This window comes from Solea solea, chromosome 17 (genome assembly GCF_958295425.1).
Source record: "Solea solea chromosome 17, fSolSol10.1, whole genome shotgun sequence".
NCBI lineage: Eukaryota > Metazoa > Chordata > Actinopteri > Pleuronectiformes > Soleidae > Solea > Solea solea.
Genome location: NC_081150.1, coordinates 22,985,716 through 23,057,804, shown reverse-complemented (window position 1 = coordinate 23,057,804; position 72,089 = coordinate 22,985,716). Strand labels below are relative to the sequence as shown.

Below are 72,089 nucleotides of genomic sequence, written 5' to 3'. Positions count from 1 at the left end.
AGCGTCTCCTCTGACTCACTGATCCACCTCCACACCTTCAGGACCACATTCACTGAACCGGTTTATCCTGGGTTCTGGGTCTGGCCTGGTTCCTCAGTGTCTCTGTGTCCTCTGTAGGACATGAAGAGACAGCAGCTTCAGTGGTGGACGAGGTCAAAGCTCGTCTCAGTCATTCTTTGTTGAAACCATCAATAAATAAAGACTTAAAAAATCAACATGTCTGTCATTAACTGAGCCGCCGTCCTGCGCTGTGAGCGCCCCCTGCTGCTGAGAACCAGCCTGAAACACACAGGTTCACACACACTGAGATCAAAATAACAAAAAGTGAATGTTTGAAAGTGAAATTAAAAGATACAGAAAGTAAAATCAATTAAAAATGAATAAATGCTTTATATAAAATAAAAAGAAAGAAGTCAAAATAATATAAAATAAAATTCAAGGTTTTCAATCCAATAGAAAACAAAGTAAATAAAGATGTTAAGAGTTTGACTCTTTGTCTGAAGAACATCATCTTCTCACTGACGAGCCTTTCTGTCCCAGCATGCACTGCTTCTCCTCCTCCTCTTCATGCTGCCTGACAACAGCGCCCCCTGCTGCGTGTGAGCAGAACAACACTCAGAGTTACGCACACACACACACACACATGGAAAATGAAACACACATGAGCAGATTATGCCATGAATGAGGAAGTGTGGTTTCTGCTGTGATGCAGGTGAAACTGAGTGTGCGTGACCTCAGGATGACCTCTGTCCTCCTGCTGCTCTGTGAACGACAGTGAAGAACGTGTCCACAGTGACAGGAAACTCATGACACTCAGAGGGTTTTTGCACTTTCCAAACATCATCAGTGTCTGTGGTTTCTGTTTCTGTGGCTTAATGAAGAATGACATTTTCAACATCAATAAAAACCACATCATATCACTTTAATCTACTTTGTTGTGTTGATGACGAGGTACTGACACCTAATACAATCTATGTCAGATTAAGTCTACGCTCTTTTAGGTCATAGATTAACAGCTCCATCCACTCACTCTCCCACACCAAAGCCCATAGAGAAAACCAGTGATTTTAGCTGCGGGGACACAGGAGCTGCTGGTCCTCTGCTGCCTCGTGTGGTCACTTTGTGTCACTGACGTCAATCTGAACAAAGGATTTCAAACACTGAAGTGACAAAATAAGACATGTGTGTGAGTGAGTGTGTGTGTGTGTGTGAGTGTGTGTGTGCGTGTGTGTGTGTGAGTGAGTGTGTGTGTGTGTGAGAGAGAGTGTGAGAGTGTGTGTGTGTGTGTGTGTGTGTGTGTGCGAGAGTGAGTGCGTGTGTGTGTGTGGGGGGGGGGGGGGATGAGTGTGTGTGTGGGTGTGTGTGTGTCTGTGTGTGGGAGAGTGTGCGTGTGTGTGTGTGTCTGTGTCTGTGTATGTGTGTGTGTGTCTGTGTGTGAGCACTTGTTTTCATGACAAATCAGGACAGTTTTATGATAACACACCAACAATATCAGTACATTGAGAAATATGAGGACATTTTAGAGGTCCTCATTTTTCTGACCATTATATGGTGTTCTGGACCCTCCAAACATGCTCCCAGACCAAGTGTGTGTGTGTTAAAATTTTTGATGACGCCAACTAGTGGCCAGTGTTGGTACTTAAACACACTTTTAACACACTTGTACTCATATGTCACTTGTAGACACAGTCACACACTCTCCAGCATTTAAACAAGCTTTATACATTCATTCATCTTCTACCACTTTATCTTGCACATTATCTATAAAATCAGAGTCAAATAAATATATTCTCAATTATTATAGTTGATCTAATTGTCCTGTGTTTTATTGGAATGCAATATTTATTTCCTTTGCCTTGTGGCACAAAATCAAGATATGTGCATCTTTTTTCCAGGCCACCTGAGGTATCAGAACATGTATGCTACAGTATTTATTACATGAATGTATTTTTATCTGCCCATAAAAACAAAAAAGAAATTGGAATATGTATATGTGTGTATATGTGTATATATATATATATATATATATATATACATACATATACAGTATTTATATTTATAGATACAATGTTCATAAAGATATATATGTACATATATATACACACATATATATTTAATCCACTTAATTCACTCATCTATTAAAGACATTTGAGATGAATGCTGCCACACACTGCATGTTTGGTTACTCAGCAGTCAATAACACAGCCACTGATTGGTTAGCAAGTCGACAAGGCAGCCTGTGATTGGCCAATAGACTGAGCTGAGGCTCACAAAGACGGCTGAGTTGCTAAAGTTGCTAAATAATCCACAGTGTAGGATCTATCATTGTGAATGTATTTTACAAAGTCTGCCATGGTACAGAACGGTTCATGGCTTGATTTTAAAGCTTCTGAAACGTAGACCACACTGGCACTCTTGACGATCGTCCCATCCAGGAACTTCAGTACTGTGGAGATATCCATCTTGGCATATACAAGATCTTTGACGTCATTTGCAATGCGGACACGCTAACGCTGATCTGAAGAGGTAAGTTTCAAGGTAATTTAAAAGGAACTACAAACAAATTATTCCAACTGACTAGACGAATTGCCTGATCATTAATTGTTCGTTATTATCACCTTCATACAGAGTTAAAGTTTTGTTAATTTTGGCTGTTTAAGTTTAACAATCCCCATGTGAGACTAACTTAGCTAATTTGCTAACAATTAAGTTGATGGACACGCTGTAAAACTAATCAAACAAACGTTATTCTTCATCTTTATCTACAGAGACAGTTGTCTAAAATGTTGTCAACAGTTTGTTGTTACCCGACAATAGAAGATGCTGGTAGTTATTGACATGAGTCATACATGTGTTCAGTCGTCAGGTCCTCATATTGTTTAGCTGTGAAAGACTTGAGTGTGTGTTTGGTTTGACGTCCTCATATGGTCTGACCCACTGACTGTAGAGTGTGTGTGTGTTACAGTGTCCCCATATTGTTGGTAAGTATATCATTTACAGTGTTAACAATTTCTATAGAGCCTGGAAGAATAAGTCTAGAGCCTCATGAAACAAGTGTGCTTATGTTTTATAATAAGTTCTGCTCTAATGTATGTTATAGTACACAATATATCTGACTGTGTACTGTTGTGTTTTGTTGCAGACATCAAGTGTTGAGATTGTGACTAATTCAGCAGACCCTGAAGTCTGTGAGAGATCCTCTGCATCCTATGAACAGGTGATTACACATGTATTTTCTCCCCTCTAATCTAAATAAAATTCCCTTTCACTGCATTAAAACTATACATTAGTGTACAGTTCTCATATCACAGTATTGTCAGCATTTGTTTCTTAAATATTTAGCAGAGCGAAACTTTTGTTACATTTAACTTCCCATTAAAACATTAAATTGATCATTACTTCCACTAAATTCTATAATATTTGTTATTTTGCAGATGTTTTTGTTCATTTAACCTCCTGTTAATTAGTTTAAATGATTGAATTTAAGAGGAATTTGATGTATTTAGATGAATTTCTGGTCTACAGCTTTCTTAGACAGCAACAGAAGATGATAGTAGTTATTGGAATGAGTACTACATGTGTTCAGTCGTCAGGTCCTCATATTGTTTAACTGTCAAAGACTTGAGTGTGTGTTTGGTTTGACGTCCTCATATTGTTTAACTGTTAAAGACTTGAGTGTGTGCTTGGTTTGACTTCCTCATATTGTTTAACTGTCAAAGACTTGAGTGTGTGTTTGGTTTGACGTCCTCATATGGTCTGACCCACTGATTGTAGAGTGTGTGTGTGTTACAATGTCCCCATATTGTTGGGAAGTATATCATTTACAGTGTTAACAATTTCTATAGAGTCTGGAAGAATAAGTCCAGATCCTCATTAAACAAGTGTGCTTATGTTTTATAATAAGTTCTGCTCTACTGTATGTTATAGTACACAATATATCTGACTGTGTACTGTTGTGTTTTGTTGCAGAAATCAAGTGTTGAGATTGTGACTAATTCAGCAGACCCTGAAGTCAGTGAGAGATCCTCTGCATCCTATGAACAGGTGATTACACATGTATTTTTTTCTATTTGGAATATAACAGATATCTCAGTTTGGTCCATTGCACCATTAAGTACTGTACTGTAGTATCAGTTGATGTAAAAATGTCCACAACATTAATAATCTCATTACTTTACATCTGATTCGTAATTGGGACAGCTGAGAGGAAGCCTCTGTCTGCAAAATCTGAAGCGACACCATTCTCATTGTGAAGCCAAAATAAAGATCTTTGAGAGGGAAAGAGGCTTAGGGCTTTGTGACTGACAACCAGAATTAATAATTCTGTGAGTAAAGAATTAAAGATGAAAATATTTTATTTACAAAAGTAGCTCATTCAAAATTAGCTCTTGTGTTACACTATTTCTTGGTAACTTTCATATCATACATTGCAAATTGAAAACTGTTGTGCAAGAAGGGATTACTGTCCTATTCAATGAATGTCTGATGACAAACTTCATGTTGTAGACTCCTCAAGCTGTAGTGACCAGTTAATTAATCTGACACATAAATTACATTGAAAATATTTATTTTAATCATTTGTTTTTAATGCCTCATCAGTTTCAAAAGCCATGTTATGCACACTGTAATGGTACTGTTGGGAGACGGATACCCTTGCTATTAATATTGTTTAAGATCATTTTGTTCTCCAATTTTCACTCAGATATCGGATCATGATTCCTCAGATCATTCGGATTATGAGGATATCGACAAGGACATCTTTATGGGTATAGCTTCAACACACAGTGGAGAGATTGCAGGTTGCAGAGACTGGTCTACCATCACATTTTGTTAAAATGTTTTTGAATGTTTTTTAAAATTATGTAAAGAAATCCCCTGTTATGGGTGCACAGTGTAATTTGTCATGTAAATATTGTTTGTAACAAACATGTCTTGTGTACTGCATGACCTGCAGCACAGATCTGTGTTGCTCATAGCCTATTCTGGGCCTTGCTTGCCTTTTCATTAAAAGTAAGAAAGGCAGAAAGTGTTCCCAGGATTTTCTTTCACTTGAACATTTACTGCTAAATAAATCCAACACAATGATAAGTAGACTCAATTTTTGTTGTATGAACATGTGATAGTTCTTACCAGATTACCTGATTAGTGAGCATATGCATGTATGATTATTATGTAGATATTTCAGACGTTTATAATTAAAAATTATGACTCTGTCCCTACTTGGACTTTATAAGTCACAAAAACCTGAAAATGGTGTGTATCTAAGGGTTTCACAGTTGACTGACATATGTATATAAACATATATAATGACACAACATGAAATAACAGTGTTTGATGTCATGGTACTCATTTGTTACATAAACCTGACAATGTCCCCATAAGTAGCATTAAATTCAGGTTTGACCAAAATATAGCCATAGCCGAAATCTCAATAGATCAATGCATTCCTGAAAGCAGCCACAAGAGGCATTTTCATTCCAAGGGCTCTAGGTCACTGGGAAAGGCACGTCCTCATATGTCACGTTTTTCTCACACGTCCTGATATGTCCTGAAAACACGTATGTGTGTGTGCGTGTGTGTGTGTGAGTGTGTGTGTGTGTTTGTGTGTCTGTGTGTGTGAGTGTGTGTGTGTGTGTTGTTTGACGCGCGTCAGTATGTTAATTACACCTCAGACCCTGAGATCACACATTCCTGTCAGAAGTGTGTTGACATTATATCTGTTTATCTTATCATTACACGAGTTTGAGCTCAATTAAAGGTCTATTTAAATTTCTACTTTTTCTGACTGAAAACTGAAGTTTGTAAACCACTCACTCTCTGCACCAAACTCCAGAGAGAAATGAGTAATTTGACATGACAGCACACAGGAGTCGTTGATCCACTGCTGCCTCCTTCACTGAGTTCATATGTGGTATGATAGGACCTCGGTGTATGAAAACCACAGTGACACAAAGTGACCACACGAGGCAGCAGAGAAGCATTTAAAATGGTGGCTCCAGAAAGCAAATCTTTACTCAAGTTCAATTCAATTCAGTTTTATTTGTACTGCGCCAAATCATAACATCCATTATCTCAAGGCTCTGTACAAAGACATCATGGAGAAATCTGTGACAGAACCAGACTCACAGACGTGCAGCAGCTGCCTCGACCGGTTGGGGTGAAAGAGGAGAGGAGGGGGAGAGACAAGGGGGGAGAGGTAGAGACCAGGAGCAGATACACAACAACTGTATCACGTTCTAAGTTTATACAGGACACTTAGAGTCAGAGATGTGTGATGATGACATGTTCATAGGACTATGATGTCATTTATAGAAGCAGCAGCAGAGACTGTTGATACAAGTTATACTGATAAGCACTTTTAATGATGGCATCATTATAATAATGCTGATGATCTATTCACACCATATTCATATATATTCATATTCACACCCTGAGTGTGAGAGAGTGCAGTCCAGGTCTACAGCAGCATAACCAAGAGCTGCTCCAGGTTTATCAAAAAGGAAATATTCCTCTATTTAAATATTCATATTTCATTGCTCTTATGACTTCTCATGTGTGACATGTCAGGTGTCAGCCTCGTTTCACAGCTGTTATATTTAGTGTTAGTCCAGTTTAGTTCTAGTTATTTTAATCACAGAACAGGAAGTGCTGCAGGAAACGGCTTGATGGACGCCCACACTTGTCTGTGTGGGCGCCAGAGGAAATGAAAGACACTTATGGTGGAAGACAGTATTAAAAAAAAACAAAAACGCGGCATCCAAGACAAGAATGTTTTTTTGGCATGAAATAACTCCAAAAAAGTTACTTGAGAAAGTTTCTGTATGTATCGTAGACTAAAACTGACGTAGTTTTTATCAGGTTTTCACACAGGAAACTGAAGTTTGTAAACCACACACACACTCACACACACACACACACACACACACACACACAGAAACACAGCCAAAAAGAAGTGTGAGCCATTCCAGCAACCACTGGTAAATGAACTGTTATTTCACTCAGTCAATTGCAGCCTACCTCCTTTAGTCGTTTCTCGTTTATTTCATTGTAGTGAAATACTTTTTGCTTCGAACATTTTCGGCAGCCTGAAATTATGCAAAAAAAAAAAGGGAAAGTAGAAGAAAGAAGAAGAAATTTAGAAAATGACTTTGACATCCCACAGGTGAATACAGCTGCATTTTTACTGTCAAGATTCCCACTTTTGGGATATTCACAGGGGTTAGTACAACCGAAGCAATGGCTGAGCTTCGCCCTGGGTGAACCACCTTATCTCACCTGTTCACCGTTCTTTGATTTTTATTGTGGATAGTACCTGGCACACCTTGGTCAAGGTTCCAAGCTGAGCTGGTACTAAAAGGTGGTGTGACATTACTGCAAACCAGCGATTAGTCACACGACAGTTGATGTCCTGCATAAAGCCTTGACCACGCTGTGGTCAATTGACAATAGACTTGTCAAGAACAAAGCTTCATATGTTATGTGTAGCGTAGCTTTTTATGTGTGTAGTGTTTTGTCAATGTTGCAGTAAATGTACAGTGTAGCTTAGAGTTTGTCAATAAATAAAGGCTGCAGCTTCTCAAGACCAAAGTAAAGCTTGTTTCCCAACTTCATTGCTCTGACAATCACCTCTGCCTACATCAAGGGGATACTATTCAAAGTACTAGCTACAGTGGAAAAGGAAGTAGAGGACCCACAAGTGAATAGATTAGAGTTGAGCTGTACAATGTTGATGCAGAGAGGAAGAGATAAGTGTCCATCTTGTCCTATATGTATCCAAATTAGTTTTTGTTTTATCTCATGAGTAATTTCTATACATGTAGACAATCTATTATGTTTTTAACCTTACTGATAATAAGAGGGATTGGGTTTGCATCGCTCTTTACATGTTTCTGGTTCATTGTGTCAACATGCACACAAACCAATATTATCATGCTGCTATCAAGGATTGCATTGCACATTTAATTTGATGAGAAGGCTGTACCACAAAAACAAAAAAAAAATACCTGTCTTCCTCTTTTTCTTCCCTTCACCTTTTGCACTGGTCAGGGAGATATTAGGAGTTTGAGAGGGGAAGCACTGTGCCGACACACCTGTGACAAAGGGGGGCAGAGAGAGGGGATGACATGCAGCTAAGGCCATATTTTAAGTAATTTGTCTGTGCTGGTTGTACATATATATATATTGTTGTTATTATTAATGCTTGCTAATACTCACTTTCAGTCATGGTATTTTGAGAAGGAGGTGCTGAGGCGGTGCTTTGAGGCTGAACAGGGATGAGGGTTAGGGTGTAAGTCTCCTCCTCCTAGTCCATTTGGGGATGAGAAGTAGATGGGAGAAAGGTGGAAGGATCTGGAGGATGAGGCGGAGAAGAGGGTTGGGAGGGAGAGGTGGTAGACTGTGGAGTTGGAGATGGGCTGGGAGCTTCTGGCAATTGCATCTTTTGAGAATCTGAAATCATATATACATATAAATATTACTCATAATGACAGCACATCCCAAAGCATAAATCCTAATAACGGATGTTTGCCTTACTTTTAACAATGTACTCATATGCCCTGCTCATCTTTTCTAAAAAGGGTTTTACAGGCCCGTCCCCTCCAGGGCACATGTAGGTGATCATTTCTGCATTTATCGTGTTCACCCCCTTCTTTTTCTTCCCAATGAACAACATTGGGTTGTAGCCAAAGGCAGCAAGCTCGCTCACCTGAAAGATACACAATAAATAACACAAAATGTTAACATTGCATTGATATTACACACTGACATGTTACAATTTTTCACTTCATTTCAGAAAGTCATGTGTGCACCAGTGTTGGCTAATGTCTATAATCTTTTTCAAGGGTTTCTTGAAAATGTTCTATTAATGACTGAATGGGCATCTTGATGCTCAGTGGAATGAAGATTAATATAGGTCAGCGGGTGTGGTAATTAATAAATATTCACCCAGGTTGTCACATCACTGGTCTCATAGCTCTGAAATAATTGAGATAATCAGTTAAACCAGATAGAAACAGCTCAACAAATAGAAATCTTCATCTCAGGAAATGTCTGGATGGTTCAGAGAGTCACAACATCGACACACCTCACCATGAATCTGCAGCTAATGACAAATAAAGTATGATTTTCCCTTAAATACTCAATATAATAATAGAATTTGAAATAAAGAGGAGAGTTTTATTTGGAATTCTAATGTATCCCACCTCATACATGGTCACATAGTTTAGTAATTAATGATATACAAATGTGTTTGCACTGCACTGATCATAGTATTTCACCATGATTCCTCTGAGGACTGGAGTTTGAGGGTATGTGTGACTCGTAAAGCAAACTGTTACTGACACCCTATTTAACTTACTGCTTTTTACAATTTATTTCGTCTGTGTTCCAAAATAATCTGTTAATCTGAGACCCAACTCTGCATATACAAAGTATATTCTTTTACAGTTTACATTTTAGGTACATATTCCAAAAATTCACTGTGTTTCTTACCTGCCTTCTACTGAAGTACCTACAGTATAATTACCCGCGTTACCATTTACCGCGAACGAGACGCAGTGAATGACGTCACTTCCTGTCGCTTGCACGTTCAATCATAAAGTTTTTAAGGGAAGATAATTTAAAAACATGTATATATATTTAAATTAAAAAAGAAATCAGAAAATAAAACATAAAGTGAAGTGTAATTACTAATTCGACTGCACTAAATGTTTAATATATTTATTAGACATATCTTTTTGCAACCCTATTCTCAACATTACTTTGCAAACCTGAAGAAATACAAATATGGTGCTAATTTTTATCAAGCTGCATGGCACGTCACACGGAAATTGTAGTATTTTTTAAATGGTACATTAAATAAAGTTCTATATATTTAATTAACAGTATACTGATAGATTTAAAGGGGTTAGAAACACATTTATGTGATCAGATTTTAAATATCCAATTGTTAAATTGGTGAAAATTCAGTGCCCCCACTTGGTGACTAAATGTATATGAATATAGTCACATAGCTGAATTCAATAACTTTCTAAAACAGTTGGTCCCATGTATGAAGCCTCTTCTGTTGCTGAATGACAAGCATTCCAATATGCACTGAGGTCAAGGTTCAGAGGTCAATATTTCACAGCAGGATCCACTTATGATCTTCACACTGACATATGTTACTCACCAGAACAAGGCCTTTTCAAAAATGTCTTTAATGTTGTTAAAGACAAGGATAAAGTTGAATTCTCACCTCTGTTTGGTGCCAGCCTCTTTCAGGTGAAATTTATGAGACCATTTGAGACTCCAGCCTGAATGAACACAAGGATTTTTTGCTTATATGTTTGGTAAAAAAAATACCTTGAAGGTATGTTTTTTCTAATCACATTCATAATTTGGGGTATGGGCTAGTGTAGACCTTATTTTACCCATAGGCAGATTATGAGACAATGGTCCCCTCGCCAGAGACATGCCAACATCCCATACCCCCAAAAGGCACTCATTTGGCCCATGTTGCCTAACACTAAAACATATTTAATGGAGAATACAGTCAGGTTATGCAACATAAAAAAGAATAATCTATGCCCCAATACACCCATATATATATATATATACATATATATATATATATATATATATATGTATATATATATGCATATTTATTTTTTGGTCATAATCGTAATTATAGTCATTTGAATCTACCGGGTGCTTGCATATGTCTCTGTGTCAATGTGTCACTAGTGATGGAATGTAATTCAGTGCTTCTACTCAAGTACTGTAATTAAGTACAAATTTGAGATACTTTTACCTTTTTCTTTTTTTCTTTACATGTTACATACATGTTTTACACCAATACACTTTAGATGAATTGTAGTTTTAACTCCACTACAATTATTTGTCTGCTATATTTACTGGTATTTGCTACTTGATTAAGCCTACATAAACATTGATGTACACGTATGTCTATCTGGTTGATGATGTAAGATGAAAGCGTGGGCTAGTTCATCTGATATCCAGTAAATCACTATGAAATGTGGTCTGCTAAATCATTCAACCTGTGTAAAGTTGGATGTACTTACTATATAATTGCATTAAAACACTGTTCCTGTAATTGAAAACGTGTTGCTTATAATCTCATGTCACTAGTCCTTCCTCTGAATCTCTTGCCATATAGTGAATTCATCTACAATGAAAACATGTGGGAATTGCACAGATAAAATAAGTCAAACCGGAAACAGCACTAACATCCAAGGACTCAATCAGAAATGTAGCTTTATGGTCATTTTGTTTAATTATACATTAATGAAGAATTATTAATTAAACAGTAAAGATCAACACAATCCCCTGAAAAGATGCTAAGGCGAACATGAATTAACGTTAAGAAAGTAAAGGACAGTGGTTTGTGTTGTAAACCAGGAACTTTCCACAAACCAGTACAAAAATCAAACCTTGTATAAGTGATTCAACATTTCACACAAGCAACCACAAAAAAAAATACAACTGTTAATCCTGACAATGAGCACATAGGTGAGTCACTTTTTAAAGCCACATGCTGTGTGTGCACTGTGATCATGAGCACCCCATCATCCTCTTTTACACTGCATCAGACTCTGAATCTTCAGAGCTAACGTCTACCTCATCCGAACTGTCCATAGTTTCTATTATGTCATCCGCTGATGACAGCACATGCAGGTAGTGTTGTCTTGCATGCCGCTGCAGCTCTCTCATTTCCCACTGCCTTCGGAGGATGAGGCAGGTGTGACCCTTCCATGCTTTCTCTGTAAGATGTCCTTAAGAACGGATAAAATATGTCACTATCCAAGTCTTTCACAGTTTAAACGTAACTTTGCAAAAATTCAAAATTCAAAAAAACAACTTTGCATGGTGTCTTCGCTCTGATGCTGAGACAACTCAGAATAGACCCTGGCATGGGCTTTGAGAGACTCCCAGTGCTGTTTCATTTCTTTGACAAGAATCTTCTTCTCCTCACCCATCACCCTATCGAAGACTTCTTTCTTCATGCTAAAATCAGCAGAACCTTTAATACATCAATATAAAACATTCAGACCACTGTTTATAGCATGTAGCTACAGAGATCTTTTCTTTCATACGCATGCATACTTTGTCAAAATGAAAATATGTCCATTGGAACACCTAAAAGTAAGTATGCTAGTGATGTAATGTGTATTCACTAAAGTACTGTGCTTAAGTATAAATTTGAGATACTTTGCTTTTTATGCTACTTTCTTCTTCTACTGCACTACATCTCAGAGGAAAATATTTTACCTTTTACTTCACTACAATTATTGGACAACTTCAACTTTTAATGCTTTAAGTATAATTTACTGATTTCACTGAAAAAATATTTGACTTGTGATCAGAGTATTTTTGCAGTGTAGTATCAGTATTTTTTACTTTGTAAATAGACTTTTAATAGCTTTTAAGTAAAGGATATGATCATTCTTTCACCACTAAAGAATATGCACAGTACATGAATACATGCATACCACTAATTTGCCATGGCCAGGGATGTTCTGTGTCCAGAATGCTATCCATGCACACCGCTTGCTCGGATGGAAACGAGACTGTTGTACTCTGCTACCATTGCCTTTAAAGTGGTCTTCTGTTGCCTTATTTTACTGCGAATTCGATGTCGACCTTTGTTGCTGTCTGACAAACAAAGAACAAAGATAAACCCACATTATATATTTTAAATACACTAAGTCCATGATCTTGTTTAAGTTGCAGCTGCACAACAGAAGGATATTTCATTTGCCAAACACATTTGATCATAATAGATGTACTTATAATAACAAAACGCAACACGGTATGTCACTCCAGCGTTGTTGTCAACTCAATCCAGTGCACTGAATGCATATATAGAATATACACTATATATTCTAACTCAATTTATTTTGGAGAAGTCCAATGCATTAAACATTTGTTTTTTGAACTGGATGAACATTGTAATTGTGAAGTGAGTTTGGAGACATTTCAGACTGTGATCTGAAAAGGCCTACAATGTTAACATACCATTTTTCCGATATAGGAGTTGAGCTCTCATCTTGATGCTGGTTGTGAGGGCCTCAATCTTCTTACACAAAGCTTGTGGTGAGCCTGGATGGTCAGTTTCTCCTGACAAAATTGATTCCAGGTTGCTTCAACTTCAACTCAATTCAATTGTATTTGTATAACATATTTGCATCACAAATGTTTCTCCATGTCAGATAATGTTTCACATTCTTACCCTCTGCCCATTGTTTGACTTCTAGCACAAAATCTTCCACAGTTTGGTCATCCAGTTGATGCTGGGCTTTCAGGGTTTCCAGGTCCACCATCTGGATATTCAGAGCTTTAGATGTCTAAAGTACAGTGATAAATACATTGACATTTGACATTTCAGCTGGTTCCATTTTAAGGCAAGAAGTGTCAGCATGTCATTGCGTCCTGCAAGTACAGAGATCAGACACAGACAGAGTTCTGTAAAAATTCACTTGTAATAATATAAATGTATTTTATTCTATATACATAATTCATATTATTCTTGAATTTCCTTCGGGATCAATAAAGTATCTATCTATCTATCTATCTACAATTATATAGCACCTGCTTTTGACATATGCTTTGTTGTGACAGCGATCCTGGAAAGGAAAGCATTCCATTGCTCTACTTCCTCCCCTAGTGTTTTACCAGCACCTTCTTGGTTTGTCCCACTCCATCTCACCTGGGGAGAGGGACCCAAACAGAAAAATCAAGGGAAATTAGTACACCAAAGTAATGCCCAGTCACTTTTCATTTAATTAAAGCCTAATCAAAAATCTGTCAACCTTCCACCAGGTTTTGTGAAAATGAGAGGTAAACCTCATGAGTAAGCTTGTGTAGTGTATTTAATTAGATGAACACATTAACTCAGCAAAGTTTTGTCTTGAATGTCTTAAAGATGTACATTTCATTGTATTGATAAGCAAACAGAAGATCTCTCAGGAGAGAGTTATTTTGGGATTTAGATGTATCACCTATGACAGTTTACAACAGGTTCACAGCAGAGGTCGACAGGTCAGGCCTGGACACTGCCTTGTTTGGGCTCTGGTCAGCACAGAGAATGTATACCAATATAGTTTTAGCAACTATGTTTGTTTTTCAGGGACAAGGCACCTGGACAAACAGGAGACAGGTCTTTTCTGTCTATCACTAGGTGGCTTCTATATTAAGATAGAATACCTAAAATGGTTAAATGTGAGGTATAGGATGATGTCACAGAACCTTTAAAAGCATGGCCCTGCTCTTATGCGGGCAGAATTGTTCGGAGATTCGGCAGGAACATTCTCCCGAGCTGCTGCAGAAGCTTGGTCTGATGCCTGACTTGTAACCAAATAAAATCCCCTTTTGTTCGGTACGAGTCCTGTGTCAGCGAGGTTTCTTTCTTCACCATCAACTCATCACCTATCGTTCATAAGAAGGAAGGAGGCCTGACTAAAACACGACACTTGCACAACAAACATACATACACAGACAGGTGCCATATAATATCCTCGACAAAAGAAGCTATATCAAATAAGGGCTGTTCAAATTAACAACAATAACTATAATAATACAATTGTAAAATAATCTGTTAAGTGATAGTTAAACATTAGACATTGGTATAAATCATTTATGGGAATGCAAGTACTTTGATAAAAATGTACTGCATTGTACCAACCTCACATTTGAAGTCATGCGCTTTAGCATGTACAACAGACAGGAAGGGCCTCATATTCTGAAGGTGCTGGAGCTCAGAACAGTTGGTGCTTATCTTTTGCAGTTATGGCCAATATTTGCACACAACATCAATACAAAAAAAGGTGATGTCATGTTTGGATGCCAGCAGCTGCCAGCTGCTGCAAAAACATGGGGTATGCATATATTTCACCCCTAAACATATTAAGGGCAGCCAGCAAGACACCATGCATGCACACTGCCAGCTCCAGTCCCTCCTTATCCACCTCACTGCTTGATCTTTGGGAGGTCTCTGTGGCAGCTGACCACTCCCCACCACAATTACTCCTTCCAGTAACCTACATTGTAGAAAATCATAATTGACAAATAATCTCATCAACAGTCATTATAGGGAACGAACAATTACACATTTCTTTCAGGGGACAAAGTACAGATAAGTGTTAGCAGATTAACAACAATTAGGAATACAGGTAGATATCACAATACATGAGAGTACTGACAGACTATGTATTATAATATTATATTGACATAGAAATGAAAGTCTGCTGTTACATGTTTAGTTTTGCTGTGGATGTGATCCACAAATCTGGTCACATCTTCATCTTTTGCAATGAAGACACCGTCAAAGATGGCCCGCTCCTGAGATCTAAAAAACAACAAGAAATAAAAAGACTTCAACCCTTTAAAAGGTACTCTCAACCAGTTGGTGGAACAATACTCTAAGTCACATCTCTACTGTAGCTGTGAGCAGTACGTCTTTTTAGAAAACCTGGTTTTCGTACGGCCACCAAAAATATTTGTGAGTGAGTAATATTGGTCAAGAAATTGCAGTTAATGTGACTTGTCCTGAATGTTGTACTTTTATTATGAACAAATGTCTCTACCATTTGGTAGAGGACTGTATCTGAAATATTGTACAGTCTAATTTAAAAAAATATATATTGATTGTCAATGTTATCATAAGTGAATATGATTTCTTTTTTCTTGATGCGTACCTTAAAGGTTTAAAAGGATAGTCGAGTATTCTGAAGTGAAGTGGTATAAGGTACTTATCTGTAGAAAGTGTGTTACCCTTCAGTACACAGTGTTCAGACAGACACTATCTTGGCACTACATTGTCTCAACTGTAGAACTTGCATATTTCTACACCTAACCCAAACTACAATACTGGATATTGTTTTTTTTTCCTTTTTTAGGTGGGCCTTTTATGTAGCAAAACCACATTTTTCTGCTTCTGCACAATACCGGCAGGGGGTGGGTAGTGGTGACCATTGTCTGCTGTAGGTAACTGACCATGGATAACTACCTCATACAACCCCACTTCAAAACACCTGAACTATATTTTTAACATGTCATACATCAAAGGTTATTTGCAATATAAAACACAATTATTAATTTTGCCAACAGTGTGGGTGTACATTATTGTATACCTTGCAGTACTTTTGAAGCGGTAATGCTTGCGGTTTCCATCCACTGAGACAGCAAGCATTGCTGGGGTACAGGCAGGGCAGGTAAATTTCTCCTCTTTGCAGGTGGAATCAACCTCATATTGTACAGCAGCCCATTCAAAAAAGCTTTTTTAGAAGCTGTCTGATGAGATCTTCCCAGTCTATGTGCAAAAAAAGCACAAAACAATTTTTTAAACAAAAACCTTTCCATTTGTAAACACAAACATATTTATGACCTTGCAGAATGAAGACAGAAATACTTACACGGCCAAAGCGAGCAGTCCGCTTCTTAAGCATTCTTAGATATGCCTGAAAAGACATCCTGGGTGATGCCATCTTCGTGTCTTCAAATGTATAAAACAGGTCTGTCTCATAAATTGTTACAAAATGAAGGGTGGCAGGCCAGTATCCACTTTTTATCAAGTCATCAAGTCCTGCAGTCCAAGTTGCCTGGCATCCCACGCAGGTTAGCTCAGGCATGTTGAGATCATACTGTCCTACAACATAATATTTACATTTACAAACAAGGTTGGTATGTTATATACTGTAAATCCAAGGGGTCCAGTAAAGCCTGCTGACTTGATAGGCACTATCAAACATTTAGTCATTTGTAAATGGCATGAATAAATAAGTGACATTCCCCCCAAAAAGGTTACCATGACAACCAAAATGAGCTAATTTTTTTCTTGTGGGAGTTGTTGAAAAATTGCAAAATGACCATTTATTGTGACCAAAGCAACTGCCTTCCCTTGGATCACCCTGAGTGCTTCTGGGGAACGACCACAGATGCTGACAAAAATCGCACTGAAAGACATTAAACATACAGTAGGTTACACTAATTCATAATTACTCACAGACACAAACTAGCTCAGAAAAAAGATGTGTGTAACTTACCACAGTTTGTAAGTGCCTTTTCAAAAACACAGCTGGTTGGAGGCAATGGCTGGAAGAAGCCAGCACACATGGCATCCCTGTTATGGAGGACTGAGGCTTTGCTGTGTCTGCTGATGTCACATTCAGCACAGAGAAAGGGACGTGGAAGGCAATCTATTTGTTGCCACACTCTCCTTGGCAAGCATGCTATCAAGAAGATATGGTCTCTGTTCCCCCCATCTCTCAGAAAATAGAACAATGCTCCAATCCAGAGAAGCCAGAGGAGCTCTTTGGTCAGCTGAAGCTTCACTAAGCTCTTCATCAGAGCAGCTCAGGGCGTGTTGCAGATCTTGCAGAAGACATTCTATTACAATTGTAAAGGAAATACATGGAGTAGTTAGAAGGGGTTCAAGCTTGATTTTGTATCATATACATACAACTAGCAAAAAACATGGACTTCATTGTTAGACAGATAAGAAGAGAATAATGTTATGTGACAGATATAACATATATATGCTTGGCAATTGCATATTAACAGGGAGAAACATTGTCATAAAGCTTGTTTTGGAGTCTTTGTTTTGTCCAATAGGTAATTTCGCAGATTCTAGGAACAAGACATTATATACAGACCATCCATCCATCATCTACCGCTTTGTCCTCCACCAATCTCAGCTACATCGGGCAATAGGCGGGTACACCCTGGACAGTTCGACAGTCCATCGCAGGGCCACACACACATAGAGACAAACAACCATTCACTCTCACTCACACCTATCCTATCTATCTATGGTCAATTTAGGATGTCCAATTTACCTGATCCCAATATTGCATGTCTTTGGCCTGTGGGAGGACCCAGAGAGAACCCACACACACACGTGGAGAACATGCAAACTCCATGCAGAAAGGCCCTTGTTCCAACCAGGGCTCAAACCCGGGTCTTCTTGCTGTAAAGGCAAGAGTACTAACCACTACGCCAACCGTGTGGCCCTATACAGACCGTATTTAATGAAATACATACCAGCAGAGACTGTGTGTGAAGCGGTCCCTGGAGCAAAGGCCACCTCTACTTTAGGGTGTGAGGGGAGACCAGTCTTACAACGGCGTTTAGCTGTAATGGAGGAAAAAAACATAAACACCCAATAAAGCAACATATATTTGTCAAACACTGTCATTTGTTTTTAAAATAACTGTATGCAATCTACATTTATACTATATAGTATAGGATTCCTATTTCATTTTTTAGGTGGGGCGTGGGTGTTCTTTTGAAAAAGAGGCTACAAGAAAATTGTCAAGTAACTCATGTCAGCCAAATCATGCTTGCAGTAAAAAGCATTTCTTTATTTCTCAGGATTTGAGCTCCATCAGAGATGACACATTGATCTGACCTGGTGTTATTCAGCTTAAAATTTTGATAAATAACTAAAAAGTCTACTGATGATACTGTAGTACATTGACAGTGTGGCATGCTATCCCTGGCAATGGCCTACACTGACATTCAGGACTGAAACATTTTTAAATGTCCAGAATATAAAATACGAACCATGTCTGGGTTGCTTCAGTGTGACACTTGGCCTCATGGAAAGCGTGTTTCCATCCGCGTCCCTCTCCTAACGCAAGGTAATAGGTAGTTACTAGGAGCTAACTTTAGCTGATTAGTAAAAACGTCTACGTTAACTAAACTAACATGCCATGCTTTTGTTTTTTTTACAGAAAAATCATAAGCATATGTAAAAACTAAGCAGCCTTGTATTTACCCTGTGGTTGAATTTTAAACCAAATGTATCGTATGTGTCGATTACTGTGTTGTCCAAATTAAAGTGGGTCCGTGTCCAACGATGTTGTCGCGTCTAGAAGATGACGCCGTCACGCAACGGCAAAATAAAACGTGATATTTAAGCATCTAACTAACTTCATATGTTTGGCCTAATAATGCTGCTACATGATTGGTATTTATGAAATAGGAGGAAAAAAGTGTCTTTAGTAGCAGCATTACTCTTACTCGCACAATATGAAACATTTCTCTTCTGGGTTTATTTTTTAAGTGTAACCGTACGTTGCATATTTATTTTCCTAATTCCGTCCACCCGGACGTGGGTAAATGTGTTGTCGCTAACTTGGCAGTGCCACAGGCCCATATCAATAAAACATCCCTGAGCGTCCAAATGTGAAGCGAGAGGGGTACCGACAGCGTCACTTCTTGAAGCGTACGGCCAGTGACCGAGCTGCCGATTTTGACGCGTTGGGAATGAGAACGTGTTGGATAGAGAGGGTAGAGGGAGGCATTTATATCAAATACAGAACAGTGTTAGGGTCAATAGGGTAGGTATGGGACACAGGAGAGAGGAGGTTGTGATAATGAGGTTGAGGCTAGGGCACTGTGCACTGAATAAATCACTTAAATTGGCAGGGAAACATCAGACAGGACTGTGTAGGAGGTGTCAGGAAGAGGAGGAATCTGTGGAACATGAACTTTTGAGGTGTAGGGCATATGAGGCAAATAGAGAGGTGATGAAAAATAATCTAAGGAAATTAGGTGATCAAGAATTTCATTTAAAGGAAGTAATGGAAACGAGTGAGAAATGTTAACAGGATGATTATGTAGGAGCAGCAAGTGTGCACCCTTGACGGTCTACAAATGTTGCTGGAAACTGGCAAAACAGGTTCATTAAGGAGACAATCCTTTACTAGTCTCCCATAGAAAACCATGTCACCATAGTATCACGCAGGCTTGCTGTGATGACTCCGCCCACTTTGAGGAGGTGCTACGAAGTCACGGAAAACAACATAGCTGATACTAAACTGAGTCGAGTCGATTAGAGTTATAACTGTATAGGTTTATGTGTCTGAGCGAGATCATTGTTCAGTGATAAGATCTGATTCTGTTAATATTTGACTGCAGTTGATGGAGTTGAGTGTAAAGTTCAGATCAGAGCAGTTATTTGATCACATTCATCACATTTCCTTCAGATAACACTTGAGAAAACTTTGGTCTGTGTTTTGTTCGATGTTCAGCAGCAGAATCACTTCACAGACGTTCAGCAGCTTCATGACGATCATTTCCTGCCTTTACAAGGTAACAGAACTAAACTCATCTCATCACACATGTGAAAAAGAACTTTGTAACTGAGCAGTGTTGTTTTTGGCAGCCATTCTAGATTTAGTCTTAGTTTTAGTCTTTTGGACTAAAACGCTGATTAGTTTTAGTCATTTCATCATGTGATAGTTTTAGTCCAATTTTAGTCGAACTCAAAAAAGTTTTAGTCAGTTTTAGTTTAAAAAAAAAAAAAAAAAAGAAGTATAGTCTTTTAACAAATCCATTTAGGTCAATAAGTATTGGAGATTACTGTTGGGCAGAAACCTTTAGTCTCCATATTTCAACTTTTCAACAGTTTTTTTCATGAATTGATGCCGACTTCATCATACAACAGTGTCACACATAAGTTTGACATGAAATTTCCTCCGCCAGTGGTGCGCCGCGACCGACTCTACTAAAAAAAAGGGGCGTCAACAAAATAATTTAGTCATCGTCATCATTGACGAAAACAACACTGTAACTGAGTGGACGTGATGTTTTTACTGTGAAGCTCATGAATCTCACGTCACTGACTCTTGTTCAGTGACTGAGGTTTTTACACAGAATGAATTGACCCTGTAGTGACTTAGAGAGGCTTAAATGTCTGGTGTAATACTGCAAACTTGTCTTATTATGGGATGTGAACATGTCCTGGTTCCTCTGAACGTGAAGAAGGCCCAACCCTTTTGAAGCAGCTCTGCTGACACAGTATAAATGCTGACATCTGCTGGTTGACATGTGATATTACACACTGGAATCAGCGCTAACTTTAGTTTGTAGTGAGGTTTTATCATTAACATGAACAAACTGGAATCTCTCAGATAAGTATGATTTAAACCAGCAGAGGGCAGCACCTGTGATCCCAAGAGTCTGCTCCAATCTCTGCAGTAGAATATTATGATCAATGGTGTCAAATGCAGCACTAAGATCTAACAGGACAAGTAAAGAAACTAGACCATTATCTGAAGCCAAGAGAAGATCATTACTAACTTTAACTAGTGCTGTTTCTGTGCTATGGTTTAATCTAAAACCTGACTGAAAATCTTCAAACAGGCCATTAATGCGCAAATATTCACATCATTGATTAGCAACTCCCTTTTCTAAGATTTTAGAAACAAAGGGAAGATTAGATATAGGTCGGTAATTAGCTAAAATATCTGGGTCAAGGGTCGCTTTTTTGAGAAGGGGTTTAATAACTGCTATTTTAAACGTTTGGGGCACATATCCAGTTAATAAGGATAGATTAATTTGAGTTGATATAGAGCTGTTAATTAAAGGAAACACATCTTTAAACAGTTTGGTGGGGATAGGATCTAACTGACAGGTTGATGGCTTAGATGATGAAACTAATGATGTTAACTCAGGGAGATCTATAGTGGAGAAACTGTCTAACTGTGCACCTGGTGCTTCTAAAGCTCTTGTGCTAAAAGATGAGTCAGTCCCAATATGAGGGAGGAGATGATCAATATTTATTCTAATTGATGTTATTTTATTCACAAAAAAGTTCATAAAGTCATCACTGCTCAGTGTTAAAGGAATAGATGGTTCAGTGGAGCTGTGGCTCTGTGTCAGCCTGGCTACAGTGCTGAAAAGAAACCTATGATTATTCTTATTTTCTTCAATTAGAGAAGAATAATAGGCAGCTCTAGCTTTGTGTAGGGCTTTTTTGTAAGCTACAAAACCATCTTTCCAGGCTATATAAAATTCCTCTAGGTTATTGGAACGCCATTTTCTTTCTAATCTACGTAACGCCTGTTTAAGAGCACGAGTATTGGAGTTAAACCATGGTGCTCGTCTCATCTGATTCACCACTTTCTTTTTCAGAGGGGCAACACAATCTAATGTAGGACGCAGTGAGGCCGCTGTACTATCAACAAGGTTATCTATGAGGGCGGGAGTAAAATCACAAAAGGTACCTTCAGATGTACTGACATATGGCACCGAGTTAAATAAAGGTTGCACTGTCTCTTTGAATGTATTCATAATATTATCAGACAGTATTTCTTATTTATGTTATTGTAGTTCATTATTGTACAATTAAATGTGAGTAAATAATGATCAGTAAGGAGAGGGTTTTGAGGAACTATGTTTAAGTTATCAATATCAATACCATAAGTTAAAACAAGGTCGAGGGTGTGATTAAGGTAATGAGTTGGTTTATTAACGTGTTGAATAAAACCTATTGATTCCAACAGCGAGTTAAATGCGCAGCTAAGACTATCACGGTCAACATCTACATGGATGTTGAAATCCCCTACAATTATGATTTGATCTGTCTTAAGCACTAACTCAGATAAGAACTCAGAGAACTCTGATAGGAACTCTGAATAAGGTGCAGGTGGACGATAAACTGTGACTATCATAATTGGTTTCTGTGATTTCCAACTAGGATGAGATAGATTAAGAATAAGGCTTTCAAATGATGAATATCCTGGTTTGGGCTTGGGATTGATTAATAATCTAGTATTAAAAATGGCTGCTACTCCTCCTCCTCGGCCTGAGCTTCTAGGAATATGGGTATTAGCATGAGTGGGTGGAGTTGACTCATTTAGACTAACGTAATCTTCTTCATGTAACCAAGTTTCAGTTACACAGAATAAATCAATACAATTGTCAGAAATTAGATCATTTATTAAAACAGATTTTGAGGAGAGTGACCTTATATTTAATAGTCCACATTTAAAAGTGGTATTATTTGACTCTATATTATTGTTGGTATTAATCTTTATTAAGTTAGAATGTCTAACTCCTCTTCTGTTTGTTATTGATTTATTTACTTTATTTACTTTAGTTTTTACTTTAGTAGGTCGAGGGACAGACACAGTCTCTATGGGGTTTTTAATTGGTGACTGCTCGAAAAGAAGCACAGAGAAGCATGAAAGACTGCAACTCTGTGTCCTGGTCTCAACTCTGGATTGTCATGGGTTTCTAATAAAATGTCCAAAGCTGCTAGATAAGAGAGCTGCTCCATCCAAAGTGGGATGGACGCCATCTCTCCTCATGAGACCAGGTTTCCCCCAGAAGTTTTGCCAGTTATCTAAAAACCCAATGTTGTTTTCTGGACACCACCAGAAAATGAACATAGTTCCAAAGCCAGATTTTTACTGGCTGATCCTTTCAGCTCAATACTCAGTGTTCAAGGATTCTTTTGTATACCAGTTTCTCCAAGATTTTTCAAAGAAATGGCAACATTTCAAATAAATTCCTGAAACTTTACAAATCCCAGACTTTATTCACTGTTCTATAAAACCTTGGCAGCAAAAACAATCATCAGACTTCTTCATTGAAGCTCATGAATCTGACATCACTGATTCTGTTGTTCAGCGACTAAAATGTTTGGAAATCACTGGTTTAGAGGACATTTGTGCTTTTGGTGAAAGAGAAGTTCTGCTGGAATGAAAGATCAGATAGTGACTGATAATTTTATGTTTCCGGTGAAAACAGATTACAGCCATTGTAGGTGAAACAAAAGGATCCAGAGGACGAGGTCATATTTTGATAAGATTTAAGAAACTAAAGTTAAATTAAACCTTTATTCTCAATGCTCAATTCTCTTCAAAGTCCAGATGTTTAACATACATATGTATCTATCTATTGGGCAGCTTCTTACCTGACCACCAGAGGGCGGGCTCTTCTGTTAAACCAGTGGACTCACCTGCAGTGAAGGGCTGTAAAGTGTGATGCAAACAGCGTCTTGAGTTGAGTTGTGAGTCGAGCTGTGACGTTCACGAACGAGTCAAATCTTTACAAGACAGTCTCGCTGCAGACCTGCACTGTCAGGACCCTTCGTTGCAGACCTGCACTGTGAGGTCTCCTGCACTGTCAGGACCGGAAGTTGATTCGAAGCCTTTCAAAATAAAAGCGACCATACCGGAAGCACATATTTTTCGTTCCCAATGTTTATTTCTTGGAAAAACTGTATATCTTTCCAGTTCAACTGTATAAGGTGAAAAAACTCAGGAAAATGTCAAGATAAAAAACGAACAAAATATTATATATAAAAAAAAGAAAATACAAAATGTTATGACCACTTCTAGGGTTATTCTACAGATAATCAGTGCAAACTAGATGTACAGCTATTGTTATGATCCCCTATAAACATTATTAGCCTACTCAAAACATGCATTATTTTACGCCAGTATTTTAATTTAATATAAATCACAAAAAGGACAGCTGTTAGTTTAGTCTGCACTACAAATTCATATTGAAACAATAAATCTCTGTAAATACACCTTAATGTGTGATGGCATAATGCATCTACACTCCAACCTATTGCTGATTGTTCTTTGCTTCTATACCATTATTTATCATTGAAAATTTAGCCCCCTGCACTGTTGGATCCAATTACATATTGATTTACTTATTTTTTTATATAGGCATATCTTATGTTTGTTTGCAATTATAACACCTCATAATTCATTTAATAATTGCTTAATATTGTTTGTGCTATGTTCTTACCTTGTGCTGTTGGACCACATGGAGGGTGTGAGGGTTGATGATTTTAAATGAACTTAGCTTTGTGTTCAAAGTTCATTACTGAATACCTAGTTACATGACCCAGATAACAATATCTCCTAAGCAGTTTTTTTAATGATTTTAATTATTAGTGTTTTAAGAACAACAACAACAACTTTTTCCACAATTTTAACTTTTTTTTTTTTTTTCTTTCTTCTCTTTGTACTCACAGTACGCCAAGTACCCTCGTTTGTCTATAATCTCTTCACAGAAGAGCCACATATCTTCAATCTGGTAAAAAATAAATTTAAAAGGCTCAAGAATGAATTCTTTCTCTTCCTCATTCAGATCCATGGTGTCAAACAGCTTTCCCATTTCCTGCGCAGCCTCCTCAGTTTGGGTGCTGTTCATGTTAAAAATCTGAGGCATCTCCACTCTGGCTGCAAACAAGTGTTGATTCGCCTGCACCCATTCCGCTGCTTTTTTGCCGTGATCCACCACTTTGACCACCGAAAGTGGTCTAAAGAAAAAAAAATGTGTCTGCTTTTTTGTCAGAGCATGAAAGGTCATCTCACAACGATATGATACGATAACAACGCTAAAAACTACCCAAAAGTCCAAAACCCGATTCTTTCAAATTAATATAACTTTACAGGACAATATATAGTGTGCAACATAACGTTCTAGTGACTAAAGACTGTTTCTGTTTCTTCGTATGACGCAAAGTTGTTGTCACTTGACTTTTACTCACCTCGTCATTTTCACACATCACATGGGGAATGAAAAATACGTGCTTCAAGTATGCTCGCTTTTATTTTGAATATATGCTTCAGGTATGGTCGCTTTTATTTTGAAAGGCTTCGAATCAACTTCCGGTCCTGACAGTGCAGGAGACCTCACAGTGCAGGTCTGCAACGAAGGTCTGCAGCTAGACCCCTCTCAATCTTTTTAACGGCTCTTTGAAATGAACCAGTAACTAAGTGGCTGACAGTCCATTATTAGCATAAACCAATGGGCTGTGCCGATTGTTCAGTCAGCCAATGAGGGTCATGTCGGCCAATTCTGTGGTCAAAAAAAGTCTTCTTGCTGACCGGCCCACATTAGGTCAATGTGGTCCACCCATGTTAGCAGAACTTGTAATGAGCGAGTTTTATTCTCCCAGCAGGTGGCGCTCTGCTATGAATCAGATCAAGGACAGTGAAGAGGTAGCTCCGCCCTCTAAAACCACTCTGTGTGAGGAACATGAGGGTCAGAGGTGAGATGAGGATCTCATGGATCATGTGACTCGTCTCCATGTCACAGCTCAGTGTTTTATTTACACATCATGTGTTTGTAGGAGGATCCATCAACAGAGACCAGACTCTGCTGGACCTGGACCTGGACCCAGCTGTGTGTCCATGAAGAGTGACCGGTCTATAGATCGTTATATTAGCTTCAAGGATGGACAAAAACATGGTGAACTGATGTAAGAATTTCACACATAGTAACACACACTTACATGATCCTCCACCAGGGGGAGCCTGTCTAGTCCAAAACATGTTGAATCCAGAAAAACACTCTTCTTCTCTTTGGTGGACCAGTCTTGTTTTTCTGTCTCCACTAAACGTCTTCAGCCTGTCCTCGTCTCTGAATACGTTTCCAGCAGTAAATCTAGTCAGAGTCCGTGATTGGTCAGGGACTCATGGACAAGCCTCTCTGATTGTGTCTTTGAGACTTCACACATAACAAACCCTAGAGACTGTCCTTCAGGGACTTTTGTCTCAGTGTGCATTTGGACTATCTGGGTATCTCATAGGACTACTGGAATTAAGCTAAGTATCACTTCTGTAGGTCTTTACTATTTGGTTGCTATTTCATTAATTGCTATTGTATCTAGCTGGGTTGCTTGACTTTTGTGACTTTTGACTTGTCTGTTTAGTTAAGGTGAAAGTTTTGTTAAGATATTTTGTCTGCTAGGTCAAAGAGAAATTTGTTATTGTTGCTGTTTTGACCTAGTTTCTATTGGGCCATCACCATCACCAGGTGAGAAGTTTCACTGGCTACAGGGGAGTGGCCAACACAGCTGTAACCAATCAGCCCCTAATCAGGTGTCTTTTAAAAAGCAGCACTGACTTTGAAGCGGCAGCTTCAGCGGCAGACTATTCAGAAGAAGACTCAGGAGGACAAAGACAAAGGAGTCTAAACCGGAGTCTGATGAAGACACAGGAGGACAAAGACAAAGGAGTCTAAACCGGAGTCTGATGAAGACTCAGGAGGACAAAGACAAAGGAGTCTAAACCGGAGTCTGATGAAGACTCAGGAGGACAAATACAAAGGAGTCTAAACCGGAGTCTAACAAGGAGGCTAACGAGGCTAAGTACCTGTCTGCAAGTGTTCTCTACCTTTCACATATGTGCCTTTTTTCCATTCCTGTTCATGTCTCCTCTCATAGATACTACAAACCTCACAATCACTCACAGAATCACCGTAACCTGTCCTCACTTATCTATCCCACCCGCTCCACTCACATCCAACACCATGTCGCAGGGAGCCTGTGGAACTGCCAGTCAGCTACCCGCAAGACTGAGTTCATCTCCGGCTTTGCTACTGAGCAATGCCTGGACTTCCTTGCTCTCACTGAGACTTGGATAACACCCTCCAACACAGCCACCCCTGCAGCTCTGTCCTCCGCCCACTCCTTCTCCCACACACCCAGATCCACTGGAAGAGGTGGCGGGACAGGTCTGCTCATCAACCCCAACTGGACTTTCACATTTTACCCACTGCCACACTTCTCTTCACAGTCGTTTGAATTTCATGCTGTAACTGTAACTCACCCAGTCAAACTAATCATTGTTGTCATCTACCGTCCACCAGGCCCATTGGGACACTTCTTGGAGGAACTAGATGTCCTCCTCTCAAACATCCCAGAAAATGGCCCACCACTTGTTCTTCTTGGTGACTTCAACATCCAGTCAGAGAAGTCATCCGATCTACTTCTTCTACTTTCGTCTCTTTCTCTCTCACTTGCTCCTTCTCCACCAACTCACAAAGCTGGCAACCACCTTGACCTCATCTTCACCAGAAACTGCTCTACCTCCGACCTCACGGTAACTCCACTTCAAGTCTCTGATCATTTCTTCTTTTCCTACTCTCTCCCACTCTCCCAATCTGATGATCTCATCTCATCAGATACTGCACTTGTCTGTCGCAACATTCGCTCTCTCTCTCCCTCCTCTCTCTCCTCAACTGTTCTATCAGCACTTCCTTCAGCTGACTCCTTCTCCCTCATGCATCCCAACTCTGCCACAGACACATTCCTCTCTACTCTGTCCTCCTCTCTTGACTCTCTCTGTCCTCTTACTTCACGGCGGGTTCCTAAATCCTCCCCAGCCCCGTGGTTGTCGGACTCAGTGCGTGCTGAGAGAGCTACGATACGGGCAGCAGAAAGGAAATGGAGGAAATCAAAACACCCTTTCCTCCCTTCAAGAACTAGGTGTCTCAGGATCTGCACTTACCCTACTCTCGTCCTATCTTCAAAACCGAACATACAGAGTAACCTGGAGAGGATCTGTGTCTGAACCCTGTCCTCTAGCTACTGGGGTCCCTCAGGGTTCTGTCTTGGGCCCTCTCCTCTTCTCTCTATACACCAACTCTCTTGGTTCTGTTATTCTCTCTCATGGTTTTTCCTATCACAGCTACGCCGACGACACGCAACTCATTCTCTCTTTTCCCAGCTCCGACACACATGTAGCAGAACGGATCTCCGCTTGTCTGACCGACATCTCTCAGTGGATGTCTGACCATCACCTGAAACTCAATCTCAACAAGACTGAGTTTCTTTTTCTCCCAGGAAAGGGCTCTCCCACCACAGACCTAACCATCACCCTCGACAACTCTGTGGTAACTCCGTCTCATACCGCAAGGAACCTGGGTGTGACACTTGATGACCATCTCTCCCTCACTGCCTACATTGCTGCAACAGCTCGATCTTGCAGATACATGTTGCACAACATCAGAAGGATACGGCCTCTTCTAACCCAGAAGGCGGCACAGGTTCTGGTCCAGGCTCTTGTCATCTCACGCTTGGATTACTGCAACTCCCTCCTGGCTGGTCTCCCTGCGTGTGCCATACGACCCCTGCAACTCATCCAGAATGCAGCCGCTCGACTGGTCTTCAACTTACCAAAATTCTCCCACACTACACCTCTCCTCCGCTCCCTTCACTGGCTTCCTGTAGCTGCTCGCATCCGCTTCAAGACTCTAGTGCTTGCGTTCCATGCTACAAACGGATCCGGTCCAGCCTACATCCAGGACATGATCAAAACCTACACCCCAGCCTGCCCACTTCGCTCTGCATCGGCAAACCGGCTCGCTGCCCCCTCACTGAGAGGATCGCAGAGGCATTCACAGAACTCGAGACTGTTCACTGTCCTAGCTCCCAAATGGTGGAACGAGCTCCCCATCAACATCCGGACAGCAGAAAGCCTCCACATCTTCCGCCGCCGACTAAAAACACATTTCTTCCGACTCTACCTCGACTAAGACGATGACGACAAAAAAAGACAAAAAAAAAAACAAACAAAAGAAAAATATATATATATATATACATCGCACTTACGACTAGCACTTCATAGTTTGGTTTACTTGAAGCTCTTACTTACTTCTAGCTCTTATTTGTACCCAAATGTTTAAATGCACTTATTGTAAGTCGCTTTGGATAAAAGCGTCACCTAAATGACATGTAATGTAATGTAATGTCTTCAACCTGTCAAACTCATGTCATGTGAACTTGGCTGAAGAAGAATCGTAGGTGCAGCACATTGAAAACCTCGTAGAAACAAATGATTGTTTAGTAAATGACACTGAATCTTTTCTCCTCAGAGTTGATCAGCAGAGGACAGAGGTTCTCAGTGGTCAGTCTGTCCAGCAGCATGGAGCAGACCTGGGCTCCATATTTAAGGTGTGTAAATGTACAAACATGACACTACTGTTAATACTGAAGCAGAGTCCTGGGGCCTCATGTATAAACCGTGCGTACGCACAAAAAGACGGCGTACGCTTGCTTTCACGCACAGACGGCATGTATAAAAATGTACTTGGCGTGGAAGTTTGCGCATCGCAGCGCAAACTCTCGAGCTGCCGTGAGAATTTGCCGAGAGCTCCGCAAACTCTTGTCAGGTGGAGACGCTGCAATATTAAGCTCTGAAACTTATCACAGTGTTTGAAAATAATATTATTAATGTGTCTACAGTGACAAACATGAATTTTCTGTGACAAACAATACTGATACACCACGTACGTTTGAACATATGTGGATAACATCAGAGAGGACACTGAAGACGAAACTGATCCTGTGAGCGAACACACACACTACAAACCTGTGTGTGTGTGTGTGTGTGTGTGTGTGTGTGTGACCGTGAACTCTGTCTGCTTATTTTGTGCGTAATGTGTGTAGATGATGACGTGTGACACTTATAGATTGTTGAAATAATCTGTAAATTCAGCTCACATGGATCAGTCATGTCTAAACATACATGTTACACCAGAAAAAAACATGCACAGGATCAACTATCAATGCACAGACAGTTTTTTAAGCATCAATATTAATATGAGAGCAGTCACTGTGACCCTGACATTTAGTTCCTTTGTGTTTATCACTAATTCCAAAAAAAAACAACCAAAATCATCTATTTTTACAGATTTATACATCATAAATTGACGAGTTGATCGTGCACTTTCCTTCTTTTTCTTTTATTTCCTTCTTTCTTTGCTGCCACAGTTGTCCTTTTTCTTCAGGACGAAGGCGTTTAGAGTCATTTGTATATTCATTTGTGGGTGGGCGTGGTGTGTTCCTCATTCATCTCCGCTCAGTTTCACCTTTGATGGGATGTATGAAGAAAAGGTGCGCAGGACTTGGCGTACGCACAGTTTTATAAATCTGAGATTTTCTTTGCGTACATACTTTATGAATTTTGTGTGTACGCCGTCTTTTAGTATGAAAGCTGCGCACTCTTTTATACATGAGGCTCCTGGTCCTGACAGTCTGGATGCTGCTCTGTGGACCTGCAGGACTTCACTGATCATCTGAGGTTAAACTTCACATGTTCTGTTCCAGCTGCTGGAGGAGAACATCATCTGCTTTGTGAAGAACGAGCTGAAGAAGATCCACAAGGTTCTGGATACAGATCACACAGAAGTCTCAGAGAGTCAGAGGGAGGATGAGGAGCAGAGGAGCAGCAGAGAGGCCTTTCTGAAGATCACAGAGGACTTCTTAAGGAGGATGAAGCAGGAGAAGCTAGCTGACAGTAAGAGGACTTTTAATGTGAAAGGAAGAACATCTTATTTTCTCAATGATCCACTCACTGATTTATTTTCTTGTGTTCTGTCAGAAATCAGAGCTTCAGCTTGTCGACGTGAACTCAAATCAAACCTGAAGAAGAAGTTCCAGTGTTTGTTTGAGGGCGTGGCTAAAGCAGGAAACCCCGCCCTTCTGAATGAGATCTTCACAGAGCTCTACATCACAGAGGGAGGGACTGGAGAGGTCAATGAAGAACATGAGGTCAGACAGATTGAAAGAGCTTCCTGGAAACCAGACAGACCAGAAACATCCATCAGACAAGAAGACATCTTTAAAGCCTCAGCTGGAAGAGACGGACCAATCAGAAGAGTGATGACAAAGGGCGTGGCTGGCATTGGGAAAACAGTGTTAACACAGAAGTTCACTCTGGACTGGGCTGAAGACAAAAGCAGCCAGGACGTACAGTTCATGTTTCCCTTCACCTTCAGAGAGCTGAATGTGCTGAAAAAGAAGAAGTTCAGTTTGGTGGAACTCATCCATCACTTCTTCACTGAAACCAAAGAAGCAGGAATCTGCAGGTTTGAAGACTTTAAGGTGGTCTTCATCTTTGATGGTCTGGACGAGTGTCGACTTCCTCTGGACTTCCACAACACTGAGATCCTGACTGACGTCACAGCGTCCACCTCAGTGGACGTGCTGCTGACAAACCTCATCAGGGGGAAACTGCTTCCCTCTGCTCGCCTCTGGATAACCACACGACCTGCAGCAGCCAATCAGATCCCTCCTGACTGTGTGGACATGGTGACAGAGGTCAGAGGGTTCACGGACCCACAGAAGGAGGACTACTTCAGGAAGAGGTTCAGAGATGAGAAGCAGGCCAGGAGGATCATCTCCCACATCCAGACATCACGAAGCCTCCACATCATGTGCCACATCCCAGTCTTCTGCTTGATCACTGCAAAGGTTCTGGAGAACATGTTGAAAACCAGAGATGGAGGAGAACTGCCCAAGACCCTGACTGAGATGTACATCCACTTCCTGGTGGTTCAGTCCAAAGTGAAGAGGGTCAAATATGATGGAGGAGCTGAGACAGATCCACACTGGAGTCCAGAGAACAGGAAGATGATTGAGTCTCTGGGGAAACTGGCTTTTGAGCAGCTGCAGAAAGGAAACCTGATCTTCTATGAATCAGACCTGACAGAGTGTGGCATCGATATCAAAGCAGCTTCAGTTTACTCAGGAGTCTTCACTCAGATCTTTAAAGAGGAGAGAGGCCTGTACCAGGACAAGGTCTTCTGCTTTGTCCATCTGAGTGTTCAGGAGTTTCTGGCTGCTCTTCATGTTCATCTGACCTTCATCACCTCTGGAACAAATCTATTGTCAGAACCAACAACGAGCCAGTTGACCAGACCGTTTAGAAACAAACCTGAACTGAATCATCTGCACCAGAGTGCTGTGGACGAGGCCTTACTGAGTCCAAATGGACACCTGGACTTGTCCCTCCGCTTCCTCCTGGGTCTTTCACTGGAGACCAATCAGAAGCTCTTAAGAGGTCTACTGACACAAACAGGAAGTGGTTCACAGACCAATCAGGAAACAGTTGAGTACATCAAGAAAAAGATCAGTGAGAATCTGTCAGCAGAGAGAAGCATCAACCTGTTCCACTGTCTGAATGAACTGAACCATTGTTCTCTTGTGGAGGAGATCCAAGAGTCCCTCACATCAGGACGCCTGTCCACAGAGACACTGTCTCCTGCTCAGTGGTCAGCTCTGGTCTTCATCTTACTGTCATCAGGAAAAGATCTGGAAGAGTTTGACCTGAAGAAATACTCTGCTTCAGAGGAGGCTCTTCTGAAGCTGCTGCCGGTGGTCAAAGCCTCCAACAAAGCTCTGTACGTGGATCAGTATATAAATATTAATAAGACATTTTCTGAAGAGCACAAGACAAACATGTTTAACCTTTTGTTCATCACTGTTTTCTACCTCAGACTGAGTGGCTGTAAACTCTCAGAGAGAAGCTGTGAAGCTCTGTCCTCAGTCCTCAGCTCTGTGTCCTCTCGTCTGAGACACGTGGACCTGAGTAACAACGACCTGCAGGATTCAGGAGTGAAGCTGCTGTGTGATGGACTGAAGAGTCCTCACTGTTCTCTGGAGACTCTCAGGTCAGAACTCTGACTCTAACTCTTTGCTTCTTTAGGTTCCTGTTGATGAAGATGTTTTTTCTGAATCACTGAGTTCATCATATCTTCTTAACTCCAGTCTGTCAGGTTGTCTGGTCTCAGAGGAAGGATGTTCTTCTCTGACCTCAGCTCTGAACTCCAACCCCTCCCATCTGAGAGAACTGGACCTGAGCTTCAATCATCCAGGAGACTCAGGAGAGAAGCTAATGTCTGCTGAACTGAAGAGTCCTCACTGGAGACTGGACACTCTCAGGTATTCTCCTCCTCCTCCTCCTCCTCTTCCTCTTCATGATCAGCAGCAGTATTAAAACTTGTCAGGAGGTTCAAGTTGAAGATGTCCTGTTATTATGTTTTCCTCTGTCAGTGAGTATAACCAAACATTAGTGATACTATTTAAACGCCTGTTGTTCTTCTTCTTCTTCTGGCTCCTCCCTTTAGGGGGCACCACAGCAAATCATCTGCCTGATAGATATTGTTCTTGTTTGACAATAAACTAGAAAACTAGAAACAAACACTAGACTCTGGTGAGAACGAGTGAATGTCACATAGTTCAGCCTGAGAAACGACCAGAACCATGAACTGGACAGATCATCTGCACAAAGTAGCAGCATCATGTGAGAAGTCCTGGTACTGGGTACAGAACAGTCCTGGTCCACTTCAAACAGTCTACGGTCAAACTAAAGTAAAGATGTCTTTATTCTGTGGTGTTTGTCGTGAGTTGTGTACGAGATGTTCGTCATCTTACAGCTACAATCAAGTTGTTCTTCATTCTTCATTCAATGGTGAAAACATACAAGTTTTGGAAGCAGCAGTAACAGCGACGAGCCTCTGCAGCAGCAGCTGCATAAGTAGCCATGTGTTTCCTCTGTGACGCGCAGCTGTAAAAACCACAAAAGCACTGGAAACTAGGTATCGATTCAAGCAAGCGATCAAACAACCGTAATTTAAATATAAAGTTTATGGTTTTTAGACCCACAATACTGCGATTTGAAACACTGTAAAAAATACAAATGAAATCCCTAATTTTTATCTATTTTCTTTGTTTACTTGGTTTGTGCTAGGCCAACTTGTTGCTGGTTTACTCGTGGTGGGTTTCAATTGTATAAACAGAAGTTGTCTTCTGTGTTGTCCACGTGGTGGTGCTGTTGAGTAAATGCGTAGCCTCCTGAAACTGTGGTCTCTGGTTCTGCAGACACCGTCTTCTCTTTGAAACACACCTGTCCTTGTAGTTCATAATTGTGTCCACCAGAGTGCGTCATTAAGACAACAGTTTGGACTCATGTTGGACAGAAACTCATTCAGACTGTTTCTTCCTCCAGGATGGACCATGCTGGAGAGCAGAGGTTAAAACCTGGTGTCAGGAAGTGTAAGTATGGATTTACAGGAAATAACAACATATCAGCTGATCATCAATAAACTGCAGCTGTGTCTCGTTGTCTTCATCAGATTCATGTGAACTGGAACTGGACACAAACACAATGAACAGAGAACTCAAACTGTCTCACGACAACAGGAAAGTGACCCGTGTGACAGAAGATCAGTCGTATCCTGATCATCCAGACAGATTCTTTTTTTCTTTTCCAGACAAGTTCTTTCCTCAGCTGCTGTGTAGACCTGGTCTGACTGGTCGCTGTTACTGGGAGGTCGAGTGGAGAGGAAGAGTTTATATATCACTGAGTTACAGAGGAATCAAGAGGAAAGGCATCGGTTCTGACTGTTTGTTTGGACATAATGATCAGTCCTGGAGTCTGTTCTGCTCTGATGATCATAGTTACTCTGTCCGTCACTGTGGGACACAAAGTCCCATCATGTCCTCTGTCTCTCACAGAGTATCAGTGTATGTGGACTGTCCTGCTGGGATTCTGTCCTTCTACAGCGTCTCCTCTGACTCACTGATCCACCTCCACACATTCAGGACCACATTCACTGAACCGGTTTATCCTGGGTTCCTGGTCTGGCCTGGTTCCTCAGTGTCTCTGTGTCCTCTGTAGGACATGAAGAGACAGCAGCTTCAGTGGTGGACGAGGTCAAAGCTCAAATAATATAAAATAAAATTCAAGGTTTTTAATCAAATAGAAAACAAAGTAAATAAAGATGGTAAGAGTTTGACTCTTTTTCTGAAGAACATCATCTTCTCATGGAGCCTTTCTGTCCCAGCATGCACTGCTTCTCCTCCTCCTCCTCTTCATGCTGCCTGACAACAGCGCCCCCTGCTGCATGTGAGCAGAACAACACTCAGAGTTACGCACACACACACACACACATGGAAAATGAAACACACATGAGCAGATTATGCCATGAATGAGGAAGTGTGGTTTCTGCTGTGATGCAGGTGAAACTGAGTGTGCGTGACCTCAGGATGACCTCTGTCCTCCTGCTACTCTGTGAACGACAGCGAAGAACGTGTCCACAGTGACAGGAAACTCATGACACTCAGAGGGTTTTTGCACTTTCCAAACATCATCAGTGTCTGTGGTTTCTGTGTCTGTGGCTTAATGAAGAATGACATTTTCAACATCAATAAAAACCACATCATATCACTTTAATCTACTTTGTTGTGTTGATGACGAGGTACTGACACCTAATACAATCTATGTCAGATTAAGTCTACGCTCTTTTAGGTCATAGATTAACAGCTCCATCCACTCACTCTCCCACACCAAAGCCCATAGAGAAAACCAGTGATTTTAGCTGCGGGGACACAGGAGCTGGTGGTCCTCTTCTGCCTCGTGTGGTCACTTTGTGTCACTGACGTCAATCTGAACAAAGGATTTCAAACACTGAAGTGACAAAATAAGACATTTGAACGTAGTGATGGAGGCAGCAGTGTGGGAGTGTGTGTGTGTGTGTGCACTTGTATTTGTGACAAATCAGGACATTTTTATGATAACACACCAACAATATCAGTACGTTGAGAGATGTGAGGACATTTTAGAGGTCCTCATTTCTCTGACCATTATATGGTGTTCTGGACCCTCCAAACATGCTCCCAGACTAAAAATCTCCAAAGTCCTAAAATGTCACAATATTCAAGAATCGAGTGTGTGTGTGTGTGTGTGTCAAAATTTTTGATTACTAGTGGCCAGTGTTGGTACTTAAACATACTTTTAACACACTTGTACTCATATGTCACTTGTGGACACACTCACACACTCTCCAACATTTGAGTCAAATAAATATATTCTCAATTGTTATAGTTGATCTAATTGTCTTATGTTTTATAAGAATGCAATATTTATGTCCTTTGCCTTGTGGCACAAAATCAAGATATGTGCATCTCTTTTCCAGGCCACCTGAGGTATCAGAACATGTATGCTACAGCAATTATTACATGAATGTATTTTTATCTGACCATAAAAACAAAAAAGAAATTGGAATATATACATGTTTGTGTGTGTATATGTATATATATACATATATATTTATATGTATATATACAATGTTCATATATGTATATATATATATATATATATATACATATATATTTAATCCCCTTAATTCACTCATGTATTAAAGACATTTGAGATGAATGCTGCCACACACTGCATGTTTGGTTACTCAGCAGTCAATAACACAGCCTCTGATTTGTTAGCAAGTCGGCAAGGCAGCCTGTGATTGGCCAATAGACTGAGCTGAGGCTTACAAAGATGGCTGAGTTGCTAAAGTTGCTAAATAATCCACAGTGTAGGATCTATCATTGTGAAGGTATTTTATAAAGTCTGCCATGGTACAGAACGGTTCATGGCTTGATTTTAAAGCTTCTGAAACGTAGACCACACTGGCACTCTTGATGAACTTCCCATCCCGGAACTTCAGTACTGTGGAGATATCCATCTTGGCATATACAAGATCTTTGACGTCATTTGCAATGCGGACACGTTAACGCTGATCTGAAGAGGTAAGTTTCAAGGTAATTTAAAAGGAACTACAAACAAATTATTCCAACTGACTAGACGAAGTGCCTGATCATAAATTTTTTTTTATTGTCACCTTAATACATTCATTGTTAATTATGGCTGTTTAAATTTTAACAATCCCCATGTGAGCTTAATTTAGCTAATTAGCTAACAATTAAGGTGATGGACACGCTGTAAAACTAACCAAACAAAAGTTTTTCTTCATTTAAATCTACAGAGACAGTTGTCTAAAATGTTGTCAACAGTTTGTTGTTACCCGACAATAGAAGATGCTGGTAGTTATTGACATGAGTCATACATGTGTTCAGTCGTCAGGTCCTCATATTGTTTAGCTGTGAAAGACTTGAGTGTGTGTTTGGTTTGACGTCCTCATATGGTCTGACCCACTGACTGTAGAGTGTGTGTGTGTGTTACAGTGTCCCCATATTGTTGGGAAGTATATCATTTACAATGATAACAGTTTCTATAGAGTCTGGAAGAATAAGTCCAGATCCTCATGAAACAAGTGTGGTTATGTTTTATAACAAGTTCTGCTCTAATGTATGTTATAGTACACAATATATCTGACTGTGTACTGTTGTGTTTTGTTGCAGACATCAAGTGTTGAGATCACGACTAATTCAGCAGACCCTGAAGTCAGCGAGAGATCCACTGCATCCTATGAACAGGTGATTGAACATGTATTTTTTTCTATTTGGAATATAATAGATATCTCAGTTTGGTCCATTGCACCATTAAGTACTGTATTAAAAAAATAATTACTGTATCAGTTGATGAAAAAATGTCCACAGAATTAATAATCTTATTACTTTACATCTGATTCTTAATTGGGACAGCTGAGAGGAAAATCTGCAAAATCTGAAGCAACACCATTCTTATTGTGAGAAACGTTATGATGAAGCCAAAATAAAGATCTTTGAGAGAGAGAGAGGCTTAGGACTTTGTGTCTGGCAAGCAGAATTAATAATTCTGTGAGTAAATAATTTAGCTGAAAATATTTTATTTACAAAAGTAGCTCATTCAAAAGTAGTTATTGTGTTACACTATTTCTTGGTCTCTTTCATATCATACATTGCAAACTGAAAACTGTTGTGCAAGTAGGGATTACTGTCCTATTCAATGAATTTTGATAACTGTATATTGTTAATAATGGTTTTCAAGGTTGAACATCCCTCAGTCCATGATGACAGACTTCATGTTGTAGACTCCTCAAGCTGTAGTGACCAGGTAATTAATCTGACATATAAATTACCTATTAAAACAAAAATTACATTGAAAATATTTATTATAATTGTTTGTTTTTAATGGCTCATCAAAAGCCATGTTATGCACACTGTAATGGTTTCAGAATGATACCCTTGCTATTAATATTTTTTTAAGATAATTTTGTTCTCCAATTTTCACTTAGATATCGGATCATGATTCCTCAGATCATTCGGATTATGAAGATATCGACTATGTTCCAGACTCATCTGGCAGTTCTTCAGACACAAGTCTTTGCAGTAGGGAACTAAGAATCTCAGAAAATCCTCTGGAAAAGGTCTTCAAGGACACATTTATGGGTATAGCTTCAACACACATTGGAGAGATTGCAGGTTCAGAAAAGCCTAGAAGTTTTAGTTCATCACCAATAAGCAACAGTCATAGTTCTTCAGTAAGAAGGTTCAGTGCCGATTCATCTGTGAAGATTCCAAACAATGACAGCGCAAAAAAGCAAGTACAACAAGAAGCAATATTGTTTCTATTGTAAAAAGCCCATTTCTAAATTGGCAAGACACCTTGAATCTGTTCACAGTAATCAGCCTGATGTTGCAAAGGCTCTCAGTTTTGATAAGAAATCTCGCAAAAGAAGAGAGTTGTTTAGGTGTCTTAAGAAGAGAGGAAACTTTGACCATAATGCCACTGTGGCACCTTTCAGTCATTGCAAATATTGTCAAGTACTTTATGCAAGAGATTTCCTTTGGAGACACGTAAGAAGGTGCCCTCAGAGGTCAGTTGAAGACTTTCCCACTGGGCAGAAGAGGATCTGACTTGACTTACCAAAACCTCATGAAATTCATGAAGCTGTTTGGAAGATTGCCTGCGAAATGAACCAGGATGAGATTTCCTTAGTAGTAAGGAGTGAAAGAGAAATTCTTTGCCTTGGCGAGTCATTGTACAATGCAAGGAAACCACATGAGAGAAGGAATGACTATACAAGCCAAAGGATGAGAGAGATTTATGCAACATGGCGGCGCATGGACATGCAGCGGCTCCTCTCTCTCCCGTCAGATCTGTGTTTTTATGTTTTTTGTGTTGTGCACCTACGTGCATATGTTCGTCACCGTTACGTCCAGCTAACCCAAGGCGCACATACTCCAGTGAGTTTCTGCTCACCATCAGCAGAACCACATTCACGGACATAAATCCAGCAGACGCGGAAGAGCTACCCGGCTGCGGTCTGCTGCAGAGGCCTGCTCAGCCACCGACCCCCACTACTGCAACCAGCCCACAGTGGAAGCGCCACAAGCGGTGTATGAGGAAGCAGAAGAGGGGAAAGCGCGGAGGTATCCAGGCTAGGCTAGCGGCTAGCCCTCATCGGCCAGCTCTCCCGACCATCACACTGGCGAACATACGCTCGCTGGAAAACAAAATGGACTACATCCGTCTACTACGCACAACTTCAAAGACTGTGAGTGAGTGTTGTGTCTTTGTGTTTGTGGAAACATGGCTAAACGACAGCGTTCCGGACTGTGCCATTCAACTAGCCCGGCGGACATGCTACCGGGCGGACAGAGCTCTCGTCGAGGGGGGGAAGACTCGTGCCGGGGGACTCTGTGTTTACATCAACGATGCATGGTGCCGCGATGCTGTTGTTGTCTGCAAACACTGCTCATCACTGGTGGAGTTTATGGTTATTAAATGCCGGCCATTCTACCTGCCAAGGGAATTTAATGTCATATTACTGGTGGCAATATACATCCCCCCTGGCTCCAACAACAACAGGAGCGAGGCACTGCAGGAACTCCACCAGCACATCAGTGATCAGCAGACAGCCCACCCAGATGCCTTCCTCATCCTGGCTGGGGATTTCAACCACGCCAACCCCAAGAGCGTGTTTCCACAACTCCACGGACATATCAACTTTCCAACACGAGGTAACAATATCCTGGACAATGTCTACACCACACACAAAGGTGCCTACAAAGCTCGCCCCCTCCCCCACCTTGGGGCCTCAGACCACACTACAGTCATGCTAATGCCAGCATACAGGCCACTGGTCAAAGTCAACACACCAGCTACAAAGCAGATTCGCATGTGGCCTAAGGGGTCTTCAGAGGCACTCCAGGACTGCTTCTCCACCACCGACTGGAGCATGTTCAGACAAGCAGCCACCTACAACAACACCACAGACCTCCAGGAGTACACAGAGACCGTTACTTCCTACATGTGGAAGTTCATGGACGATGTCACGGTCACCAGAACCATCTCCATTCGGGCCAACCAGAAGCCATGGCTGACAGGTGAAGTCCACAGGCTCTTGAGAGCTCTGAACGCTGCCTTCAAAGCAGGAGACGAGATGGGCCTGAGGACAGCCAGGGCCAACCTGTCACGAGGCATCAGGATGGCCAAGAGGGAGTACTCCAGGAGGATTGCTGATCGCTTCAATGACAGTAGAGACACCAGGAACCTGTGGCAAGGGATGTAGACCATCACGGACTATAAGCCCTCTCCGCAGACCTGCGACAGCTCCACCTCTCTGCTGAACCAGCTGAATGACTTCTTTGCTCGCTTTGAGGCAGACAACAGCACCCCGGCACAGAAGACCCCACCACCTCCTGACGACCAGGTGTTGACGCTATCCCCAGATAGTGTGAGGCGATCCCTCAGAAGGACAAACCCATGGAAAGCCCAGGGTCCTGACAACATTCCTGGTCGTGTCCTGAGAGACTGTGCTGAGGGGCTCACAGATGTCTTCACCGACATCTTCAACTCCTCACTGAGACAGGCTGTTGTCCCCACGTGCCTCAAAGCCACCACCATCATCCCGGTCCCGAAAAAGTCGTCTCCCTCCAGCTACAGCGACTACCGTCCGATCGCACTCACTCCCATCCTCATGAAGTGCTTCGAGCGGCTAGTCATGGAGCACATCAAGTCAGCCCTCCCCCCACCCTAGACCCCTTCCAGTTTGCATATCGGTCAAACCGCTCGACCGATGATGCCATCTCCGCTGCCCTCCACTCAGCCCTCACCCACCTGGAGACTAAAGACTCCTACGTTAGAATGCTGTTCATTGACTTCAGCTCAGCATTCAACACAATCATCCCCCAGCAGCTCATCCACAAACTGGACCAGCTGGGGCTCAACACCTCCCTGTGCAACTGGCTGCTGGACTTCCTGACGGGGAGACCACAGGCAGTTCGCGCCTGCACCGTGTCCTGCCGCAAGAGCCTGCAGCGCATCGTGAGAGCAGCTGAGAGGATCATTGGTGTCTCCCCCCCCCCCTCCTAGACATTTACAACACCCGCATCACCAGCAAGGCAATCAGGATTACTGGTGACCCCTCCCATCCGTCTCACAGCCTCATCAGCCTGCTGCCATCGGGGAGGAGACTGCGCAGTCTCCGGGCCAGAACGAGCAGACTAAAGAACAGCTTCTTCCACCAGGCTGTCAGGAGACTCAACTCCCTCCCTGTCTACCATCACTCCCACCTCTACTCATCCTCCCCCCCTCTGCCCCCTGCCACAGACCAGGACTGTACTCCCCCCACTCCCCCCCTCCTCCTCCTCCTCCACCAACACCATTCCCACACTCTGAACTCAGGGACTGAACATTCCACTTTCCCCTGCTTATTTGCACTAAACTGCACTACCTCACTTATCTTCTCTTAGAAGATTCTCGTCTTGTTGATTGTTTATTTCATGTCTGTTGATTGTTGATTGTTTATTTATGTTTATTTATGTAACTGCCTGTTTTGCACCGTGGGTCTGAGAGGACTGCAATTTCATCTGTGCTGTAAGTCGTACATATAGTACATTTGACAAATAAAACTACTTGACTGGACTTGACATTGTGGATGCACACTATCATATAAAGTCCTTGTATCCATTCTCTTCCACTTATCCCTGTTTGGGTCACAGGGAAAACATGCAAGCTCCACACAGAAAGATCCCAGGGGAATCTAATCTCCATCTTGCTGTGAGACAACAGTGGTAACCTCCAAACCACCATGTTGGTGTTTTATGCCATATGGCCAAAATCACAAATGACATTGGTTTTGTGGGGCTTTACGCTCTGTCCTTAGGAACCAAAGTGTCATTTTCTGCAAACTTAACTTTTGGATGAAAATCATTTACAATCATCTTAGCATGTACACTAATCATCCACTAATAAAGGGAGTATAGTGAGAGTAAGGCAGTGATGACAATTTTAGCATTTTTAAATAAGCCTCTTTCTGACTTCTGTACAATGGTGCTGGTAGCAGAGAAGCATGATAGATGGTTTAGAATTTCTGACTGAGACAACTGCAGCCTCTTTATATGCTGTAGCAACCAATAACGTAATAACGGCCCATAATGTAATAATTTAAATGTAATAAAACCAATAACTTAATAAATTGCCAATAATGTAATAAAGTTGTTCAGCCAATAACGTAATAACTTTTTACGTTATTGGCTGGTTATTACGTTATATATAAAAAATCATTTGATAATGTAATAACTGAGCGAATAATGTAATAACTGAGGTATCACTTTATTTTACTTTCAATTTCTGGAGAGAAAGTGTCACAATTAGCCTTAATATTGCATCTTGCAACAGATGCTTAAATATCTGACCTTGTAGATACCCCTCCACCCTCAAACCCCCCTCCACAGGAGGCCTAAAGGAGCAATTAAGAGTCCATTTGGATTTATATGTCACTCTTAGAGTTTCCAACTCTGTGACCATACAGACGGGGTAGTGCGCTGCAGTTTTCAGTATGGTATTGCAATTCACCGCCAGAACACTAGGGGCTGCGGGAATGAGTCGTTAACTGACTAATGACAGCACCGCGGTCTCCATTGGTCTCAGTTGCCTCGACTGATGATAACATTTTTTGGAGGCACACGTCGGGCTACAGAGAGCACTTTGCCAGTATCATAAACAAAGATTATTGGTGTGCATGTGAATGTTCTCAGAGTTGGTATCAAATAAGATATGCTGTGATCAGAAGTCATACATACCAGGATTTGCACGGCTCCCACTCCACCAGTTGCAATTTTTGTCCCTAAAAAAAAAAAGAGAGAATTTTTCAGTTCAAATCTTTGGCTATACCTCCGTCTTGAATACTCTTTCAGGATTATTACACAGATTACATAAAGACTATCAGCACTTTATGACTGTAGATTCTCTAACATGAGAGTTCTAGGAAACGTCAGCAGGTGAATGACTCTGTGTGGGATTATTGAACCTTTAAAACTTTGCATTAGGCAACCCTCTTCACAGGGTAGAACTCTTTGCTCCCTGATACTGTATGTGGGCATTCTGAAAGGGAAGATATGTAGTTATTCTGGTACAGAGCTTGCATGCATCATTGGTAAATGACTGTAATCAATGGACTATAGAGATGGATGAGAGGATAAATATATGGGCAGTCATCAGTGCTCAAATGAATCAAAATCAATTCAAATGACTGTTTCATAGAAGAGTAGAGCACTTCACAGCAGAGACTAGGGTATTTTTTTGTCTTTGAAAACCAAGATCACACCAAAATCATGTGTCAGTAGACGTGTCTGTTTACAAAGAATGGACACACTTACTGTATGAATTAAGGGAAATGTGTAGCAATGAGACCAGTGGGGAAAATAAAAGATCACAGTCTCATTCACTGTCAGCTTATGCTCTTACTTAAGAACATCTAAACTGAGACTGAGTGATGACCAAGACTGGACAATGCAAATCCCACACTACAGGACATATTTAAAATGAAAGGTGGAGCATTCAAACTGTAAGCACATTCATTTAGAGTGGCAACAATTAATCAACTATTGATCAACTACTACATTAATCAAGTGTTCATTTATTTCATTATGATTTTATCCTCTCGGGTCGGTGTGAATACGTTTTACTCCTCTATGACTGTGTGCTGACTGGACTCTCTAAAACTATTATGGACAAAAATATCTGATTACTTCATTGTGGTATACTTCAATTATATATATATATATATATATATATATTTTTTTTTTTTTAAACCATATTCAGACAATTATGGATTGACATTACAACACACCTTTCCTTTTCCGTTTCAGCACTGCACTGGGAGCAGGACAGCCTTCTTCCACAATGTCATCTATTACTGGAAAAGATATAAAATATGTGATCATGATTAAATAATGTGCTGACTATTACATCAATGTGAATAACATAAACAATAAAATATATCAGTTTAGAATTGGAGACTGCTCTTGATGTGTCAAAAGGTATTTAAATGTTGTAAAGCTCCTGTGGTTTTCTATTGCATCAGAGATGCCTGGCAATGTAAGAATACAAGTTCACCATGAAAGCTCATAACATGCTCTTCTTTCGGGATGAATGGCAGCACACAGTGAACATTGTGGGTAAGTTGTACCCTTAAGGATGACCTGGCTTCAGCATGCTATTACAAACATATCTAGCTGCTGAAGTACTGAATTACTTCTACAACCCTTTCGGACTTGATAAAGTGGATGATTTACAGCACTACACTTGTACTTCATATTTAACATTTAACTGTAACATCCTCCACATCCACATTAATAACGTGAAATACTTAAATCAACTCCTGAAAGTGTTTATGTACCTGAAGCACCGGAAGCCATATGAACACCCAGAGACAATGTGGTGCACAGCAAAACACAGCACAGTGCTGTAAACGTCTGTGCTCCATGCTTTATGGACTATGCACTGTAGAGCATCAAATCAGGGCCCTAAGTGTCCTAACACAGTCTTTGTCCCTGGCCTCTGAAGGTGGGAAGGTCAGAAGGAATCCCAGAAACACAGGCGTGATGTATGATATGATATGTAATGTAATGTAAACAGCTTAATGCTAAGACCTGTTTTCTTCTCTAGCCCTTTTTGTAATATATACATTTCTGCCATTCTTGTACACAATGGGATGTCTGGTGCTGAGAATTTATTAACATTTTCACATTGCACAAAGTCATAATATGGTTTTGTGGGGCTTGCCATTTGTTTCCTACATACCTTTTTCTAAAGCAACTGGGGCAGCTGGAGTTCCTTCTGAGGAATGGGAACCAGAGGTTGATGGTCCAGTTGGGGCTGCTGGTGGCCTAGTCAGGAACTTCACTGATGTAGTGGAGGTTGCTGAGGGACAAAAGGAAGCCACTGCTACTGGTGGGTCTGGTGGGGCCATTACTGGTCCAGTTGGGGCTGTTCGGGGATCAGGTGGAGCCAGTGTTTGCTGGGGATCTGGTGGAGCTACTGCTCCAGTTGGTTGTTCGACTGGGGCTGATGAGGGTTCATCCAACTGGCGTGTGGCATCTGGTAGGACCCAGTCTGCATAGCAGAGGAACAGGAGTCATTTTACTTTAGTAATATTACTTTAATTAAATTAACAGCATAATCTGCTACAAACAAATCAATGTAGAAACTGAAATATACATAATCATTTTAAATCATCACTTATGGACCACTAGAGGTGGTGTGTGGTAGTGGAGTGACATGCCTACTAAATGAGACCTGCTTAATGAAACGCAGAACCACACGAAATGTGTGGCGATGCCTGCTCGGTCAGATTTTGCTTTCCTCTGGATGTTTATTATTTTGGTGTGTAGTTGCCAATCAATAGAGCACACAGGCATTGATGAGCTACACATCCCATTCTATATCTATTTCTTCTGCAGAGAGCTGCAAAAAAGTGTGTAGGATTGTGTCGTCTGTATTCACACACAATCTGGTGTTATGCAGAGGTGTGGGCCTGTTTATTTGTGCTTTAAAATGTCACTGCAGTGAAACATTGAGTCAATAACATTCCTTTTTAACGTTTCCCCAATTCACTTCACGCATTGCATTCAACAATGATACCTAAAAGGATCATTTGGCACAATGAAATTAAGCTTCCTAAAATTACATACTACATTTCATTATATGACAATATATTCCAAGTTGTTTTTGTCAGTAAGTAAACGTCAGTGATGTTTATGTTATAGGAGCAATGTGCAATAAAGTACAACATTTTAAAATTTGCATTTGGTCAGAAAGTGAGTATCCTGCTCATAGTTAAATTAAAAAAAATATACCACAAAGCATTTTTCCAGCCAGGCTGCTGTCAGCTGAACAGTCAATCACAGTGGACAGCAGGAGAGGAAGATGTTCCATTAATCAAGATTCTCACATTCTCTTGGATCTTTCTGTGTGGAGTTGACATGTTCTCCCCATATCTGTGTGGGTTCTCTCCAGGTACTCAGGCTTCCTCCCACCGTTCAAAGGCATGCATGAAGGGATAGGTTAAGTGTGTGTGTGTGTGTGTGTGTGTGTGTGTCTCTGTATGTTGCCCTGTCATGAACTGGCAAGCACAAGTACTTGTGTGTGTCGGGTACTTGTGCCTGAAAGATGCTGGGATAGGCTCCAACCCACCCTGGCCTCAACAGTGGTAGAGAATGAATGAATTGATGGATGTTAAACCCAGTTTAGCCAGAAAATTGTGTGGACTCAACAGAAATAGCTTTTTACTCTGCTAAGACCAGTGTTACTAACTACAAAGGTAAGTATACAGCCCTCAATGTGCATCGAGCACTAGGTTTAGGGTGTTGCCTAAAACGCAATGAGTGACGGGAAAAAAGCTGCACATCTATATAGGTTTGTAAAAAAAGTTCCATCTCCTCAAACCACAGAGTTTAAGCATAGCGACAATTCAATTTGTTTCACATGAATGGGTGACCACAAAGCTGAAAACCAAACACAGAAGACTCACCTTTTACAATAAATAACAGACCATTCTTACCGTGAACAAGAAGTCCATAAATGTCCCGCATTCTGTCCACACATGTAGTAGCGTTCGCCGACAAGTGGCAACGGGGCAGTAACACCTCGGACACCCAGGTGTTTGCTGTCAAGAGCATTGCCCTTACACCCAGGGCCTGCAGTTTTTCAAGCTAAAAAGGACACACACACACACACAAAAGAAAAGTAAGACATAACATTAATATTTATAACAACATTTGCAAATTGCACTGCAATAAAACAATAAAAGGGAATATCATACCAATATATTTGCTTCATCTTGGATGTGAGATACAGTCCTGTTTTTTCGGTGTGTTTGGACCCAACTCTCCCGTTTCTCATCAAATTTGGCCAGTTTTTTTAGAGCCTGAGTTTATGTGGCTGTTGCATATTTTGCAGGTTTTGCAAGCTACATTTATAACAGTGCGACAGGCCACACACTGTCTTGAGGTTGACCCCTGGCCTGGCATGTCTGTGAGACAGAAAGATAGACAGACCAACAGAAGACAGACGGACTGACAGACACAAAGAGAGGGATGTGTGAGCGTGTGTGTGTGTGTGTGAGAGAGAGAGGGAGAGAGAGAGCTAGTTCAGTAGAGGAGTGGCTCTTAAAAGAGCCGTTGGGTTGTTATAGGAAAAGCCAAGGAGAGGTAAAGGTAGGAGGGGCTATGGGCTGCAGCTGTTGGACAGAAGAAGATAAAAACATGGTCAATTCTCTTGCAGCAAGCCTTATTGGAGTTCACAAAGGGCAAATACTTGTCATTGGAAAAAGTTAAATATTCCCTTAGAGCAGTCATGTCAAAGTCAAATACACGGGGGGCCAAAATAAAAAAAATGGTACAAGTGGAGGGCCGGGCTGTTTCAATGTTTATTAAAACTCGTAATTATTGCACATATTGAACCAATACCAATAACTATATTGAACTTAAAATTAATCATTAAATTAAGCAAAACATAAATAAAATCAGCTGCAATATTTTCTCAAGGCTCTTTCAGTAACAAATTGAAAACGTTTTTTCTTCTACTTTTTTTTAACAGGTAAAAAAAAATTTCAAATGTAATTTTCCTTCAAAGCTCAATGGTAAGATAAATGCAAAAATGAAACAGCATGCATTAAAAACAAATCAGTGTGCTGCTCTGATCTTCACCAATGTCTGTCTTTTATAATAAAATTAGAAAAGTTAGTGCAAACTTGAAAAAGTGCAAAACAGTTGCATTCATTTCTTAGGCAAGATTTGTCTTTCTGTGCGTCTGTGTGTTTCATTGATGTTTCATAGTGCCTTCTTAAGTTATATTCTTTCATAACGACACACTGTCTCCACACACAAGACACACAGGCTTTCCTTTTACTTCGGTGAACATGTATTCTGCCTCCCACCTGTCTTGAAACCCCCTGTTTTCAGCGTCTACCTTTCTTTTTGCCATTTTGGGGGAGAGAGAGATGAAAATTGACGGCGACGTCCTCCACTGTGACTGTGATGCTGTTCATGAAGAGTAGTGATGTGTCGTTCGTGAACGATTTGTTCAAAATGAACTTTATATGACTCGGGAGTAATGAGTCATCTCAGTGAGTGATTTGTTCATTTTCATGCAGTACCTTCCTTCGCCACATGGCAGACAGCTGCATAAACTCAGCAGAACAGGAAACAGAAATGATTAGTTCAGGACTGACTCAACTGAGTGTCCGTCCTCCTCAGGTCCTCGTTCATTTGTCACGTGACAGCTGTAGCTCAGCTATGGGGCTGTGTGGACTGAGAGAAACGAAGAAGGAAATGAATGATGTCTGATTTGTGACGTTCATTCATTTTTCATGTGACACCCGACCGTTTTATTCATGAAATCATAATAATAATCATAATTAGTGATCTTCGGTTCTTGTAGATGTGCATAGTGTTATTGTGTATATAATGTAAAGTGTGTTTATAAATAAATACTTTTGTAAATTATTAATGTGTATTTGCTTTCCCAGGTTTTCATAGGACAGGAAACAGAAATGATTAGTTCAGGATTCACTCAACTGAGCAAGCGTCCGTCCTCAGGTCACGTGACAGCTACCTAGTCACTGTCGTGCTGTTAAACAACAATGGCAGAGAGGATACAGGACACTTGTCACTTGTCACTTTATTGAGGTCTGTATTTGCTTTTCTAGGGTTTCATATGGTTTGAATAGGTTGTGGTATTTTGTTTATTATACTTTGTCAGCTGAAGCAAACCATGTTGCCTACAGTGTTAAGTGTTTGAGAACCGCGGCCTTTTTTACAACACCCACAAGAGGGATGCAGCGCCACCCGCTGTAAAAATCAATGAAATGAACGAAATGAACGAAATGAACGAAATGACTCAAAAAAAGATTAGTTCAATTTACTGTCCGAGAGTAAAAGATCCGAGTCAGTAAGAAGAGTCGAACTTCTCATCAATGAAGAGAAGACGCGGGATCGCGCTCGCTTGCGGGCACTCGGTATGCGCCAATGCACTCGCAGTGCATCTTGGGATTTGTAGTATTATGGTGCTGCGGGCACATAATACTGCGGGCCGATTTTAATAGTAATTAAATATCATCCCGCGGGCCAGAGATAACACATTCACGGGCCGAATCAGCAGCGGCCCAGAAGCGGCTCGCCGCGCCGCAGCGCTATCGATAGGAATCAGTTCTATTTTTTCCGTTGCCGCTGCTGAACCTCGTAAATTTCAACGAAGCAGATCGCACAAGACAGGAAGTCGGACACAGTATCAAAGTAAAACACTTCCGCCCCCCTTTCAAAATAAAACACAATACGCAGGTCACAACTTCACCTCAACGTTACGTCATAACCGGTGCTCCCAGGTCAACAGTCATTTGATCCGAGGGTCTCGGAGACAATGGACGACGAGAGACTGATTATGGAAGTGGAGAAATGAAAGAAGCTGTGTTGTTGTTGTTTCCTTTATCCACACAGTCTATCGCGGGATCTCGCGTCCGTTCGAGATTATCGCGCGATCTTCCGTGAATACCGCTGGCTCCAAAGGCTCCGCGCCGCTGCCGTAACGCGCCCGGTGGGGATTGACGTTTGGGAGAGGACGAAGCAGAACCGCGCCGCGGCCGTTCCGCGTCCAGTGGAAATCCAGGGTCAGAGGCTCAGCTGCCAATTTTTTATGAAAGATGGGAATCTCTCATCACATATGTAAACACCCTCTCCTCTCTGGACCCCAACTGAGTCAATCTGATGCATCCCATTTTTTTTCTTTAATTATTATTTTTTTTTTTATCATTTAACATTTTTTAGTGAGCACACTATTATACTATTGTTTTTACTATTATTATTGTGGATTTTCTCTTTCGCCTCCCCCTGTGTTTTGTTCTATTTTGTTTATTTGTTCTTTATATTTATGTACCTGTTTTCACCAACTAGTTGATTACTTGTGCATTTTATTTTTGTTTGTTGTTGCTTATATTTGTTTGTTTTTGTGTTGTTTTGTTTTGTTTTCTCTCCCTCTTTGGGGGATGTTCTTTTCCTGGTTCTTTGTTCAAAAATAAAAATTTATAATATAAAAAAAAAAGAACACAGAATCAAGATAGAAATGAGCAAAGAGCTGTGGAAACGCAAGAAACACAACTAAGGGCAGATGACAGGATGTATGTGAAGAAAAGAGACTTAGTGACGTTCATAACAAGAGTGATCAATAGTACAGCCGAAGTGAAATCAAAAAGTGTTCAAATCCAGCTCATCGTTAAAGCAGCAGTGAACCATTTGGGATTATTGGGACTGACATGGGAAGAAGTGAGGGAGAACCTCACAAATCAGTCGAGCCAGGATGCAACATGTGTGGGTTGATATTGATCATGGTAATTCTTTTACAATGGAATGCAAGGAGCTTGCTGGCGAATGGACAGGAGTTTAAGCAATTTATCAAGGAAATGGCGATAAGACCAGATATAGTATGTGTTCAAGAAACATGGCTAAAACCAGGTTAGACTTTGTGGCACATGGGTATACAGTGATAAGGAGATGGGGATGGGTGTGCCACATTCATTAAGCAAGGTATTCCATATAGGGTGCTGGAAAAGGGGGAGGATCAGGAGTATATAGTGGTGGAAGTGTGGGAGAAAGAGGAGAAGGTGGTTATACACTGTAAAAAAAAATTGCTAAAAAAACGGTAATTTTCCAGCAGCTGGGGCGCCAAAAAAATACTGTGAAATAACAGAAAATGAATTTCTCATAAAAATACGGTTATTTTCCATAATTAAAATACAGTTTGTAGTTGTAATTTGAACAAGATTTTACCTTATTTTCAGTTTGTTTTTAACATTTAATTAGAAACATTTTCATATTTTAATACAATTAAATGACCTAGAAAAATGGTAAATAAACCTTGAGTTAGGAATAATAATGCTTAAATCTACAGAAATGTGCTGTTATTAGTTGGTTTTAATGGCATTATTTTATGTAAAAAGGTGGTATAATATTTTATTTATATGTTTATTTCGGTCATGTCAGTTAGATCACTCATCACACATCGTCGTAGTGTAGTTCACACAATACACATAACCGAAAGGGAAAGCGGGAGAAGCAAAAGCTTATCTAGTCCCGCCCCCATTATCCAAAGAATACATATTTTCATCATACAATACATAATTATTCTCTTTCTTATGACATTTTGACAAAACATGTTTCAGCATCAGGTAGCACTCAGAGATGTAGTCTAGCTCTAGACAGTCAATCAGACTCCATGTGTGTCTGTACATGTGTCCATGATATTTCGTCGTGAGTGACAGTCTCGACTTGTTGCCTGGCATGTTCAACGTCCCAAAAGTCACAAAATGATCCAATGTCCCTGTTTGAAATGACAGATTGCAGATATATGCTAGAGGTGAAACGATTCCATCTATTACTTTCTTAATTAGCTTCATGTCATTTTATATTAGATGTAACATAACAGTATACAACATAATTTGATTAATCTTTAAAAACATGTCAAAAAAAGTAACTACATATTGGGTGTACAATTGCAACAATTTACTGTTTATAGGAAAAATATTTTTTTTTTTCATTTTTACATTGATTTCATGAATATTTAAAGGTGACATGGAATGCTTGTATCGCACATGTTAGTTATGGAGGTCTACTTACATATATTAACTTGTTTTCATGGTCACATATATATGTTAGTTATGGAGGTCTACTTACATATATTAACTTGTTTTCATGGTCACATATATATGTTAGTTATGAGGTCTACTTACATATATTAACTTGTTTTCATGGTCACATATATGTTAGTTATGGAGGTCTACTTACATATATTAACTTGTTTTCATGGTCATGTATATGTTAGTTATGGAGGTCTACTTCCATATATTAACTTGTTTTCATGGTCACATATATGTTAGTTGTGGAGGTCTACTTACATATATTAACTTGTTTTCATGGTCACATATATATGTTAGTTATGGAGGTCTACTTACATATATTAACTTGTTTTCATGGTCACATATATGTTAGTTATGGAGGTCTACTTACATATATTAACTTGTTTTCATGGTCATGTATATGTTAGTTATGGAGGTCTACTTCCATATATTAACTTGTTTTCATGGTCACATATATGTTAGTTGTGGAGGTCTACTTACATATATTAACTTGTTTTCATGGTCACATATATGTTAGTTGTGGAGGTCTACTTACATATATTAACTTGTTTGCATGGTCACATATATATGTTAGTTGTGGAGGTCTACTTACATATATTAACTTGTTTTCATGGTCACATATATATGTTAGTTATGGAGGTCTACTTACATATATTAACTTGTTTTCATGGTCACACATATATGTTAGTTATGGAGGTCTACTTACATATATTAACTTGTTTTCATGGTCACACATATATGTTAGTTGTGGAGGTCTACTTACATATATTAACTTATTTTCATGGTCACACATATATGTTAGTTGTGGAGGTCTACTTACATATATAAACTTGTTTTCATGGTCACATATATGTTAGTTATGGAGGTCTACTTACATATATTAACTTGTTTTCATGGTCACATATATGTTAGTTATGGAGGTCTACTTACATATATTAACTTGTTTTCATGGTCACATATATGTGAGTTATGGACGTCTACTTACATATATTAACTTGTTTTCATGGTCACATATATATGTTAGTTATGGAGGTCGACTTACATATATTAACTTGTTTTCATGGTCACACATATATGTTAGTTATGGAGGTCTACTTACATATATTAACTTGTTTTCATGGTCACGTATATGTTAGTTGTGGAGGTCTACTTACATATATTAACTTGTTTTCATGGTCACATATATGTTAGTTGTGGAGGTCTACTTACATATATTAACTTGTTTTCACGGTCACATATATGTTAGTTATGGAGGTCTACTTACTTATATTAACTTGTTTTCATGGTCACATATATGTGAGTTGTGGAGGTCTACTTACATATATTAACTTGTTTTCATGGTCACGTATGTTAGTTATGGAGGTCTACTTACATATATTAACTTGTTTTCATGGTCACATATATATGTTAGTTATGGAGGTCTACTTACATATATTAACTTGTTTTCATGGTCACATATATGTTAGTTATGGAGGTCTACTTACATATATTAACTTGTCTTCATGGTCACATATATGTTAGTTATGGAGGTCTACTTACATATATTAACTTGTTTTCATGGTCACATATATGTTAGTTATGGAGGTCTACTTCCATATATGAACTTGTTTTCATGGTCACGTATATGTTAGTTATGGAGGTCTACTTACATATATTAACTTGTTTTCATGGTCACGTATATGTTAGTTATGGAGGTCTACTTACATATATTAACTTGTTTTCATGGTCACATATATGTTAGTTATGGAGGTCTACTTACATATATTACATATATTATTAACTTGTTTTCATGGTCACATATATGTTAGTTATGGAGGTCTACTTACATATATTAACTTGTTTTCATGGTCACGTATATGTTAGTTATGGAGGTCTACTTACATATATTAACTTGTTTTCATGGTCACGTATGTTAGTTAAGGAGGTCTACTCACATATATTAACTTGTTTTCATGGTCACATATATATGTTAGTTATGGAGGTCTACTTACATATATTAACTTGTTTTCAGGGTCATGTATATGTTAGTTATGGAGGTCTGCTTACATATATTAACTTATTTTCATGGTCACATATATGTGAGTTGTGGAGGTCTACTTACATATATTAACTTGTTTTCATGGTCACATATATGTGAGTTGTGGAGGTCTACTTACATATATTAACTTGTTTTCATGGTCACATATATGTGAGTTGTGGCGGTCTACTTACATATATTAACTTGTTTTCATGGTCACATATATGTGAGTTGTGGAGGTCTACTTACATATATTAACTTATTTTCATGGTCACATACTATATGTGAGTTGTGGAGGTCTACTTACATATATTAACTTGTTTTCATGGTCACATATATATGTGAGTTATGGAGGTCTACTTACATATATTAACTTGTTTTCATGGTCACATATATGTTAGTTGTGGAGGTCTACTTACATATATTAACTTGTTTTCATGGTCACACATATATGTTAGTTATGGAGGTCTACTTACATATATTAACTTGTTTTCATGGTCACGTATATGTTAGTTGTGGAGGTCTACTTACATATATTAACTTGTTTTCATGGTCACATATATGTTAGTTGTGGAGGTCTACTTACATATATTAACTTGTTTTCACGGTCACATATATGTTAGTTATGGAGGTCTACTTACTTATATTAACTTGTTTTCATGGTCACATATATGTGAGTTGTGGAGGTCTACTTACATATATTAACTTGTTTTCATGGTCACGTATGTTAGTTATGGAGGTCTACTTACATATATTAACTTGTTTTCATGGTCACATATATATGTTAGTTATGGAGGTCTACTTACATATATTAACTTGTTTTCATGGTCACATATATGTTAGTTATGGAGGTCTACTTACATATATTAACTTGTCTTCATGGTCACATATATGTTAGTTATGGAGGTCTACTTACATATATTAACTTGTTTTCATGGTCACATATATGTTAGTTATGGAGGTCTACTTCCATATATGAACTTGTTTTCATGTTCACGTATATGTTAGTTATGGAGGTCTACTTACATATATTAACTTGTTTTCATGGTCACGTATATGTTAGTTATGGAGGTCTACTTACATATATTAACTTGTTTTCATGGTCACATATATGTTAGTTATGGAGGTCTACTTACATATATTACATATATTATTAACTTGTTTTCATGGTCACATATATGTTAGTTATGGAGGTCTACTTACATATATTAACTTGTTTTCATGGTCACGTATATGTTAGTTATGGAGGTCTACTTACATATATTAACTTGTTTTCATGGTCACGTATGTTAGTTAAGGAGGTCTACTCACATATATTAACTTGTTTTCATGGTCACATATATATGTTAGTTATGGAGGTCTACTTACATATATTAACTTGTTTTCAGGGTCATGTATATGTTAGTTATGGAGGTCTGCTTACATATATTAACTTATTTTCATGGTCACATATATGTGAGTTGTGGAGGTCTACTTACATATATTAACTTGTTTTCATGGTCACATATATGTGAGTTGTGGAGGTCTACTTACATATATTAACTTGTTTTCATGGTCACATATATGTGAGTTGTGGCGGTCTACTTACATATATTAACTTGTTTTCATGGTCACATATATGTGAGTTGTGGAGGTCTACTTACATATATTAACTTATTTTCATGGTCACATACTGTATGTGAGTTGTGGAGGTCTACTTACATATATTAACTTGTTTTCATGGTCACATATATATGTGAGTTATGGAGGTCTACTTACATATATTAACTTGTTTTCATGGTCACATATATGTTAGTTATGGAGGTCTACTTACATATATTAACTTGTTTTCATGGTCACATATATGTTAGTTATGGAGGTCTACTTACATATATTAACTTGTTTTCATGGTCACATATATGTGAGTTATGGAGGTCTACTTACATATATTAACTTGTTTTCACGGTCACATATATGTTAGTTATGGAGGTCTACTTACATATATTAACTTGTTTTCACGGTCACATATATGTTAGTTATGGAGGTCTACTTACATATGTTAACTTGTTTTCACGGTCACGTATATATGTTAGTTATGGAGGTCTACTTACATATGTTAACTTGTTTTCATGGTCACATATATGTTAGTTATGGAGGTCTACTTACATATATTAACTTGTTTTCATGGTCACATATATGTTAGTTATGGAGGTCTACTTACATACATTAACTTGTTTTCATGGTCACATATATGTTAGTTATGGAGGTCTACTTACATATATTAACTTGTTTTCACGGTCACATAAATGTTAGTTATGGAGGTCTACTTACATATGTTAACTTGTTTTCACGGTCACGTATATATGTTAGTTATGGAGGTCTACTTACATATGTTAACTTGTTTTCATGGTCACATATATGTTAGTTATGGAGGTCTACTTACATATATTAACTTGTTTTCATGGTCACATATATGTTAGTTATGGAGGTCTACTTACATACATTAACTTGTTTTCATGGTCACATATATGTTAGTTATGGAGGTCTACTTACATATATTAACTTGTTTTCATGGTCACATATATGTGAGTTATGGAGGTCTACTAACATATATTAACTTGTTTTCATGGTCACATATATGTTAGTTATGGAGGTCTACTTACATATATTAACTTGTTTTCATGGTCACATATATGTTAGTTATGGAGGTCTACTTACATATATTAACTTGTTTTCATGGTCACATAGTTGTTAGTTATGGAGGTCTACTTACATACATTAACTTGTTTTCATGGTCACATATATGTTAGTTATGGAGGTCTACTTACATATATTAACTTGTTTTCACGGTCACATAAATGTTAGTTATGGAGGTCTACTTACATATGTTAACTTGTTTTCACGGTCACGTATATATGTTAGTTATGGAGGTCTACTTACATATGTTAACTTGTTTTCATGGTCACATATATGTTAGTTATGGAGGTCTACTTACATATATTAACTTGTTTTCAGGGTCATGTATATGTTAGTTATGGAGGTCTGCTTACATATATTAACTTATTTTCATGGTCACATATATGTGAGTTGTGGAGGTCTACTTACATATATTAACTTGTTTTCATGGTCACATATATGTGAGTTGTGGAGGTCTACTTACATATATTAACTTGTTTTCATGGTCACATATATGTGAGTTGTGGCGGTCTACTTACATATATTAACTTGTTTTCATGGTCACATATATGTGAGTTGTGGAGGTCTACTTACATATATTAACTTATTTTCATGGTCACATACTATATGTGAGTTGTGGAGGTCTACTTACATATATTAACTTGTTTTCATGGTCACATATATATGTGAGTTATGGAGGTCTACTTACATATATTAACTTGTTTTCATGGTCACATATATGTTAGTTATGGAGGTCTACTTACATATATTAACTTGTTTTCATGGTCACATATATGTTAGTTATGGAGGTCTACTTACATATATTAACTTGTTTTCATGGTCACATATATGTGAGTTATGGAGGTCTACTTACATATATTAACTTGTTTTCACGGTCACATATATGTTAGTTATGGAGGTCTACTTACATATGTTAACTTGTTTTCACGGTCACATATATGTTAGTTATGGAGGTCTACTTACATATGTTAACTTGTTTTCACGGTCACGTATATATGTTAGTTATGGAGGTCTACTTACATATGTTAACTTGTTTTCATGGTCACATATATGTTAGTTATGGAGGTCTACTTACATATATTAACTTGTTTTCATGGTCACATATATGTTAGTTATGGAGGTCTACTTACATACATTAACTTGTTTTCATGGTCACATATATGTTAGTTATGGAGGTCTACTTACATATATTAACTTGTTTTCACGGTCACATAAATGTTAGTTATGGAGGTCTACTTACATATGTTAACTTGTTTTCACGGTCACGTATATATGTTAGTTATGGAGGTCTACTTACATATGTTAACTTGTTTTCATGGTCACATATATGTTAGTTATGGAGGTCTACTTACATATATTAACTTGTTTTCATGGTCACATATATGTTAGTTATGGAGGTCTACTTACATACATTAACTTGTTTTCATGGTCACATATATGTTAGTTATGGAGGTCTACTTACATATATTAACTTGTTTTCATGGTCACATATATGTGAGTTATGGAGGTCTACTAACATATATTAACTTGTTTTCATGGTCACATATATGTTAGTTATGGAGGTCTACTTACATATATTAACTTGTTTTCATGGTCACATATATGTTAGTTATGGAGGTCTACTTACATATATTAACTTGTTTTCATGGTCACATATATATTAGTTATGGAGGTCTACTTACATACATTAACTTGTTTTCATGGTCACATATATGTTAGTTATGGAGGTCTACTTACATATATTAACTTGTTTTCACGGTCACATAAATGTTAGTTATGGAGGTCTACTTACATATGTTAACTTGTTTTCACGGTCACGTATATATGTTAGTTATGGAGGTCTACTTACATATGTTAACTTGTTTTCATGGTCACATATATGTTAGTTATGGAGGTCTACTTACATATATTAACTTGTTTTCATGGTCACATATATGTTAGTTATGGAGGTCTACTTACATACATTAACTTGTTTTCATGGTCACATATATGTTAGTTATGGAGGTCTACTTACATATATTAACTTGTTTTCATGGTCACATATATGTGAGTTATGGAGGTCTACTAACATATATTAACTTGTTTTCATGGTCACATATATGTTAGTTATGGAGGTCTACTTACATATATTAACTTGTTTTCATGGTCACATATATGTTAGTTATGGAGGTCTACTTACATACATTAACTTGTTTTCATGGTCACATATATGTTAGTTATGGAGGTCTACTTACATATATTAACTTGTTTTCACGGTCACATAAATGTTAGTTATGGAGGTCTACTTACATATGTTAACTTGTTTTCACGGTCACGTATATATGTTAGTTATGGAGGTCTACTTACATATGTTAACTTGTTTTCATGGTCACATATATGTTAGTTATGGAGGTCTACTTACATATATTAACTTGTTTTCATGGTCACATATATGTTAGTTATGGAGGTCTACTTACATACATTAACTTGTTTTCATGGTCACATATATGTTAGTTATGGAGGTCTACTTACATATATTAACTTGTTTTCATGGTCACATATATGTGAGTTATGGAGGTCTACTAACATATATTAACTTGTTTTCATGGTCACATATATGTTAGTTATGGAGGTCTACTTACATATATTAACTTGTTTTCATGGTCACATATATGTTAGTTATGGAGGTCTACTTACATATATTAACTTGTTTTCATGGTCACATATATGTTAGTTATGGAGGTCTACTTACATATATTAACTTGTTTTCATGGTCACATATATGTTAGTTATGGAGGTCTACTTACATATATTAACTTGTTTTCATGGTCACATATATGTTAGTTATGGAGGTCTACTTACATATATTAACTTGTTTTCATGGTCACATATATGTTAGTTATGGAGGTCTACTTACATATATTAACTTGTTTTCATGGTCACATATATGTTAGTTATGGAGGTCTACTTACATATATTAACTTGTTTTCATGGTCACATATATGTTAGTTATGGAGGTCTACTTACATATATTAACTTGTTTTCATGGTCACATATATGTTAGTTATGGAGGTCTACTTACATATATTAACTTGTCTTCATGGTCACATATATGTTAGTTATGGAGGTCTACTTACATATATTAACTTGTCTTCATGGTCACGTATATGTTAGTTATGGAGGTCTACTTACATATATTATAGGCGACATAGAATGCTTGTATCACACATATATGTTAGTTATGGAGGTCTACTTACATATATTAACTTGTTTTCATGGTTAAAAACCTCCTAGTCGCTGCAAACAAGCCTATCAAAATATCTCCTCACTGACGCTCTCGTCAGCCGCGCTGTTTCAGACCAAAACCACACCCCCAGAACGTGGACTGTGTTGTGATTGGCCAGCCAACGAGAGCTTTCCCACTGTCCTGTGATTGGCCAGGTACCTGGAAGTGACGTAATTGGTAGGCCAGCTCTCAGATACACAGCTTCCCCTCTGGCACGGTGGATGCTCTGCATCTCAGCAGCTACAACCAGAGTAGTTCTTCTTCTTCTGCGGTTGAATGTACGCAACAGGATGTGCCTTGACTAGTGCCCGCACCAGGAGGCGCTACGGTGGTGAGAGGAGTGGTGAGGATTTCTGATGAAGACATCAACATACGGAAGTGCCGATCCGCTTCGCAGAGCCAAGGAAAAGAATAAAACCCTATTTTCTCAGCAGTGGCTGAACTGTTGTTCTGATAGCCTTAACCAATAGCCTTAACATCAAATCTGTGCAAAATAATGGAAAGGATGATAACAGAAAGATTAACATATGATCTTGAAAAACGAGAAATGCTGGCAAATGATCAAAGTGGTTTTAGAAAAGGAAGAAACACAATGGATGCAGTGATAAGGCTAGAGACAGAGATAAGAAAGGCACAGGCAAGTAAAGAAGCAGTAGTGGCAGTGTTTTTTGATATTGAGAAAGCATATGATATGATGTGGAAGGAAGGATTATTAATAAAGCTGTGCAAGATGGGTATAAGAGGAAGGGTGTACAACTGGATTAAGTAGAGAATGGGACCCCTCAAGGGAGTGTGATTAGCCCTTTACTCTTTACAGTAATGATCAATGACGTGTTCTCAAAAGTACCAGAGGAGATAGGTAGGTCACTCTTTGTGGATGATGGGGCCTTGTGGAAAAGAGGAAGGAATGTGGCATATGTTGTGGGCAAAGTACAAGGGGCTATTGATGAGGTGGTGGAGTGGGGCTATGACTGGGGATGCCAGTTCTCAGTGGAAAAAAACCTAGACAGTGTATTTTAGCAGGAAACGAAGAGAGGAAGGAATGAAACTGAAAATGTACGGGAATGAGCTGCAAAGAGTTGGAACATTTACATTTGTGGGTGTAGTGTTTGACTCACAGTTAACATGGGCAGGGCATATTGGTAGAATAGAAGAAAAATGCAAAAAAGTGATCAATGTGTTGCGATGTTTGACAGGTAGGAGTTGGGGAGCTAGTTGCTCGGCACTGAAAAGAGTGTATGTGGCTTTAATACCATCAGTGTTTGATTATGGCAGCATTGCCTATGGGTCAGCTGCTAGATCAAGGCTTAAGAAGCTGGATGTGATTCAGGCACAGGCGCTGAGAGTCTGCAGTGGGGCTGTTAAGACAACGCCAGTACCTGCGTTACAGGAAGAGATGGGAGAGGTGCCTCTAGGGCTAAGAAGGAAGCAGTTGATGGGAAATTTGAGTCGATTAGAGTTAGAACTGTATAAGTTTATGTGTCTGAGTGAGATCATTGTTCAGTGATAAGATCTGATTCTGTTAATATTTGACTGCAGTTGATGGAGTTGAGTGTAAAGTTCAGATCAGAGCAGTTATTTGATCACATTCATCACATTTCCTTCAGATGAGACTTGAGAAAACTTTGGTCTGTGTTTTGTTCGCTGTTCAGCACAAGAATCACTTCACAGACGTTCAGCAGCTTCATGACGATCATTTCCTGCTTTCACAAGGTAACAGAACTAAACTCATCTCATCACACATGTGAAAAAGAACTTTGTAACTGAGCAGTGTTGTTTTTAGCAGCCATTCTAGATTTAGTCTTAGTTTTAGTCTTTTGGACTAAAACGCTGATTAGTTTTAGTCATTTCATCATGTGATAGTTTTAGTCCAATTTTAGTCTAACTCAAAAACGTTTTAGTCAGTTTTAGTTAAAAAAAAAAAAAAAAAAAAAGAAGTATAGTCTTTTAACAAATCCATTTAGGTCAATAAGTATTGGAGATTACTGTTGGGCAGAAACCTTTAATCTCCATATTTCAACTTTTCAACAGTTTTTTTCATGAATTGATGCCGACTTCATCATACAACAGTGTCACACATAAGTTTTACATGAAATTTCCTCCGCCGGTGGTGCGCCGCGACCGACTCTACTAAAAAAAAGGGCCGTCAACAAAATAATTTCGTCATCGTCATTGTTGACGAAAACAACACTGTAACTGAGTGGACGTGATGTTTTTACTGTGAAGCTCATGAATCTCACGTCACTGACTCTTGTTCAGTGACTGAGGTTTTTACACAGAATGAATTGACCCTGTAGTGACTTAGAGAGGCTTAAATGTCTGGTGTAATACTGCAAACTTGTCTTATTATGGGATGTGAACATGTCCTGGTTCCTCTGAACGTGAAGAAGTCCCAACCCTTTTGAAGCAGCTCTGCTGACACAGTATAAATGCTGACATCTGCTGGTTGACATGTGATATTACACACTGGAATCAGCGCTAACTTTAGTTTGTAGTGAGGCTTTATCATTAACATGAACAAACTGGAATCTATCAGATAAGTATGACTTAAACCAGCAGAGGGCAGCACCTGTGATACCAAGAGTCTGCTCCAATCTCTGCAGTAGAATATTATGATCAATGGTGTCAAATGCAGCACTAAGATCTAACAGGACATGTAAAGAGACTAGACCATTATCTGAAGCCAAGAGAAGATCATTACTAACTTTAACTAGTGCTGTTTCTGTGCTATGGTTTAATCTAAAACCTGACTGAAAATCTTCAAACAGGCCATTAATGCGCAAATATTCACATCATTGATTAGCAACTGCCTTTTCTAAGATTTTAGAAACAAAGGGAAAGATTAGATATAGGTCGGTAATTAGCTAAAATGTCTGGGTCAAGGGTCGCTTTTTTGAGAAGGGGTTTAATAACTGCTATTTTAAACGTTTGGGGCACATATCCAGTTAATAAGGATAGATTCATTTGAGTTAATATAGAGTTGTTAATTAAAGGAAACACATCTTTAAACATTTTGGTGGGGATAGGATCTAACTGACAGGTTGATGGCTTAGATGATGAAACTAATGATGTTAACTCAGGGAGATCTATAGGGGAGAAACTGTCTAACTGTGCACCTGGTGCTTCTAAAGCTCTTGTGCTAGAAGATGAGTCAGTCCCAATATGAGGGAGGAAATGATAAATTTTTTCTCTAATTGATGTTATTTTATTCACAAAGACGTTGATAAAGTCATCACTGCTCAGTGTTAAAGGAATAGATGGTTCAGTGGAGCTGTGGCTCTGTGTCAGCCTGGCTACAGTGCTGAAAAGAAATCTATGATTATTCTTATTTTCTTCAATTAAAGAAGAATAATAGGCCACTCTAGCTTTGTGTAGGGCTTTTTTGTAAGCTACAAAACCATCTTTCCAGGCTATATGAAATTCCTCTAGGTTATTGGAACCCCATTTTCTTTCTAATCTACGTAACGTCCGTTTAAGAGCACGAGTATTGGAGTTAAACCATGGTGCTCGTCTCATCTGATTCACCACTTTCTTTTTCAGAGGGGCAACACAATCTAATGTAGTACGCAGTGAGGCTGCTGTACTATCAACAAGGTTATCTATGAGGGCGGGGGTAAAATCACAAAAGGTACCTTCAGATGTACTGACATATGGCACCGAGTTAAATAAAGGTTGCACTGTCTCTTTGAATGTATTCATATTATTATCAGACAGTATTTCTTATTTATGTTATTGTAGTTCATTATTGTACAATTAAATGTGAGTAAATAATGATCAGTAATGAGAGGGTTTTGAGGAACTATGTTTAAGTTATCAATATCACTACCATAAGGGTTAGGGTTACAACCATGTACACAACATCGCCATAGTCAAGTATTGGTAAGAATGTCGCTGATATCAGGACCTTCCTAGCTCTGAGGGAGAAACAAGACTTGTTTCTATAAAAGAAACCAAGCTTTACCCTTAATTTAGAAACCAAATTTCGAACATGCACTTTGAAAGATAGATAGCTCCCCATCAATAATAAATCCCAGGTACTTATAACTGGTAACCAGCCCAAGAGCTCTGCCATGGGAAGTTGTTATTGAGGGGATTGGTTCCATGGGAACAGATGAGTTTGAAAAAAGCATTATTTTGGATTTTTCAGCATTTAAAACCTGTTTCAATTTCTCCAGATTAGTCTGCACTGTATCAAAGGCTGATTGCAAAAATATGAATGCTTTTGCAATTGAATGTGAAGAGCAATAAATGACCGTATCATCAGCATAAAAATGGTGTGAGGCATTGGACAAGTTTGCACACAGATGAACAAAATGGGTCCTAGGACTGAGCCTTGAGGTACACCTTTTGTGACGTCAAGAAAAGTGGAACTAACTCCAGCCATCTGAACACATTGTGTCCTATTTGCCAAATAGTCTTTTACCCAAGTAGTAGCTTGTGTGGAGATGCCTTTTTTGATGAGAATATCTAGCAAAATATTGTGATCCAAAGTGTCAAATGCCTTGGACAGGTCAATGAACAGGGCAACACAAAACTTTTTTGAGTCCAATGCCTCAAACACATCATTTAAAACTTGTATGGCAGCAGTGGCAGTGCTGTGTTGCTTCCTAAAACCTGATTGAAGAGAGTTTAGAATGTTGTTAGATTCCAAAAAGTCCTTCAACTGATCGCAAACCAATTTTTCAAATACTTTCGCCAAAATACATCATTTTGAAATAGGCCTATAATTGTTTTTAAAATCACGATTTAAAGAATCAAACATGTGCCCTGCTGTGATAAAATGTTCATTAAAATAATTTAGCAAGGCACATTTCTGTGGCCAAGTGGAAAGGGAACTTGACTAGTGATTGGAGGGGTGGGGTTCAAATCCCCACCAGGCCAAAAAGGGCTGGGGTACCCCTGAGCAAGGTACCCAACCCCCAATGCTCCCTGGGTGCTACTCATTGTGGCAGCCCACTGCTCCTAATTCTAGGATGGGTCAAATGCAGAGGAATACTTTCCCTAAGGGGATTAATAAAATTTAAATTCTTTATCAGTCAGATGTTCAGAATCTTTGACTGAAAAAGGTGGCAGTTCACTAGAAGAAGTAGTACCAGAAACACCTCTCACAACATTCCAAATGTTCTTGGGATCATTCAGGTTTTTGGTAGTTTCTGATATATAAAATTCAGATTTAGAATTCTTTATGAGGGAGGTACATTTATTGCGGAGCTGACGAAACATTGACCAGTCAGCCTCTTATTTTGTTTTTCGTGCTCTGACCCAGGCATGATCTCTTTCTTTGAGGAGGTTTCCAATATTAGTGGAAAACCAGGGATTATTTTGCCCCTTAACCCTAAATTTTCGTAATGGAGCATGTTTATTTATCATCTTCAAGAATTCGGAATGAAAAAAACTCAACATCATCGAAGAGGGAGATTCGTTTCCACTGAACAATAGACAGATCATGCAAAAAAGCATGCTCATGAAATTTTTTTAAATCTCTTTTGAGTAAAATTTGTGGTTTAGTTTTGGAGAGTTTGGCATTTCTGACCACTGCAATAGGACAATGGTCACTAAGATCGTTCCCAAAAACACCAACATCATGATGTTGGGAACAGGTGTACATGACAACATGAAACCCATTTTGACAAATTGAGCACTGAATGCCTATACCCATGGATTTCTGACATTTTGAACATTTCATTTTTTGACTCGTGTAATGTTTCTAGTTTTAGTTTTGTTTTTTGTTGGACTATAATTAATCTGATTGTGAGTTACTTAATTAGGGCGATGATGAGTAATCAGTTTATCATATCTCAGATATGCAAAGTCCCCTCTCTTTTTGGCCTCGTTCATAGCAGGAATTAGTTCTTTACATCTCTGTCGGACAGATTCAGTGTAGTCCTCATTAACAAAGATGTTCGTACCTTTGACAAGCTTAACCTTCTCCAGTAGAGCAAGCCTGTCCTTTAGTCTGAGAAACTTCACCATTATTGGCCTTGGTTTGTCTCCTTGGACATGTGGCTTCCCCGAGCGGTGAGCACGCCCAATCTCCGGATGCTTGTGGTCAAGTTTCAGCTTTTCTGCGATGATTTTTCTGATCTTTTCCTCAGAATCAGACCACTTCTCATGTTCCGTTTCTCCAATTCCATCGAAGATCAAGTTGTTGCGGCGAGATTGGTTCTTCAAATAATCAGCTTTTCTAACACTGACTTGATAAATGGTCAGAAAGTTATTTTAACTCATCCACATCCTTCTGGGTGTGTTGTAGACTGGATTTAAGTTCAAACAGCTCCTTTGAGACATTGTCTAGTCTTTCGTTAAAGGAGTCTATGAGCATGTGCACAAAACCTTTGTATGTACTCTCCTGTTGTTGCAGTAAGTCTTTGTAGAAGGACTTCTCTTCTGTTTGATAAATAGGCTTATATTTCCTCTGTATATATTGTTAATATGGGGGGAGGGGGAGGTACAAGTTTTACAAGTTTTAAAGGTATATTCTGGAAATTTTTAACTGTGTAAATTTATTCTTATTTTATTCGTATTCCTGTAACTTTTTAATTTTATTCTTAGTTTTATTCTTACTTATTCTTATAGTTTTTAACTTTGTAATTTTCAAAAAAATTGCTGCTATAAGATTCGTTTCTGCTATAACATTCATTACCTTTGTACACTGGAGCGCTGTGACGAAAGAATTTCCCGCAAGGGATTAATAAAGTATATTCTATTCTATTCTATTCTATTCTGTTGCTCCAGGAGATCACGTACCTGTGCCAAGGTGATAAAGTCCTCATCACTTTTCCCCTTTGGTGGCATAATGGAGGGAACCAGGCCTAAAAGGCCAGTGGCCTGGATTTAATCCTGGTATTCAGACAGAGCCAAAGGTTCAAACTCCAATGTCTTTGATGCTGAATTATCACACAATGCGATGAAGTATGTAACTATTATCCCTGATTAGATGACTGGAGAAGATATTTCAGAGGATTACATTGATTTTGGGTGGATTCTCTCAGGCCAGGCTCTCCTGCTGCTGCTCCTATACTACTTGTGCATTAAGAACAAGAGTTACTCTGTCCAATAAAACTCAAACATCAGCTGTTGTTGTTGCTGCTCCTCGGCTAGTGTTGCTGGTTCTTCTTGGTCCTGCTGGACCTGCTGGTCCACCCATGCTAACAGAACTTGTAATGGATTTACTGCTGTCATGATTGTCTTGTGCTTTCCCAGCAGGTGGCGCTCTGCTATGAATCAGATCAAGGCCAGTGAAGAGGAAGCTCTGCCCTCTAAAACCACTCTTTGTGAGGAACATGAGGGTCAGAGGTGAGATGAGGATCTCATGGATCATGTGACTCGTCTCCATGTCACAGCTCAGTGTTTTATTTACACATCATGTGTTTGTAGGAGGATCCATCAACAGAGACCAGACTCTGCTGGACCTGGACCTGGACCCAGCTGTGTGTCCATGTCGAGTGACTGGTCCATGGTTGAACCTTTGACCTTCAAACAAGAACAGAGGTCAGATGATGGAGGGTGGAGGTCTTTACAGGTCAACAACTCAAATGATCCACCATGTAGCACCAGAGACACCTAATATTTGAGAATTCAGACCAAGACCCATGCAGACCCAAGACATTCTGGACCCAAACAAACCCGTCCCCATTTAATCTCAGATCTGGACCCATGAAAAAATAAGAAATGCTGAATAATTGTGGAACAGTCCTGGCTCACGTGCTTGGGTTTGTGTAAAGTGATCTGACTGAAGATGTGGAAGTCTTAAATGTGTTAATCAGTGTAGTGTTTGACACCATCTGGGTCACACTCAACCATTTCTGACACAAAGTTTTCTTTGTGTCTCCTGATACTGTAGATCAGGGGTGGCCAACCAGTCAGAGCCTAAGAGCCACATTTTTTTACTGTGTTACCGCAAAGAGCCACATCATACACATGGGCACACATGAACATCGCCTCATCCCTTCCTCACACACACACAGACCCCTGCTTAGCCAGATTTATTGTAAATGTCACACACCAACATGATAATGACAGAATTTGACTTCTATAGACCACGGGCCAGTCATTTTCAACATTGAACATTGTGTGCACTGTCTCACACACACAAACTCTCAGTTCAACCAAGTCCACAAACAAAAATATAATAATTAAAATATCTTTTTTCTCTTACTGTGCATGTTGCTTAGTGGGACTTCTGGCATTCCTTGCCTTGAACAATCCTCTTCAGATCTGGCTTGTATTCAGTTGTTGCCACTCGAAGCAATTCTTTCACATGGGTGTCAGTCAGAACAGATCGATGCTTTGATTTCACGTGTTTCAGGGTAGAAAACACAGACTCGCAGACGTATGTTGACCCAAATATTGACAGTATCTTAAGCGCAGCCCGTTTGACATTGGGGTATTTTTCCATTGGCACACTTTTCCAGAACTCAATGACCCCTTCCCTTAAAGCAGGTTTCAGTTGGTCCTCCTCACAAAGATCGATAATCTCCAACTCAGCCGCAGCCTCATCTGTGACTAGCAGGGCTTTCAAACAGTGCGTCTCCACATTAAATGGGTCAACGAGGAATGCAATCTGTGGCCTTTTCAGTTGTAGATCACGGAAACGGGTCACGAAGCTTTCGTGCAGGTTTTCAACCAGTGTTGCATATCTAGCTCTTTTCTTATTCAGGGCGACGCTGGTGACTTGCCCGCTGGCTTTTAGTAGAGTGGGAAAATGCGTTAAATCTCCCTTTTGAATATGTGCCTTGAACAGCATCAGTTTGTTGACAAACGCAAACACACTTTGCACCAGATCAGGCAGCATTTTTAACTTACCCTGCAGGGTCAGGTTCAGTCTGTCCAAGTGACACAGCATGTCAACCAAAAAGGCCAAATCCATAATCCAATCGTGGTCCGAGAGCTCGGGATAGTCCTTGTCCTTCTTTTCCATGAACAGTTTCACGGCATCCAAAAGCTCAAAGAAGTGAGAAAGTACCTTTCCTTTTGATAGCCACCTCACAGTGCAGTGCAGCGGCAGGTCACCTGGAAGCCCTTGGTCCAGCTCAGCGATAAGATTCTTGAATTGCCTGTGGTTAAGCGCATGTGTACGGATGTAGTTGACGATTTCCATCACAGGCTTCACGACGTTGTCTAAATTCAATGATTTAGACACGAGTTGCTCCCTGTGGATGATGCAGTGGAAATTCCAAAACTCGGGAAATGTTTGGTCAGCTTTGCACAGCCCCACAAGCCCATTCACAGACCCGATCATGGCTGGCGCTCCATCCGTGGCTATTGCAGTTAGTTTCTGTATGGGCAGATTTGCTTTCGCAAATACAGCCATCATTGTTTCTTTCACATCTATGCCACGGGTTCTGTCTTTTAATGGCACAATATCAAGGAGTTCTTCTTTGATCACACAATCGTTTGACACAGATCGTGCAAATATTGCCAATTGAGGCTTGTCTTGTATGTCACAACTCTCATCCAATGCGACACTAAAATACTCACATGCTTGAAGGGCAGAGTGCAACTGTGATTCAATAGTCGTGTTAATGTCCGATATTCTGTGTTCAACAGTGTGGCGGGACAGCTGGACTTCTGATACCATTTGTTTTAGCTTGTCGTTTTCAGGAGACAAGATTTCAACAACGTCACTGAGGCACTTTTTAACGAACTCCCCTTCATTGTATGGCTTTTTAGCCCGTGCAATGTTCCAAGCCAGTTGATACGATGCAAGCGTTACGGTCTCTGAGGACTTCGTAAATTTGTGGAAAAACTGTTTCTGCTTTTCTGCCTGGCTTTTCAAAGTGACCAACTTGTGCTTGCGAAGTTCGGTTCCTTTTGGAAATTCCTGGTCGATGTTAGCATGGAGTGAGCTGAAATGGCGCTGAAGATTTGACGCTTTGAAATGCGCTAATGACGCCTGGCATATAAGGCAGAATGGCTTGCCATTACGCTCAACAAAAAAATATAAACTCTCCCATTCTGTTAAAAACGTCCTGTGTTCATCTTCATATTTTCGTTTGGCTGTGCATTTTTTCCCTGCCATTTTAAAGGCGAACTGGACACAAATTGTTTACTCAAAAGATCTTGTCCCTACTGGGAAACTTTGCCGTATTTTCATCTAATGCGCATGCGCGTTTGGCGAAAGTACCGTATTGAACTCAAGCGAAGCGAACACGCACATTAAAAAAACCACAAACCCAAACTTCGATATGAACGTTAGAGCCGCATGAAACCAGGCAAAGAACCGCATGCGGCTCGGAAGCCGCGAGTTGGCCAGGCCTGCTGTAGATCATTAATGAGATCAATCACAGCAGATGTTGTATTTACATGTCATGTCCTCTGTTTGTAGGACGATCCATCAACAGGGACCAGACTCTGCCAGACCTGGACCTGGACCCAGCTGTGTGTCCATGAAGAGTGACTTGTCTATAGATCGTCTTATTAGCTTTAAGGAAGAATCGTAGGTGCAGCACATTGAAAACCTCGTAAAAACAAATGATTGTTTAGTAAATGACACTGAATCTTTTCTCCTCAGAGTTGATCAGCAGAGGACAGAGGTTCTCAGTGGTCAGTCTGTCCAGCAGCATGGAGCAGACCTGGACTCCATATTTAAGGTGTGTAAATGTACAAACATGACACTACTGTTAATACTGAAGCAGAGTCCTGGGGCCTCATGTATAAACCGTGCGTACGCACAAAAAGACGGCGTACGCTTGCTTTCACGCACAGACGGCATGTATAAAAATGTACTTGGCGTGGAAGTTTGCGCATTGCAGCGCAAACTCTCGAGCTGCCGTGAGAATTTGCCGAGAGCTCCGCAAACTCTTGTCAGGTGGAGACGCTGCAATATTAAGCTCTGAAACTTATCACAGTGTTTGAAAATAATATTATTAATGTGTCTACAGTGACAAACATGAATTTTCTGTGACAAACAATACTGATACACCACGTACGTTTGAACATATGTGGATAACATCAGAGAGGACACTGAAGACGAAACTGATCCTGTGAGCGAACACACACACTACAGACCTGTGTGTGTGTGTGTGTGTGTGTGTGTGTGAGGGAGACTCACTTATTTACTTTGAGCAAATTACTGAAATTAATTTTCCACAGATGAATATTTTCTTTATGTAACACAGTGATGTAAACACAGCTGCTGACATGAACACATGAACACACGTCAGTCTATAATGTTTTAGATGCTAAATAAAGTTACAGACTCATTTATTGTAAGAAAAAGGGACTTGAACGTTGAGTAGAACATTTTCTTTATCCCATTTTAATCCACACGATAACGAAATAACTACGAAAAAGTTATTCCGCCACCGCTGCGCCTTTCATCGGAAGAGAAAGGCGCAGCATCCACAACACAATCAGTGACAGTAATGAATGGTTACATGGAGTAACTCCGTGAACTCTGTCTGCTTATTTTGTGCGTAATGTGTGTAGATGATGACGTGTGACACTTATAGATTGTTGAAATAATCTGTAAATTCAGCTCACATGGATCAGTCATGTCTAAACATACATGTTACACCAGAAAAAAACATGCACAGGATCAACTATCAATGCGCAGCCAGTTTTTTAAGCATCAATATTAATATGAGAGCAGTCGCTGTGACCCTGACATTAAGTTCCTTTGTGTTTATCACTAATTCTAAAAAAAACAACCAAAATAATCTATTTTTACAGATTTATACATCATAAATTGACGAGTTGATCGTGCACTTTCCTTCTTTTTCTTTTATTTCCCTCTTTCTTTGCTGCCACAGTTGTCCTTTTTCTTCAGGACGAAGGCGTTTTAGAGTCATTTGTATATTCATTTGTGGGTGGGCGTGGTGTGTTCCTCATTCATCTCCGCTCAGTTTCACGTTTGATGGGATGTATAAAGAAAAGGTGCGCAGGACTTGGCGTACGCACAGTTTTATTAATCTGAGATTTTCTTTGCGTACGTACTTTATAAATTTTGTGCGTACGCCGTCTTTTAGTATGAAAGCTGCGCACTCTTTTATACATGAGGCTCCTGGTCCTGACAGTCTGGATGCTGCTCTGTGGACCTGCAGGACTTCACTCTGTCACTGATCATCTGAGGTTAAACTTCACATGTTCTGTTCCAGCTGCTGGAGGAGAACATCA

The 72,089-nt window shown here is 39.5% G+C and overlaps 3 protein-coding genes across 3 annotated transcripts in view; 2 read left to right on the top strand and 1 right to left on the bottom strand.

The window, feature by feature from the left end:
- The first annotated feature begins 18,559 nt into the window (after window positions 1–18,559).
- On the top strand, window positions 18,560–35,546 carry LOC131443313 (stonustoxin subunit alpha-like). Its single transcript, XM_058612835.1, has 5 exons — window positions 18,560–18,635; window positions 32,832–32,988; window positions 33,086–33,259; window positions 34,326–34,372; window positions 34,453–35,546. The coding sequence occupies exons 1-5, from the start codon at window positions 18,560–18,562 to the stop codon at window positions 34,995–34,997; spliced, it is 999 nt and encodes a 332-aa protein (XP_058468818.1). The 3' UTR covers window positions 34,998–35,546.
- Window positions 35,547–43,222: 7,676 nt separating this feature from the next.
- On the bottom strand, window positions 43,223–47,311 carry LOC131443435 (nascent polypeptide-associated complex subunit alpha, muscle-specific form-like). The gene is made up of 5 exons (XM_058613068.1): window positions 47,149–47,311; window positions 46,888–47,038; window positions 45,129–45,440; window positions 44,176–44,241; window positions 43,223–43,427 (listed from the first exon to the last, which is right to left on the bottom strand). The coding sequence occupies exons 2-5, from the start codon at window positions 47,003–47,005 to the stop codon at window positions 43,369–43,371; spliced, it is 555 nt and encodes a 184-aa protein (XP_058469051.1). The 5' UTR covers window positions 47,006–47,038; window positions 47,149–47,311; the 3' UTR covers window positions 43,223–43,368.
- Window positions 47,312–71,152: 23,841 nt separating this feature from the next.
- The window catches only part of LOC131443312 (NLR family CARD domain-containing protein 3-like), an 8,503-nt gene continuing 7,566 nt past the window's right edge, over window positions 71,153–72,089 (top strand). The window contains exon 1 of the mRNA XM_058612834.1: window positions 71,153–71,208. Coding sequence (XP_058468817.1) covers window positions 71,153–71,208 — 56 coding nt within the window. The remainder of the gene's footprint in view (window positions 71,209–72,089) is intronic.

What these genes read in the sequence shown, in the direction of transcription:
- LOC131443435 (XM_058613068.1), bottom strand. Translation starts at nt 47,005, where the DNA reads ATGCTCTTGACAGCAAACACCTGGGTGTCCGAGGTGTTACTGCCCCGT. An exon ending in TTATGGACTTCTTGTTCACG is followed by an intron (nt 45,441 to 46,887) that starts GTAAGAATGGTC and finishes TCTGCTATGCAG; the next exon opens with ACTGGGTCCTACCAGATGCC. An exon ending in CCCAGTTGCTTTAGAAAAAG is followed by an intron (nt 44,242 to 45,128) that starts GTATGTAGGAAA and finishes TATCTTTTCCAG; the next exon opens with TAATAGATGACATTGTGGAA.
- LOC131443313 (XM_058612835.1), top strand. Translation starts at nt 18,560, where the DNA reads ATGTCTGGGTTGCTTCAGTGTGACACTTGGCCTCATGGAAAGCGTGTT. An exon ending in TGTTCTCTGGAGACTCTCAG is followed by an intron (nt 32,989 to 33,085) that starts GTCAGAACTCTG and finishes TCTTAACTCCAG; the next exon opens with TCTGTCAGGTTGTCTGGTCT. An exon ending in TGGAGACTGGACACTCTCAG is followed by an intron (nt 33,260 to 34,325) that starts GTATTCTCCTCC and finishes TTCTTCCTCCAG; the next exon opens with GATGGACCATGCTGGAGAGC.